Source organism: Staurois parvus, unplaced genomic scaffold (assembly GCF_062004578.1).
Source record: "Staurois parvus isolate SC_StPar_1 unplaced genomic scaffold, SC_StPar_1.0 ptg001980l, whole genome shotgun sequence".
Classification (NCBI taxonomy): Eukaryota; Metazoa; Chordata; class Amphibia; order Anura; family Ranidae; genus Staurois; species Staurois parvus.
Window position 1 is genome coordinate 44,118 of NW_028319776.1, and position 61,091 is coordinate 105,208.

The 61,091-nt window shown below is 46.5% G+C and overlaps 1 protein-coding gene across 1 annotated transcript; it reads right to left on the reverse strand.

Annotated features, from left to right (window-relative positions):
* Positions 1 to 20,875: 20,875 nt before the first annotated feature.
* On the reverse strand, positions 20,876 to 54,160 carry LOC149433086 (uncharacterized). Its single transcript, XM_089664669.1, has 4 exons — positions 53,808 to 54,160; positions 43,147 to 43,273; positions 24,551 to 24,624; positions 20,876 to 23,278 (listed from the first exon to the last, which is right to left on the reverse strand). Exons 1-4 carry the CDS (start codon positions 54,115 to 54,117, stop codon positions 22,929 to 22,931), a joined length of 861 nt encoding a protein of 286 aa, XP_089520795.1. The 5' UTR covers positions 54,118 to 54,160; the 3' UTR covers positions 20,876 to 22,928.
* Positions 54,161 to 61,091: the final 6,931 nt, after the last annotated feature.

Here is a 61,091-nt window from a genome sequence, read left to right on the forward strand (position 1 = left end):
TGTATAGCAAAAAAAGGAATAAATTACAGTATCTATACCATAGTTTGTAGACGCTATAACTGTCACACAAAGCAATCAATATACACTTATTGGGATTTTTTTTACCAAAAACATGGAGCAGAATACATTTTGGCCTAAATTTATGACTAACTTTGAGTTTACGATATATTTTTTATAGCTGAAAGTAGAAAATATTGTTTTTTTTCAAAATTGTTGTGCTTTTTTTGTTTATAGCGCAAAAAATAAAAAGCGCACAGGTGATCAAATACCACCAAAGGAAAGCTCTATTTGTGTGAAAAAAAGGACGTAAATTTCGTTTGGGTACAGCATTGCATGACCGCGCAATTATCATTTGAATTAGTGCAGCGCCAAACAGCAAAAAAAGGCGTGGTCATTAAGGGGGGTAAATCCTCTGGAGCTCAAGTGGTTAATAACAAATAAATATAAATGAATATAACAAATAAATCCCATTAATACATATATATATATCTCAATCATAGATGTTGTCCATTTAACTGACTGTAGATAGATGGGCAATGGCTGAATTGTATTCCATGCTGCTATTTCTTACTCATTATTATTCTGGATTTTGTCTCCATCTCTGCAGAATCGCCATGACCGTCTGTATTTTCTCTAGGGAGTCTCAAACAACCTATCAATGGCTAATAGATTTCCTCTGCACCTTCCTGTGGGAGGGGGATGTCAAATCCGTCTTGATCCGTAATAATGCCCAAATCCAGCCGCAGAATTACACTTTTGCCATTTTATATCACTCAAAGACAAGAGGACGCGTCAATGTAACCAACGTCACGGACTCCTTATATGATGAAGAGCTGGAAAAATTGTCCAAAACCCTAGGTAAGGACAGATATTACAGAAGTGAAACATTGTATTTAAATTGTATGAGTGGGCAAATATATATAATATATACACACTATATTGCCAAAAGTATTGCTCCCCCCCTTCCAAACCATTGGATTCAGGTGTTCCAATCCCCTCCATGGCCACAGGTGTATAAAATCATGACTTAGACATGCAGACTGCTTCTACAAACATTGGTGAAAGAATGGGTCGCTCTCAGGAGCTCAGTGACTCCAAGCGTGGTCCCGTGATAGGTGGCCACCTGGGCAATAAGTCCAGGACGGGGGTGATGATTTGAGTGTTGATTGGTTCGCTCGCACGTGATCTTGTTGGTAGCCACCAATGCTTCTGAGGAACCCGGAACACACCTAGGGCAACGGCCCCTTCTTGTCTTCAGTCCACATCCCATCCAAGTCATGGCGGGTGATATAACTGAAACAGGGGAGCTCTACTCTCCATTACTCTGGTGAAAACCAGCCAGATCTACAGAGCAGCCGCATCTATCCGAGTGCCAGGCAGCAAGAGCCATATGACCAGATCTGACCAGACCAATTTGATGACACCAGAGGTCCAGTGATTTGATATACTAATGCGCATAAAGATTGCGTATCTGGTGAGTGCGCAATCCTTATATTATTTATCACCTGGCTGTTCCAATCATTGGATGTCTGAGGATCATCCTGGATCTTAAGAGCACCCCTTCATTGGACTCTTTTATTTATTCATTTTGCACCTCTTTCACTTTATAGCCACCATTTAGTGGCTTTATTTTACTTGCACACAGTCACTATTCATTATATGTTTGACTTTTAATTTTATTAGTGTCTGTTGTTTTGTAAAGCGCTGCACCTCCCCCCCTTTTTTTGAATATTTACGTTTCAGAAGGTTGTATATGGTGCCTTTTTGGTGTACAGCTGCTGTGTATTTGTTCAAGCGCTCACTAAACTCTGCTTTTTTGAATATATGTATCCCTGATTGTGGTTGGATGATACATTGGTGTTGTCTTCTTAGCGCTCCCCACCCCCCTACCAAGGGATGACAACACTAACTTGGGGCGCAACAGAAGCAGTGTGTTGTCGGTTCACTGTGGAAAACAGGGAGCTCACTGGATTTCTGGGATACTAATATGTATTTTTTCAGGCAGGCAAAGAGGAAAGAAAACCTTTTTCCTGTTTTTTTTTTGCCTGCCTGAGTCTGTCTGGATCTCTCATGGTTGGTTGTAAAGGAGCTGCAAATAAACCTGAACCATTAGAGTCCAGGACAGCAGCATTACTTCCAGTGGGATGGATGTCTAGCCTACAGTTCACATTGGATTCATTGGACTTGTGGGCATATCCTGAACTGAACTTTTGTTAAACTAACTTCTTTTTTTAGTCAAGTTAAAGTCTCAAATGCTTTTTTCTTCATGTTTATCCAAACATACACCTTAATTATTATTATTATTTAATATTATTTAGTCTTTTGTTGTAGGTCAGACATCTTTATTAAATACTATAAAATAACCGGTACTGTATGTTCTACACTCAGGAAAGAGGAACGTCATTGCGGTGATTGGTGATCTGGATGACAACAACGATGAGGAGAAGACCAAAATCCTGAAGACTCAGTCTAAAATTCAGGAAATGGCCCAAGCACTCTTCCTCTTCACCCCAGAGGCAAAACTCAACACCGACACCAACCGTGTGAACATCTCCAACAAGCGGAGGATGAGGGAAATCATTCAAGGTAGGAAGGTTTCTACTGTACATCATAGATAGAATTCTTGTAAGAACCAAATATCAATAGCAGGGGTGGTTAGACTCCATGCTGGGATCCCACAAACCAGTGTACAGTTTTCCCAAAACCTTATTGGGGATTTTTCTCTTACTTTCAGATCCCAAATTCTACAAGGTGGCCATCAAAAAACAAGCCAATCTAATGAATGTATTATTCTTGATACTGTATCTCTAATATTGATTATGGGTTTCCTTCGGGTCCTCATCCATGGGGTACACATCTCTGGTCTAAACCAGCCATACCCAATGGTATCTCTTCTGGATGGGATTTGCATTCCTGACTGAGGTGTGTAGTTTCTTAGTCTCCTCAGTATTTCTTAGTCTTAGAACTTCTATTTCTGACATTTGTGTGAGTTGTCCAATGGAATAAAGAGTAAAAGTGGGCAAAAAGGGTATGCTTACTTGAAGTGAACCTGTGCTTTTGTCATCAACAAGTTCACTCTAAAATTAACCTTTTCATTCCCCAAATACAACGGCTTTAAAAGGGCATTGACATATAAAGTTTAAAAAAATGGTCCTGGCTTTTGATGCTTCAGGGAGGTGCAAATGATGACACTAAGCCTTTGGGAGAGCTGGCTGCTCAGATTCCGTGAGAAGGTACTCCAGTCTATTGCAGGTGCAAAGCCTTGTGGCCTTGTAACCCTGTAGCCAGGAGTGTATTTACCGCAAGGCAAACAAGGCATTTGCCTAGGGTGGCATTTTTCAGGGGGGCAGCAGCATTTTTCAGGTGGGCAGCGCTGTCCCTCGAAAGAAAGGATGGAAGAAGGGACACACGCAGCACAAGGACCAGGTGGGAGAGAGGCTGTGGGCTGCTTGATGGTGTATGCAGAGCCCGACTCTTGTTCCTGGGGATGTCCAGAGCTGTAAAGGTGAGTGTCTTATCTCTATCCCGGGCTAGGGGGTTAACAGTGTAAGGGGGGGGGGTGGTGGTAGTGAAAGGCTCTCTGGGGGGGTGGTGGTAGTGAAAGGCTCTCTGGGGACGGGGGGGGGGGGGCTGGGGTGTTGTTGGTCAATGTCAGGCTCTCTTTGTGGGGGAGGGGGGAGTTGCTGGGTGTCAGGGTCTCTCCTGGGGGGGGGGAGGGGCAATTTTTGTGTTGCCTAGTTCAGCATGAAACCTAAATATACCACTGCCTGTAGCCCTTGTAACCCTGAGGGCCACCTCTCTTGGGGTACAGCTGTGAGGGATGGAGACATAAATAGCTCCTCCCAACAGCATTGAAAGCTTATTTATTTGGAGTTTGGAGTTTATGTATTTGTTTAGCTATTCATGTATTTATTTTTAATGTAGTATTTATTTATTTATTTTTGATTGAAGTACCATCGTCTGCAGCTTATTGCGGACGGAACCAAATAACTGTGTAAGTGGACTGTAGCCATAGTGGAGAATTTGCAGCAAAACCTCAATGACTGTACTTGACACTTGGCGGTTTGTAGAGTTCATTCGTTTAGACAAGCTCAACTCCCTTCGTCAGGCCAGCGCAGAACAGATTTCATTATAATTATTGATTAGCAAAGCGCTTTTTCTTTAAACCGCCTATAAAGAAACTGGGAATTTATTATTTTGACTTCCTAATGCATATAGTAAATAAATAAGTAAGTAAATAAATAAACAAATGTGTATACAATACAATACAATGGACATAAAATGCCACTTTTACAGGCATATAGCATATTTTATTTTATGCTTCTAAATGCAGTTCTGTGTTAGCCTATCTGCACATCAGGTGCTTTGATCAGTATTTTAAGAGCCGGGCCGTCCACACAACAACTCCCCTTTAACCCGTCTACGCCCCAGTAACCCAAATGTACAACAGCAAAATGCTGGCCTTTAACGCCCACACGTCGCACATATGCGCTGCTGGGCAGGCAATGTTTTTTGTTTTTTTTTCCCAAGAAAATGTTTTTATTTGTATATGAACAGCAATTACAAATACAGTATTACAACTTTCATGTATAATAGTAATTACAAAACAAATACAGTTGCAAGAAAAAGTATGTGAACTTCTTGGGATTACGTGGAGTTTTGCATGAATTGGGCATAAAATGTGCTCTGAACGTCATCTAAGTCACAACAATAGAAGAACACAGTCTGCTGAACATAATACTACACAAACATTAGATGTTGCCATGGCTTAATTACACATAACATGTAAACATTCACAGTGCAGGGAGGAAAAAGTATGTGAACCTTTGGACTTAATAACTGGTTGACCCTCCTTTGGCAGCAATAACCTCAACCAAACGTTTCCTGTAGTTGCAGATCAGACCTGCACAATGATCTGGAGTCATTTTGGACCACTCCTCTTCACAAAACTGTTTCAGTGTAGCAATATTCTTGGGATGTCTGGTGTGAATCGCTCTCTTAAGGTCATGCCACAGCATTTCAATGGGGTTGAGGTCAGGACTCTGACTGGGCCACTCCAGAAGGCGTATTCTGTGCTGTTGCAGCCATTGTTTTGTTGAATGACTTGTATGCTTTGGGTCATTGTCCTGTTGCATCACCCATCCTCTGCGGAGCTTCAGTTGGCGGACAGATGGTCGTACGTTTTCCTGCAAAATGTCTTGATAAACTCTGGAATTCATTTTCCCATCAATGACAACAATCCGTCCAGGCCCTGAGGCAGCAAAGCAGCCCCAAACCATGATGCTCCCTCCGCCATGTTTCACAGTGGGGATGAGGTTTTGATGTTGGTGTGCTGTGTCTTTTTTTCTCCACACATAGTGTTGTGTGTTCTTCCCAAACAACTCAATCTTGGTTTCATCTGTCCACAGTATATTTTGCCAGTAGTGCTGTGGAACATCCAGGTGCTCTTTTGCAAACTTCAAACGTGCTGCAATCTTCTTTTTGGACAGCAATGGCTTCCTCCGTGGTGTCCTCCCATGTACTCCATTCTTGTTTAATGTTTTCCTTATTGTAGATGTGTCAACAAAAATGTTAGCATGTGCCAGAGATTTCTGTAGGTCTTTAGCTGACACTCTGGGATTCTTCTTTACCTCATGCAGCATTCTGCGCTGTGCTCTTGCAGTCATTTTTACAGGACGACCACGCCTAGGGAGAGTAGCAACAGTGCTAAACTTTCTCCATTTGTAGACAGTCTGTCTTACCGTGGACACATGAACATCAAGGCTTTTGGAGATACTTTTGTAACCCTTTCCAGCTTCATGCAAGTCAACAATTCTTGATGGTAGGTCTTCTGAGAGCTCTTTTCTGCGAGGCATGGTTCACATCATACAGTGCTTCTTGAAACCAGTAAACCCAAAACAGGTGTCAGCAACACATCCAATATCATCACACTGATTGGAGTCAAGGTTGGCTCACTCCTGGCTCCAATTAGTTCTGGGAGAAGTCATTAAGCTAGGGGCCTCACATACTTTTTCCTCCCTGCACTGTGAATGTTTACATGTTATGTGCAATTAAACCATGGCAACATCTTATGTTTGTGTAGTATTATGTTCAGCAGACTGTGTTCTTCTATTGTTGTGACTTAGATGACGTTCAGAGCACATTTTATGCCCAATTCATGCAAAACTCCACGTAATCCCAAGGGGTTCACATACTTTTTCTTGCAACTGTAAATGAACAAAAAACATTTTTAACAATGTGAAAAGGAACAAAGGTCAAGGATCACACAACCAGTACTCAGTATGATCAAATATTGCTAGGTAGCACAGCGACACATGGAGAGTTGGATCCTTGTATAATCACTCAGTGTAACTAGTTTAGTAGGGATGGTAGATACTCAATCCCGGAATAAGGATGGACTAGTGTATGTTGAGGTCAGAGGGATCTACTTTTATCGTTAGTTACCACCTGCACTGCGGCCAATTTCTTCCTCCTATAAGTGTGTTATTCCGGTTGCATCTTAACGAGGAAGGGTGAAGGGGGTGAGCCGGGAGAGGGTAAGAAAAAAAAGGGGGGGGGTAGGACTTGGGAAGGTCCAAGTGTGATATGGGGGTTCAGAAGCAGTGCAGAAGAAAGAGTGAAAAGATAGACTGCAGAAGAACAGAGAGAGGTACAAATCCATCCTAGAAGGTTGATGGAGATAGGGGGAGTGAGGGAAGAAGGGTGGAGAGGTCTCCCTTGGATTGGGTCATCCCCAGCACTACCCCTGCTTCTTAAATGGTTTCGGTAGAAGCGTATTCTGTATGTGTGGGGAGGTGATGAGTTGTGATGAAGAGAGTTTTCGTTTCAGTTCAGAGAAAGAATGTTCGGGGTGTTCAGCGAGGATTTGTCAAATTAACCCACGAAACCTGCTGGGGTATGTAGCTACTATGCTTCGCCCAGTATTTCGTGAAACGTTACAGTTGACTGGAAGTGGACCCATCATGCCCGGGTTTTTGTCAATTTGGATGGGGAATCCTTGGCAATATATATTAGCGCCTCCATCTCCTCTATCCTATTTATGCGTGTAATCCATTCTTTGAGGGGAGGTATGCGGGGGGGGGGGGGTTCCCCAGTGCAAGCCTTGGCTGCAGTGACCTGTGATACTCCTGGAGAGATGAGGTGGGGTAGTGCAATAAGTATTGAGCGGGGGAATGGTCTAATGCATTAGCTGTTACCTGGGATATAATAGAGTGAACCACTGACCAGAAAGGCTGGAGTATTGGGCATTCCCACCAAATGTGTAGGAGTGTGCCTGTATCTCAATGGCATCTCCAGCATCTAGAGAGGGCAGGGCTGCATTTGTGCAGCAGAGTTGGGGGGCAGGCAATGTTTGTGCTGTGAGTGCGCTCCCTGTGCGCTCCCAACACAAAGATCAAGCTACCGAAAACAGCTCTGGGTCCCAGGCAAACATGACTGGGTCAGGGTGGGGTCAAGGACCGCTTTATATAGATCTCTGGTTTCTAACAGAAGCCCCGCATGTAAGTGCACAGAAACGTACATAAACGCATGCGTATGAGCATACATGTATCCTGGCAGCCAGAATAAATGATCATTCTGGCCAATAGGATGCTCAATGGATAACTAAGCCCTGGTTCACACCGGTGTGACTTGTTATGAGATCCGACAGTTCCAAATCGCATGACTTGTCGCTCCCTATTGTCAGCAATTCCCAGGTAGTGAACAAGAAAGTTCCTAAAAACTATTTTTAAGTTTTAGATAGCATAGGGAAGGGTTAAGTGGCCATGCAGTGATAAAGGATTTCTGACAGGTCTGCCAGACAGTAGATTGGCAGCATGCGGTGAGCAGCAAGATGAGAGCCCAGCACTTTCTAGGACCAGCATGACATCACTCTGCCTTCATCCTTAAAGTGGAGCTCCACCCATAAGGAGAAGCTTCACTTATCTGCCTCCTCCCCCCTCCGCTGCCACATGTGTCACCTTTTGAGGTGGAGGGGGGAACAGGTATCTGGTTTTGACAGGTAGCCGATTCCACTTCTGGCTCAGTTCACCCCCTCCTTTCCCTGCAGCCTTCTGGGACACTGCACAACCAAAAAGTACAGTGTGCGTCATGTGTAGTAGGAAAACCGGCTGTGAAGCCTTAGGGCCTTTGCTGTCAGTTTCCCTTAGTCGAGATGGCGGCCCCAGCATTTCATACCCAATTGCCTCAGGTGAGGACACCGCTGGCAGAGGAAACTCCGTATTCCTCCCACACCAGGGGCGGACTGACCATTTGGAAACTCGGCCACTGCCCAAGGGCCCGGGGTCAGTAGGGGGCCCCATGAGATGCCCCTGGTACCTTTTTTCATAGGCTTTTTTGAGTTTGGGCAAGGACACAGGGGCCCCATGATCCCCTATTGCCCGGGGGCCCCATGAGTTGTCAGTCTGCCCCTGTCCCACACTCCAAAGACATGCTGGTAGGTTACTTGAATCCTGTGTAAAATTTTCCCTAGTATGTGTATGTATGGATGTGAGTTAGGGACCTTAGATTGTACGGTTAGGGATGGATGTGAATATTATATATATATACCTATGTAAAGTGCTGAGTAAATTGACAGTGCTATATAAGTACCTGTAATAAATAAATATTAAGTGATTGTAGCTGCTGACTTTTTTTTTGGGGGGGGGGGGAGTAGAACTCCACTTTAACTCGGGGACTATATATATATTATTATTATACAGTATTTATATAGCGCCAAAGGGTTTGCTCAGCGCTGTACATTAGCAAGGGGGACAGAACATGAGACAAGACAGTAACAATACAATACACAAGGGGTTCGAGGGCCCTGCTCTTTCGAGCTTACAATCTAGGAGGGAGGGGATAGTGGTACAGGAGGAGATGGCTGTGGGGGATGGAGTGGTGGGAGGAGTGGAGGAGGTTGTTAGGTGAGGTTGGGGTAGGCTTCCCTGAAGAGGAGGGTTTTCAGGGTGCGCCTGAAGGTGAGGAGGGTAGGCGACAGTCTGATGGATTGGGGTAGGGAGTTCCAGAGGATGGGGGAAGTCCTGGAGAAGTCCTGCAATCAGGTGTGGGAGGAGGAGACCAGGGAGCTAGAGAGTAGGAGGTCCTGTGAGGAGTGAAGGGCTTGGATAGGGTAGTATTTGGGTATCAGGTCGGTTATGTAGTTTGGGGCGTCATTGTAAATGGCTTTGTAGGTCAGAGTTAGCAGTTTGAGTTTGATGCATTGGGCAATCGGGAGCCCAACGCATCAAATTCAAACTGCTATATGTGATTGTTAAACTAGGAACTTCAGTACCTTACTCAATAAACCGTCATTTTCCAGTGTTATCAATCTTTTTTTTTTTTTCAAAAAATATTTTATTAGAAGAAAAAAGGCATATCAGTGCATATACAGTTATGGATCACAGTCTGAACATAAACATAGCATGTAGCCTCCTGTTACACAGATGGGTCATGGATTAAACTGCAATACAGATCAAAATGGAATATGACATTATAACAACTGAATATTGCAAACCAGCAGACACAGAGTAGAAGAGATAAGTCATTATGATCGATTGTCTTCTGGCCTATTAGCACGTTTCTATGTTAGGGAGTGTAGCGTGTTGGGTAAGGATAGCACATGATGATGTGTATGTTGTGGTTTGTGTGTCCATAGCTTTGGTATGTGAGTTATGTGAAGTCACACCTGTATGAAGGTCAATGCTCTGTTTCGTTGGTGGTATATAAATAATAAAGGCTTAACACAGGTGTGAGTTAAAGATAAGACAGAGAGAGGAGTTAGAGAAGAATATGTAGGGTGGTATAATGGGAGAGGGGAATGTGGGGGAGAGAAGGTAAGAAAAAAAAAAGGGGGGGGGGGGTTGGGTAAGGTATGGAGGGGAAGTGGAGTAGATAATTGCGGATAAATAGCTCACTTCATTTTGTACGAGCCGCACTAGAAAGATAAGCATATAGCTTAAGATGCAGCACGTGTCAGATCAGTCAATGGGGCAATGTGTGGACTAATAGCCCGGGAAGCTATGCCACAATGTTAAGCCAAAGCCCATCCAGACGTGCATCAGGTGTGCCCTCGGAAGACAGGGTGCTCCCCAGGACCACATTATGTCCGATCATTCACACAGAGGGTATATGTTGTTCATGTACTAGTAGGTGATAAGTAGGGGTGGTTTTGAAATGACTCCAACAGGCCCATGTTTTCCTGAATCTCTCAGGATGTTCCTTAGCAACAGAAATCAGTTCCTCCATTTCCTCAATTTTGCTGATCCTAGCAAACCATTCTCGGATAGTGGGAACATGTGTTGAGCGCCAATCAATCGTTTTTTTATATTGTCCATGTTATAGACCATGTTCATTTCATACATCAAATTCTCCAGATCTCAATCCAATCGAGCATCTGTGGGATGTGCTGGAAAAAGAAGTCCGATTCATGGAGATCCCACTACCAATTTACAGGACTTAAAGGATCTTCTACTGACGGCTTGGTGCCGATACCACAGCATCCCTTCAGAAGTCTAGTGGTGTCCATGCCTCAAGGGTCAGGGCTGTTTTGGCAGCAAAAGGGGGACCTACTCAGCAGTGACATCTCTATGGGGGTGCAGGGGGTGCGGGGGTGCGGGCCGCACCGGGTGACACCCTCACAGGGGGTGCAGGAGCAGGATGCCAGCAGAGCTTCTGGACTCTGTGAAGGTCCTGGCCAGTTATTGGGGTGATCTTGGATTCCCGAAACAGTGACAGCTACCCCCCAGTGTGGCGGTAAATTGAGTATCCCGTGAAGATATGTATCCCCTGAAGCAACTGCGCATGTGCCGGTTTCAGGCTGAAGAAGCGAATCTCCGACTTTAGCACAGAGCTGCCACAGTTAACCCCTTACAGGCTGCAAACCGCTGAAGCTGATCCTGCGGATCGCTATGGGTTGCAAGATCAGTTAGCCCCGTATAGGTTCAACCTTTTCAGCTCCGGTCATGTACTGTAGCTGTCTCGATGACGATCACACGATGTACATTTTATTCTCAGTGGTGAATTTAGCTGAAATACAGATTTTTGTTTTGACAGCAGCCCGGCCATCTCCATTACTGATAAACACAAATTGTCGAATGGTAAGTACCGATCTTGCATCATGAAGATGTATATGTCATCCTCCATTATTGATCTCTCATGGAAGAAAATTACATTCTAATTGAGACATTTTATTTTACTGAATTGTTGGTGAATACATTAGTAATGGATAATAACAATATAGCACTGTTTTTCAAGGAAAGGTCCAGAGTAGGAGTCGCTTCCATCAGACCACCAACACCCCTTCCAATCCCCCCCCCCCCAGTCTCTGTTAGTTTATTAAAACAAGTAAAATCCTTTCTCTAGCCTTCCCTTCAGTCTTACACAGTTGTAGGGTCTCCTCTCCTCTACCAGAGAACGCAAATTCTAATCAGATAATTCAAATTCTAAGTTCAGCTTTAACCACTTAACACCTGGAAGGTTTTACCCCCTTCATGATCGGGACATTTTTTGCTCTTCAGCACTGCGTTGACATAATTATATATTGGTATTCAATAAAAAGTACATTTTATTCCTCAGCCCTGCATGCTGATCACATGGCTTCATCTCCTTCAGATTACCTAACAATTACTTGATGCAGTGTGAGAGCCTATCTGATTGGATATAACAGAAATCTACAGATTACTATTTACTTTAAAGTGGACCTTCAGCATATAACACCCCATCTCCCAAAGCCCTCCCACCAGCTTGTGGGAGGGGACTGGTACTGGATACCCAGAGAGAAGGAAGACACACAGAGATTCAAGTTTGCAACAAAGTGTATTGATGTGAAAGTTCCAACAACACAGTACAGTCATACTCACAGTGAGCTATGCTGCCCTTGCGGACAACGACACTCGAATGCCGACAGCACCTCGCAGGCAGGCAGTGGTGCAACAAGGAGTGACAGTGGAAAAGCTCCACATTGATGAACTGGCAACCAGTATTCTGTTCCTCCTCCACTGGAACCTCTCTATATGTTAGGAAAACTCTCCCTGACCAGCGGGTTCCTGTCCCTGACCTAATCACATGCAAAATGTGTTCCAACCATTAGAGGTCGGTACCTTTATAAGCATTACCCTCGCTAAAGATGGTCACGAGGTCATCCAAGGCAGCAACGTCCAATAAGACAGCCTCTCACCTGATGACCCCTATGGAGGTCTAAGAGGAATGTGAGGTCCTTTTTTCTGCCTGTATGGTGGCACCTGTGCAGGAAGGCAAAACTACACCTGTACCTGCCTACATATATTTTTTTTAACCCTATAGATGCCTTTGCTCCTGCAGTCCTCTTGTTGGTCTTATGACATTTTCAGTACTTGCTATTCTATCTCCAGCAATGGCTAAGAGGGAAGGTGGGAAACATTTTTCCAGGACAAAAGCGGGCCATAGATGGGTCAGGATTTTTTTCATTCTTAACAAAGAAAAAACTTAACCCGATTTTTGCATCCACACATACAAATGTGAATGCGGGAGTCCTCCCCACTGGGCTATTGTATTCTGACAGCAGGAAGACTTCCCTACCATCAGAATACACTGACTATACCCTTCAGGACTAATCAAGTGGCTAAAATCCAACAGGGGAGCTGTACAGAAGTTGTTCAGTAGATTGAACCACAGGGGCCACACACGGATCGAAATTCACCTGGACCCTGCTAAACTGGCAGAATTTCGATCCATGTATGGCTGGCTTTATCAAGACTCATGTAATGGTCTGTGAGTGCCACTCAGTCCTGATGTACTGTGAGCCCAGCCCGAGCAATGACTAGGCCCCTAAGGGGCATAGAAATGAAGGGCTGGACTTGCAGGAAATGGTCAGAATGCCCAAAGACGATGGCTGGAGATGGACTGAGGGGAAATCCAGGGATGGAACTGGAGCATGGAGAGGGTAAGTAGAATCTTGACAACATGGAAAGGGAGGAAAAAATAAAGCAGGGATTCCACATTATTGGTGTAATGTGGATGACAGTTCTGAAGCTGTGTTTGACCTGCTTTGCTTTGCAGCTCGTTGAATGCAGAAGGTCCTTTTGGGAAGCATTAGCATTGCCAGCAAAGCAGGCCAGCATTTTGCTGCTCAGGCATCAACTAGCATCAGCGACACTCATCAACATGGGCCCTAATAGAGATTGATTAGATTGTACAATCAGATTGTGATGTGTGGTCACCTTTACTTGAGAATAAACATAATAAGAGGCATGCAAGAAACTCATATTTTCTTCTCTTTGTTTTCTTTCAGATCTGCAGCTGGGGGAGGATACTGATAATAAGTGCCATGTGTTTGGCTTTTGGATTTGTGTGCTTGTATTATAACGAATTGTTTTTGCAGTGGTGAAATGTCCCTATGAAGGTATTCCCACCATGTACATAGTACTGGCCCCCATAATAGTCCTCTCTGCTCCTTATAGCATAACTTCTATATACACGCACCAGTGGAAGGAGAGATAGGGAATGTTTGGCCCCAGATGGACTCATACATTTCTAATTGTTTTGGGAGTGGAGCTGCAGCATTTCTATTACTAGATATTGTAGCCTTGTAATGTGAATGTGGTTATTATGGTCTACTCCTTGGGCCATAGGCATCCTCCAATACTAATCGACCATGGATGAAACTTGAGGTGTAGAACAGCAGATAGTATTCTGCTACATATTTTTGATAAAAAAATCCCAATAAGTGTATATTGATTAGTTTGCTCAAAAAGTTAAAGCTTCTACAAAGTATGGGATATATACTGGAATATTTAATAATTTTTTTGTAATACTAGTAATGGTGGCAATCAGCGACTCATAGTGGGACTGCGATATTGCGGCGGACATTTTTACACTAACTGACACTTTGTGGGAACCAGTGACACTAATACAGTGATTGGTGCTAAAATATACACTGTCACTGTACTAATGACACTGGCTGGGAAGGTGTTAACCTCTTCCAGTCTACCCATTGTACATAGATGGCAGACGGGAAGCAGCGCCATCTACCCATTGTACATAGATGGTGGACGGGAAGCAGCGCTGTCTACCCATTGTACATAGATGGCGGACGGGAAGCAGCGCTGTCTACCCATTGTACATAGATGGCGGACGGGAAGCAGCGCCGTCTACCCATTGTACATAGATGGTGGACGGGAAGCAGCGCTGTCTACCCATTGTACATAGATGGCGGACGGGAAGCAGCGCCGTCTACCCATTGTACATAGATGGTGGACGGGAAGCAGCGCTGTCTACCCATTGTACATAGATGGCGGACGGGAAGCAGCGCTGTCTACCCATTGTACATAGATGGCGGACGGGAAGCAGCGCTGTCTACCCATTGTACATAGATGGTGGACGGGAAGCAGCGCCATCTACCCATTGTACATAGATGGCGGACAGGAAGCAGCGCTGTCTACCCATTGTACATAGATGGCGGACGGGAAGCAGCGCTGTCTACCCATTGTACATAGATGGCGGACGGGAAGCAGCGCTGTCTACCCATTGTACATAGATGGCGGACGGGAAGCAGCGCTGTCTACCCATTGTACATAGATGGTGGACGGGAAGCAGCGCCATCTACCCATTGTACATAGATGGCGGACAGGAAGCAGCGCCGTCTACCCATTGTACATAGATGGCGGACGGGAAGCAGCGCTGTCTACCCATTGTACATAGATGGCGGACGGGAAGCAGCGCCGTCTACCCATTGTACATAGATGGCGGACGGGACGCAGCGCTGATGAGGGCTGACATTCCTGTATGTCAGCCCGTATCGAAGGCTCGTGCACAGCTCACAGAACTCTCACCCTGGAGCCCGGGGATTGGTGTGTCGCCCAGACACAGCGGATCACATTACCGCTGTGTTTGGGCGATCACATGATGTTTTGCCATGTGACTGCTGTGACCAATCAAGTAAACACTGAAACTGAAAGTAAAGATCGCTTCTCTCTGCTCTCAGTGTGTGAGTAGAGAAAAGTGATCCTTCAGTGTGTGAGTGTACAGAAGCCTGTCAGTCTGCTTCTACACTCACACAATGCAATTCAAGCCACCCCAGTGCCCCAGTGTCCCTAAACACTGCCCCACAATGCCCATAATAATGCAGGGAGGCCCCTGTCACCTGTCCCAGTGCACACAAAACACCCCCATACACCATACCAATTTCCTGATCACTGGCATACCCCAAACCAACACCCTGATCACTGCCATATGCCATACCAGCACCCCGATCACCTCCATACACCATACCAGCACCCTGGTCACCACCATACACCATACCAATGTCCTGATCACTGGCATACCCCAAACCAACACCCTGATCACTGCCTTATGCCATACTAGCACTCTTATCACCTCCATACACCATACCAGCACCCTGGTCACCGCCATATCCCATATCAGTGTCCTGATCACCGCCATACCCCATATCAGCATCCTGATCACCGCCATACCCCATACCAGCATCCTGATCACCGCCATACCCCATACTAGCACCCTGGTCACCGCCATATCCCATATCAGTGTCCTGATCACCGCCATACCCCATATCAGCATCCTGATCACCGCCATACCCCATACCAGCATCCTGATCACCGCCATACCCCATACTAGCACCCTGGTCACCGCCATACCCCATACCAGCATCCTGATCACCGCCATACCCCATACCAGCTTCTTGGTCACCCACATACCCCATACCAGCATCCTGATCACCCCATATGCCATACCAGCATCCTGATCACAGCCATACCCCATACCAGCATCCTGATCACCGCCATACCCCATACCAGCTTCTTGGTCACCCACATACCCCATACCAACAACCTGATCATCCCATATGCCATACCAGCATCCTGATCACAGCCATACCCCATACCAGCATCCTGATCACCACCATACCCCATACCAGCATCCTGATCACTGCCATACCCCATACCAGCATCCTGATCACTGCCATACCCCATACCAGCATCCTGATCACTGCCATACCTCATACCAGCATCCTGATCACCGCCATACCCCATACCAGCATCCTGATCACCGCCATACCCCATACCAGCATCCTGATCACCGCCATACCCCATACCAGCGTCCTGATCACTGCCATACCCCATACCAGCATCCTGATCACTGCCATACCCCATACCAGCATCCTCATCACTGCCATACCCCATACCAGCAACCTGATCACTCCATATGCTATACCAGCATCCTGATCACCGCCACACCCCATACCATGTCCTGATCACCACCATACCCCACACTAGTGTCCTGATCACCGCCATACCCCATACCAGCATCCTGATCACCGCCATACCCCATATCAGCGTTCTGATCACCACCATATCCCATACCAGCATCCTGATCACCTCCATACCCCATACCAGTGTCCTGATCACTGCCATACCCCATACCAGCATCCTGATCACCACCATACCCCATACCAGCATCCTGATCACCCCCATACCCCATACCAACACCCTGATCACCACCATACCCCACATCAGTGTTTTGATCACCGTCTTACCCTATTGCAGCATTCTGATCACAGTCCTACCCCATAATAGTGTCCTTGCTACTGCCATACCTCATGCTAATGCCTTAATCATCACAATACCCCATACCAGCGTCCTAATCACTGCTATATGCCATACCAGTGTCCTGTATTTTAGGACCTCAACTGATCAATTTTCAAATATATATCCCATAGTATGTAGACTTTATAGCTTTCACACAGACTAAAAAATATAGACTGTTTTAGGTTATTTTTACCCAAAAAATGTAGCATAATATAAAAGTTGATAAAGTTTCTATTTGCAAAATTTTCTAACAAAAACGAAACAAAAAAAATTTTTTTTTCAAAATTTTCGGTATTTTTTCCTTTATATAGCAAAAAATAAAAAACCCAGTGGTGATCAAATACCACCAAAAGAAAGCTCGATCTGTCTCAAAAAAAGGATAAAAATGTCAAATGGGTACAGTGTTGTATGACTGAGTAATTGTCACTCAAAGTGTGATACTGATACCGGTCACTCATTGAGTTCATACATAACTGAAGCATAGTAAACTGTGTTTTTTGTTGGGGGGGGGGGGGGCTGTCAGGTAGGCTGTATGGTGCCCCGTGGTTTCTAACCGCAGCTCTGAGATGGATGGCCCATGTTGTGCAGGCTGCTAAGTCATATGGAAATACTCTGTACATGGTGCCCAGTCCTCTTCCTGCTGTTGAACATCTGGTGTTGTGGGGGTTAAGTTCAGGTCTCTAGCCTGAACTCAATAGAAGAAGCTCCCAATGGGGACCCATCCCCTCCTCCCCTCTCAAGAAGAACTTACACATTAATTTCACTGCATGCAACATGTAAATTGAGAAGAGAATCCTGTCATTCATCAAACTCTCCCCCATTCCCAGAGCATGTTACATGAAGTATACACTATGCATGGGCTTTTCTGATTCGATAAAAGGGGAGGAGAGGGGCGGGTCCTCATCAGGAGCTACTTCTATTGAATTCAGCCTAAAGACCTGAACCTATTAACCAATGTAGAGCCAGACGTTCAGCACCAGAAAGAAGACCAGGCACTATTTCCACAGGTTCCAGCAGTCAGAACAGTGTGGGACATCCTTCAATACAAGTAAGTTAGGTCAATAAAGTTGTGGGGAAAAAACCTAAATAAACCTCAGCTTAAGGAGAAGGAAGGAGGAGCCAACCATTTTAGAAATTCCCCACAACATCCCTGGTCGTATTTTAATTACTGCATATGAACCTCTATCCTCTTCATCTCTTTAGGACTCATGATTTCTCTGACATATTTCCTGCCCCGTGTCTTTTGTATATTTTATATAGTTATTCATGATTTTCATAACTAATAAAAATTGTATATAAGATTCTGTACTTGTTGTTTGCATTTATTTATCTATAAAGTCCTATTTGCTTCTTACATGTTTACTATATGATCAGAATGAGAAGCACAATGTGTGTGTCTATGTTAACACAGAAACATAGAAAAGTCACGCAAAAAAAGACCGAGTGAGTCTGCTCATTTTTTTTTTTTTGGGGGGTGGTGTTTTTGTTTTTTGTTTGGGGGAGTGTTTTTGGTTCTTTTTTTTGTCTGAGTATAGATCTATGCTTGTCCCAAGCATGTTTGAAGCCATTTGCCATTTACTGTTGACTACTCTTGCAGTAAATAGTACTCTCTGAGACTAGTTTTGAACTTTCTTCCAGTTAGGTCATGTTCCCGTGTTCTTGATTTTGGTTTTGGTTTTGTGTTGAAAATCCTGCCCTCCTGAACCTTATTCACCCCCTTGATGTATTTAAAGATTTCAGTCATGTCTCACTTTTCCTTCTTTCCTCCAGACTGTACATGTCAAGTTTCTGAAGTCGCTCTTGATATGTTTTATCCCCCCAGACCTTTCACCATTTTTGTCTCTGGACTTGTTCTATGTTATCAATATCTTTTTGTAAGTGAGACCTCAATAACCGAACACAGTATTCTAAATGAGGTCTAACTAAAGATCTGTATAGGGTAATCAGGACCTCCTTCCTCCTGCCAGTGACCCCTCTAGTGATATAAAGATCTATATAGAGGAATCAGGACCTCCTTCCTCCTGCCGGTGACCCCTCTAGTGATATAAAGATCTATATAGAGGAATCAGGACCTCCTTCCTCCTGCCGGTGACCCCTCTAGCGATAGGATCTATATAGAAGAATCAGGACCTCCTTCCTCCTGCCGGTGACCCCTCTAGTGATATACAGATCTATATAGAGGAATCAGGACCTCCTTCCTCCTGCCGTGACCCCTCTAATGATATAAAGATCTCTATAGAGGAATCAGGACCTCCTTCCTCCTGCCGGTGACCCCTCTAGTGATAGGATCTATATAGAGGAATCAGGACCTCCTTCCTCCTGCCGGTGACCTCTCTAGTGATATAAAGATCTATATAGAGGAATAAGGACCTCCTTCCTCTTGTTGGTGACCCCTCTAGTGATATAAAGATCTATATAGAGGAATCAGGACCTCCTTCCTCCTGCCGGTGACCCCTCTAGTGATATGAAGATCTATATAGAAGAATCGTGACCTCCTTCCTCCTGCCGGTGACCCCTCTAGTGATATAAAGATCTATATAGAGAAATCAGGTCCTCCTTCCTCCTGCCGGTGACCCCTCTAGTGATATATAGAGGAATCAGGACCTCCTTCCTCCTGCCGGTGACCCCTCTAGCGATAGGATCTATATAGAGGAATCAGGACCTCCTGCCGGTGACCCCTCTAGTGATATAAATATCTATATAGAGGAATCAGGACCTCCTTCCTCCTGCCGGTGACCCCTCTAATGATATAAAGATCTATATAGAGGAATCAGGACCTCCTTCCTCCTGCTGGTGACCCCTCTAGTGATATAAAGATCTATATAGAGGAATCAGGACCTCCTTCCTCCTGCCGGTGACCCCTCTAATGATATAAAGATCTCTATAGAGGAATCAGGACCTCCTTCCTCTTGTTGGTGACCCCTCTAGTGATATAAAGATCTATATAGAGGAATAAGGACCTCCTTCCTCCTGCCGGTGACCCCTCCAGTGATAGGATCTATATAGAGGAATCAGGACCTCCTTCCTCCTGCCGGAGACCCCTCTAGTGATATAAAGATCTATATAGAGGAATCAGGACCTCCTTCCTCTTGTTGGTGACCCCTCTAGTGATATAAAGATCTATATAGAGGAATCAGGACCTCCTTCCTCCTGCCGGTGACCCCTCTAGTGATATGAAGATCTATATAGAGGAATCAGGACCTCCTTCCTCCTGTCGGTGACCCCTCTAATGATATAAAGATCTATATAGAGGAATCAGGTCCTCCTTCCTCCTGCCGGTGACCCCTCTAGTGATATACAGATCTATATAGAGGAATCAGGACCTCCTTCCTCCTGCCGGTGACCCCTCTAATGATATAAAGATCTCTATAGAGGAATCAGGACCTCCTTCCTCTTGTTGGTGACCCCTCTAGTGATATAAATATCTATATAGAGGAATCAGGACCTCCTTCCTCCTGCCGGTGACCCCTCTAGTGATATGAAGATCTATATAGAAGAATTGTGACCTCCTTCCTCCTGCCGGTGACCCCTCTAGTGATATAAAGATCTATATAGAGAAATCAGGTCCTCCTTCCTCCTGCCGGTGACCTCTCTAGTGATATAAAGATCTATATAGAGGAATCAGGTCCTCCTTCCTCCTGCTGGTGACCTCTCTAGTGATATAAAGATCTATATAGAGGAATCAGGACCTCCTTCCTCCTGCCGGTGACCCCTCTAGTGATAGGATCTATATAGAGGAATCAGGACCTCCTTCCTCCTGCCAGAGACCCCTCTAGTGATGCATCCTAGAATTGTAGTCAGTGTCCCCACTGCCTGGCCACATTGTTTGCTTATTTTGTTATTATTATTATTAGTATATAACATATTAAGGAGCTGATAACTTTGCTATGTCCATACAATGTGCAAATATTGCAAAGATGTATGACTGTCTTTCTTTGCCCACACATACCCAGATCAGACGACATATAGGGAGACTTTTTGTTCAATGTTTTAAGGCAGATCTTCTCAACGTATATGTTCTCCTTTCCTTCAATATGTTTTCTTTAAAAATGGCTGCATCTCAATAATCTTGGTATCATCCGCTCTTTATGTGTGAGATGTCATGTATAATATATATACTTTATATATAATATTTTTTCGTTCCAATATATTTTTCAAGAATAGTAAATTTTAATACATTCTCTGTCCCTGTGTATTGCTCTATTTTATTACTGATTTAAGAAATGGAATTTGAAAAAGTAACTTGTTTTATTTGTAAAAGCTTTTGTTGCATACTAAGTGGATTTATATCCTTTGCGACTAATGAGGAATATACAGCATTTCAATAACATTTTTTTTATTCAGGTTTAAACAAATTTCCATGCAGTGCTGCTAGGATACGTTAGAAAGCAACAACAAACATTTTTTTTTACACCCCCTTTTTTAGTCCTCCCAATTTGACTTTTGTAGGACACATGCTCAGTTTTGGAGTTTGATATACAGTTGTGTTCAAAATAATATCAGTCAGACATCACTAACCGGATCAATCACTGTTTTTGGTGGAAATGATATTTCTACATGGCAAATAATTTCCTAGCAGGTGTAGTAGAGTAATAGAAATCCAACAGACCCAACAGTCATGACATGCATGCTGCTGATTCTGTGTCATTGAATCACTCATTGAAAGGGGCGTGTTCACAATAATCGCAGTGTGGAGTTCTATTAGTGAGGTCATTCATTCTTTGATAAACAGGTGGCAATTATTGCCCTTATTTAAGGAAGGAAGGCAGCAAATGTTGGACATGCTGGTTACAGTGCATTTCTCTCTGAAATCCTGAGGAAAATGGGTCCAGACATTGTTCAGAAGAACAGCGTACTTTGATTAAAAAGTTGATTGGAGAGGGGAAAACATATAAAGAAGTGCAGAAAATGATCGGCTGCTCAGCTAAAATGATGGCAAATGCTTTAAAATGGCAACCAAAACCTGAAAGACGTGGAAGAAAGCGAAAAACTACCATTGGAATGGATAGAAGAATAGCCAAAATGGGGCGGACTCAGCCAACAATCAGCTCCAGGAAGATGAAAGAAGGTGTGACGTTCCCTGTGAGGACTGTTACAATTAGAAGACGCCGATGTGAAGCCAAGCTATCTGCAAGAAGTCCCCGCAAAGTCCCACTGTTGGGAAAAAGACATGTGCTGAAGAGGTTACAATCTGCCAAAGAGCACATTGACCGGCCTAAAGAGAAATGGCGCAACATTTTGTGGACTGATGGAAGTAAGATTGTTCTTTTTGGGTCTAGTGGGCGGAGACAGTTTGTCAGACGACCCCCAAACACTGAATTCAAGCCACAGTACACTGTGAAGACCGTGAAGCATTGTGGTGCAAGCATCATGATATGGGGATGTTTCTCATACTACGGTGTTGGGCCTATTTATCGCATACCAGGGATCATGGATCAGTTTGAATACATCAGAATACTTGAAGAGGTCATGCTGCCTTATGCAGAAGAGGAAATGCCCTTGAAATGGGTGTTCCAACAAGACAACGACCCCAAACACACCAGTAAACGTGCAACATCTTGGTTCCAGACCAACAAGATGGACGTTATGGAGTGGCCAGCCCAATCCCCGGATCTTCATCCAATAGAAAACTTGTGGGGTGACATCAAAAATGCAGTTTCTGAGGCAAAACCAAGAAATAGAGAAGAACTGTGGAATGTGGTCCAATCATCCTGGGCTGGAATACCTGATCACAGGGGCCAGAAGTTGGGGGACTCCATGCAACACAGATGTACAGCAGTTCTCAGAAACAGTGCGACTACAACCAAATATTCATGAAGTCATTCAAAGGAAAACAAAATCTTCAAACATTTCTCAGTTTATATAGTGAATGTTTGAGTTTGTAAAGGAGAATACAAACACGGCCATTTTTTTGAACCGTCTAATATTCACTTTTCTTCCATTTTTTTTAGAGGAACAATACAAATTTGATGTATTTTTCTTCATGTTTTGATTTGGAATAGAATGTGTCGTGTTCCCAATGCATTTGTGTGGATGGAAATAAAAGCTGTTAGAAGGATTTTCAGCTTTAGTCACTTTTTTCAACACACTGCTATTATTTTGAACACAACTGTACATTTTTTGCACTTGACGTATATTTTAGCACATTTATAAGCATTTGGGACGTGTATTATTTGCTTTCCGCGCTGTTTATTTATTTTTTTTATAAATTAGAAAGCAAGTTAAGTGAACAGGAAATCTTCAATTTCACCTCAAAATCATATTTGACAAAATTTTTTGATCTTTCCTAAATCTATCTCCCACTACGTAACCGTACATCATTGTTGATCATAACTTAATGCCCAGATGTGGTCTCCTTGCTCCATCTGTGACTCACAATATTGAGCATCGCGTATTGTCTGCCTCTTGCTGGGCTTGTTGCCTTTCCTGGTTTATCTTTATCTCCATCTCTCTGTCATGTGAAAAATTCAATAGAAATATCTTGCGATCATCCCTCTCTTGTATGGGATTTCTCAACTCCTCCATGCGCCATGCAACATCCTTCAGAACTTCATAGAGGAACCTCAGGATCTCCTCATGGGTGGCTCGCACTTTATTGTGTTCCTCCTGAGTGTAATTCTCCACCTCGAATATGTAATTTATTCCCATATCCTGGAATATGTGTTTTATTTCAGTCAATCTCCCCGTAGATTTATATGTCAGAACCACAAATGGTTTGATTCCTGGGAAGAAAAATAGAATTTGGATTTTTAGGGTCCTGCATAGAACTCTGCTGGGCAGAACAACACATTGTACATTCCCCATACAGCCGGCACTGCTCACCAACAATCTGCTTTTACTGAAATGGAAAGGACTACACCCAACGGAATTACAGGAACAGTCTGCCTCTAATGGATAGCTCACTGTTTTGTACATGTTGAAAAGATAACATAGCTGAAATTTTGTTCTAAATGCTAGGGGCTGCATTGGTGAGATCTCTGCACTCACTTCCCGAGTCTGTACACCCGCTGTGCTCATTATGAGGGGTTCCTACCATCCCTGTGCTGAGTTCCCAGGTCTGTACACCAGCTCTGCCCATTATGAGGGGTTCCCAACATGCCTGTGCTGAGTTCCCGATTTGCCCATTATGAGGGGTTCCTTCCATGCCTGTGTTGAGTTCCTGGGTCTGTATGCCTTCTGTGTCCATTATAAGGGGTTCCCACCGTCCCTGTGCTGAGTTCCTGGGTCTGTACACCTGTGGTGCCCATTATGAGGGGTTACCACCATCCTTCTGCTGAGGTTCAAACTCTGTTCACCTGTTTTGCCCATAATGGGGGCTTCTCACCATCCCTACACTGATTTCCTGTGTCTGCATACCTGATGTGGCAATTATGAGGGCTTCCCACCATCCCTGTGCTGAGTTCCAAGGTCTGTACACCCGGTGTGCCCATTATAAGGGTTCCCATCATCCCTGTGTTGAGTTCCCGAGTCTGCGCACCTGCTGTGCCCATTATGAGGGGTTCCCACCATCCCTGTGCTGACTTCCCAGCTCTATACATCCGCTGTGTCCATTATGAGGGGTTCCCACCATCCCTGTGATGAGTTTTTGGGTCTGTACACCTGATGTGCCTATTATGAGGGGTTCCCACCAGCCCTGTGTTAAGTTTCTGAGTCTGTACGCCCACTGTGCCCATTATGAGGGGTTCCCACCATGCCTGTGCTGAGTTCCCAGGTCTGTACATTCACTGTGCCCATTATGAGGGGTTCCCACCATCCCTGTGTTGAGTTCCTGAGTCTGTACACCTGCTGTGCCTATTATGAGGGGTTCCAATCATTCTTGAGCTGAGCACATGTATCTCTGCAGGAACTTGGTAAAAGTTAGGGACATTCTACTAGAAGCTACAGTACATATGAATCACTATGCCGGTTTCCAGTTGAGCAGAAACAACACCTCTTGCCTCCTACAAAGAAATCAGACTCTGCCAAGTATATACATGTGAGATATATGTGAGTACCTGTCAGTTTTTCGGCATTCTGCAATATAGTCCTCAGTTTAGGGATATCGCATTTCTTATTGATCATTGTCACGCTGAAGGAAAGAGATACATTTGTACACTGCAGCAAATATAATATGTGCAATAGAAGTTGTCTCACATAATACAAATTCAAAGAGAAAGGTTACATTTGATTCTTTTTATTGTTTTACAAATCCTCCATAATAGCCCCTTCAGCCTCTCACTGACACCAGCATGTAGGCATGTGGAAGTTGGAGTTTCCCTTTATTTACTCTCCTTCAGTGTTACCTACAATGCTGCCACCTCCCCCTCACTCCCCCTCTCCATTGGGGTCCCCCAAAGTTCTGTCCTCGGGCCCCTTCTCTTCTCCATCTACACCTCCTCCCTTGGCCAACTCATACACTCCCATGGCTTCAACTACCACCTCTATGCCGACGACACGCAAATCTACCTCTCTACCCCTCACCTCACCCCCTCGGTCTCCGCCCGAATCACAAGACTTCTGAATGACATATCAGACTGGATGTCACTCCACTTCCTCAAACTAAATCTCTCCAAAACCGAGCTCCTAGTTTTCTCCCCAGCCCACATCCCCCCCATCCCCACCCTCTCAATCACGACCAACAACGCCACCATCAGTCCCATCCCGCAAGCCAAAGTCCTAGGTGTCATCCTAGACTCCAATTTGTCCTTCCAGCCCCAAGTCCAATCGCTGACAAACTCGTGCAGACTCCACCTCCGCAACATCTCCAAGATACGTCCGTTCCTAACCCCAGAAACCACTAAACAGCTCATTCACTCCCTCATCATATCACGACTCAACTACTGCAACTCCCTCCTCACTGGCCTGTCTCACCACAGACTATCCCCGCTTCAGTCAATCCTGAATATGGAGGCCAGACTCATCCACCTTACCAACCGCTCCGTTTCTGCCACCCCCCTCTGCCAATCCCTCCACTGGCCTCCAATTACCTAACGCATAAAATTCAAAATGCTAACATTGACGTACAAAGCTGTCCATAACTCTGCCCCAAACTACATCACCGACCTGATATCCAAATACCACCCAAAACGTACTCTCCACTCATCACAAGACCTCCTACTCTCTAGTTCCCTGGTCTCCTCCTCCAATGCCTGTCTCCAGGACTTCTCCAGGGCATCACCCATCCTATGGAACTCCCTACCCCAATCCATCAGACTATCACCTACTCTCCTCTCCTTTACGCGCACCCTGAAAACCCATCTCTTCAGGGAAGCCTACCCCGCCCTCTGCTTATTGCCAATCTCCTCCACTCCTCCTACCACTCCATCCCCCACAGCTATTCCTCCTGTACCACTATCCCCTCCCTCCTAGATTGTAAGCTTCAAGGATCAGGGCCCTCAAACCCCTCTTGTATTGCATTGTATTGTTATTGTACTGTCTCATGTATTGTCTCCCATTATAATGTACAACGCTGAGTGAACTGTTGGCGCTATATAAATACTGTATAATAATAATAATAATACTCCCTCCTCACTGGTCTACTGTTACACAGGCTATCCCCCCTTCAGTCTGTTATGAATGCTGCCGCTAGAGCCTTCCACCTTACCAAGAAATCAGAGACTGCCGCTAGACTCATGCACCTTACCAACCAATCAGAGACTGCTGCTAGACTCATGCACCTTACCAACCAATCAGAGACTGCTGCTAGACTCATACACCTTACCAACCAATCAGAGACTGCTGCTAGACTCATACACCTTACCAACCAATCAGAGACTGCTGCTAGACTCATACACCTTACCAACCAATCAGAGGCTGCCGCTAGACTCATACACCTTACCAACCGATCAGCGACTGTCGCTAGACTCATACACCTTACCAACCGATCAGCGACTGCCGCTAGACTCATACACCTTACCAACCGATCAGCGACTGCCGCTAGACTCATACACCTTACCAACCGATCAGCGACTGCTGCTAGACTCATACACCTTACCAACCGATCAGAGACTGCCGCTAGACTCATACACCTTACCAACCGATCAGAGACTGCCGCTAGACTCATACACCTTACCGACCGATCAGCGACAGCTGCTAGATTCATACATCTTACCAACCGATCAGTGACTGCTGCTAGACTCATCCACCTTACCGACCGATCAGCGACTGCCGCTAGACTCATCCACCTTACCGACCGATCAGCGACTGCCGCTAGACTCATACACCTTACCAACCGATCAACGACTGCTGCTAGACTCATACACCTTACCAACCGATCAGGGACTGCTGCTAGACTCATACACCTTACCAACCGATCAGGGACTGCCGCTAGACTCATACACCTTACCGACCGATCAGCGACTGCCGCTAGACTCATACACCTTACCAACCGATCAACGACTGCTGCTAGACTCATACACCTTACCGACCGACCAGAGACTGCCGCTAGACTCATACACCTTACCAACCGATCAGCGACCACCGCTAGACTCATACACCTTACCAACCGATCAGCGACCACCGCTAGACTCATACACCTTACCAACCGATCAGAGACTGCTGCCCCTCTCTAGCAATCCCTTCATTGTCTTCCACTAACCCAACATATAAAATTCAAAATACTAACCACAGCTTTCAAAGCCATCCACAACACTGCCCCGGCTACATCGCCAACCTCATCCACAGATATCACCCAAATCGCCCACTCCGCTCCTCCCATGATATCCTCCTCTCTAGCTCCCTCCTCCCTCACTCACCTCCAGGACTTCTCTAGAGCCTCCCCCATCCTCTGGAACTCCCTACCACAGCATGTCGGGTCAGCCCCCACCCTGTCTGCCTTTAGACGACCTTTGAAAACTCACTTTTTCAGGGAAGGCTACCCCACCTCCACCTAATAACTGTACTTGAATCACCTCCACCAGATCATCCCCCGCAGCTATCACCTTTTGTATCACCTCCCCCTTCCTTTAGATTGTAAGCTCCACGATCCGGGCCCTCCTATTCCTTCTGTACTGAAATGTATTGTAATTGTATTGTCTCCCTTGTATTGTAAAGTGCTGAGCAAACTGTTGGCACCATAAATCCTGTATAATAATAATTAGAGATGAGCGAATCGAACATGGCGAAGTGGAATTCGTTTCGAATATTGGGAAATATTCGATTCACGACGAATCCGAAGATTAGCCAACTTCGGATGCGCGAATCAAAATTTTCCCAAAAATGGCGGCGACATGTGTGGCGGCGGAGCGGGGATCTCTGGGAAGGCGCAGACAAGGCGCGCTGACCCATAATGCATTCATTCATGACATGTGATCGCATTAGCCAATCAGCAGCCAGCCAGCACTGTGTAATGGTGGAGCTACAAATCGCGGCCATCTTAGAATTCTCCATTAGCCTCCGGTCATTCAAGAGAGACAGACCTGTCTGTATGAAGGGACAGAGTTAGGGCCACAGAGACTTTAGGGCCACAGAATCGTTACTCAGGGACACAGAACCGTTACTTAGGGACACACAATCGTTACTCAGGGACACACAATCGTTACTCAGGGACACACAATCGTTACTCAGGGACACAGAATCGTTACTCAGGGACACAGAATTGTTACTCAGGGACAGACACAGAATTGTTACTCAGGGACACAGAATTGTTACTCAGGGACACAGAATTGTTACTCAGGGACAGACACAGAATTGTTACTCAGGGACACAGAATTGTTACTCAGGGACACAGAATCGTTACTGAGGGACACAGAATTGTTACTCAGGGACAGACACAGAATTGTTACTCAGGGACACAGAATTGTTACTCAGGGACACAGAATTGTTACTCAGGGACAGACACAGAATTGTTACTCAGGGACACAGAATCGTTACTGAGGGACACAGAATTGTTACTCAGGGACAGACACATAATTGTTACTCAGGGACACAGAATTGTTACTGAGGGACACAGAATCGTTACTGAGGGACACAGAATTGTTACTCAGGGACAGACACAGAATTGTTACTCAGGGACACAGAATTGTTACTCAGGGACACAGAATTGTTACTCAGGGACACAGAATCGTTACTGAGGGACACAGAATCGTTACTGAGGGACACAGAATTGTTACTCAGGGACACAGAATTGTTACTCAGGGACAGACACAGAATTGTTACTCAGGGACACAGAATTGTTACTGAGGGACACAGAATCGTTACTGAGGGACACAGAATTGTTACTCAGGGACACACACAAAATTGTTACTCAGGGACACAGAATTGTTACTCAGGGACACAGAATTGTTACTGAGGAACACAGAATTGTTACTCATTGTTACTCAGGGACACAGAATTGTTACTCAGGGACACAGAATTGTTACTGAGGGACACAGAATTGTTACTCATTGTTACTCAGGGACACAGAATTGTTACTCAGGGACACAGAATTGTTACTCAAGGACACAGAATTGTTACTCAGGGACAGACACAGAATTGTTACTCAGGGACACATAATTGTTACTCAGGGACACAGAATTGTTACTCAGGGACAGACACAGAATTGTTACAGAGGGACACAGAATTGTTACTGAGGGACACAGAATCGTTACTGAGGGACACAGAATTGTTACTCAGGGACAGACACAGAATTGTTACTCAGGGACACAGAATTGTTACTCAGGGACACAGAATTGTTACTGAGGGACACAGAATTGTTACTCATTGTTACTCAGGGACACAGAATTGTTACTCAGGGACACAGAATTGTTACTCAGGGACAGACACAGAATTGTTACTCAGGGACACAGAATTATTACTGAGGGACACAGAATTGTTACTCATTGTTACTCAGGGACACAGAATTGTTACTCAGGGACACAGAATTGTTACTCAAGGACACAGAATTGTTACTCAGGGACAGACACAGAATTGTTACTCAGGGACACAGAATTGTTACTCAGGGACACAGAATTGTTACTCAGGGACAGACACAGAATTGTTACTCAGGGACACAGAATTGTTACTGAGGGACACAGAATCGTTACTGAGGGACACAGAATCGTTACTGAGGGACACAGAATTGTTACTCAGGGACACAGAATTGATACTGAGGGACACAGAATCGTTACTCAGGGACACAGAATTGTTACTCAGGGAAAGACACAGAATTGTTACTCAGGGACACAGAATTGTTACACAGGGACACAGAATTGTTACTCAGGGACACAGAATTGTTACTGAGGGACACAGAATCGTTACTGAGGGACACAGAATTGTTACTCAGGGACACAGAATTGTTACTCAGGGACAGACACAGAATTGTTACTCAGGGACACAGAATTGTTACTGAGGGACACAGAATCGTTACTGAGGGACACAGAATTGTTACTCAGGGACAGACACAGAATTGTTACTCAGGGACACAGAATTGTTACTCAGGGACACATAATTGTTACTGAGGGACACAGAATTGTTACTCATTGTTACTCAGGGACACAGAATTGTTACTCAGGGAAACAGAATTGTTACTGAGGGACACAGAATTGTTACTCATTGTTACTCAGGGACACAGAATTGTTACTCAGGGACACAGAATTGTTACTCAGGGACAGACACAGAATTGTTACTCAGGGACACAGAATTGTTACTGAGGGACACAGAATCGTTACTGAGGGACACAGAATTGTTACTCAGGGACAGACACAGAATTGTTACTCAGGGACACAGAATTGTTACTCAGGGACACAGAATTGTTACTGAGGGACACAGAATTGTTACTCATTGTTACTCAGGGACACAGAATTGTTACTCAGGGACACAGAATTGTTACTCAGGGACAGACACAGAATTGTTACTCAGGGACACAGAATTATTACTGAGGGACACAGAATTGTTACTCATTGTTACTCAGGGACACAGAATTGTTACTCAGGGACACAGAATTGTTACTCAAGGACACAGAATTGTTACTCAGGGACAGACACAGAATTGTTACTCAGGGACACAGAATTGTTACTCAGGGACACAGAATTGTTACTCAGGGACAGACACAGAATTGTTACTCAGGGACACAGAATTGTTACTGAGGGACACAGAATCGTTACTGAGGGACACAGAATCGTTACTGAGGGACACAGAATTGTTACTCAGGGACACAGAATTGATACTGAGGGACACAGAATCGTTACTCAGGGACACAGAATTGTTACTCAGGGAAAGACACAGAATTGTTACTCAGGGACACAGAATTGTTACACAGGGACACAGAATTGTTACTCAGGGACACAGAATTGTTACTGAGGGACACAGAATCGTTACTGAGGGACACAGAATTGTTACTCAGGGACACAGAATTGTTACTCAGGGACAGACACAGAATTGTTACTCAGGGACACATAATTGTTACTGAGGGACACAGAATCGTTACTGAGGGACACAGAATTGTTACTCAGGGACAGACACAGAATTGTTACTCAGGGACACAGAATTGTTACTCAGGGACACATAATTGTTACTGAGGGACACAGAATTGTTACTCATTGTTACTCAGGGACACAGAATTGTTACTCAGGGAAACAGAATTGTTACTGAGGGACACAGAATTGTTACTCATTGTTACTCAGGGACACAGAATTGTTACTCAGGGACACAGAATTGTTACTCAGGGACACAGAATCGTTACGTTATTTTTTGGGTGCTTATAGAATTAAAGAGTATGTCAGACAACACGCAGAGGAGTGGCAGAGGAGGCAATGTTTTAGGAGCGAGCAGACGTGGCAGCAGAGGAAGGGGTCGAGGCAGCACTAATCGCAGCCAGAGGCCAGTGCTCCCGGTGTCATCCAGCGGTCGTGTCTCCACCGACAACCCTGCCGTCATCGATTGGTTGGCTCGGTCGTCTTCCTCTTCCCAGGTCACCTCTGACACCTACAGCCAACGGTCGGTGGGTACGTCAGACACAACCGTTAGTTGGCATGGCCCGGGAGCAAGCCCACTGAAATCACGTGTCCTCGACCTGCCCCTGTCCTTTGGTGTTCCCTCACCAAGCGAAGTATCGCATGCTGTGGGCTCAGCCCCACTGTACAGTGAGGAAGAGCTAACAGAGGGTGGTCAGGAACGGGGGGAGACATCCGCCTCTTCAGCAGCCAGGTGAAGAAGTACTGGCGAGGAGAGTGGCTCGGTAGCCGGTCTAGAGACAGGTCTGTCTCCTGACCCACACGCAGCCGAGGGGGCTAGTAGTGAGGCGGAGACCCTAATTGATGATGATGAGGCTGATCGCACTTGGCAGCCTCGTCGTCATCAGGCTATTGCTTCCGCATCATCAAGAGAAGAGGGTGCCAGCTTGGCAGCGAGCAAAACAGTCGGTGGGTTGCCCAGGAGGCAGCAGGGTCGCAGCAGTGTCAGTGGAGGCAAACGGCCACGGAGTAGAGCACCAGCTCCACTGCAGCCTACCACCACGGCCGGGTAGTGGTGCCGGTGTGCACGGAGGAAGTAGCAGTCAGCCAGTGAGGAGTAGCGGGGGCAAAGTTTCCAACTCGGCGGTGTGGCAATTTTTCGTCAAGCCGCCCAAGGAAGTAAACGTAGCCGTATGTCGACTATGTGGCCAGAAAGTCAAGCGTGGCCAGGGGGCCCATGTTGGGACTACAGCGTTGCGTCAGCATATGCAGCATCGCCATTCGGTGGCCTGGGAAAACCATGATAAAGATACGGCGGTTCTGCCTGCCCCAGCCCCCGCTCCATCACCCGCTCCGTTACTTGCTCCATCACCCGACGTCAATCGCCCTCTATCAGCCAGTCAAGGCTCCAACACCTCTGCTGAGGGGAGTTGTCGCTCGTTGGCATCTTCCGCTTGTTCAGATGCTCCTTCTCCTGCTATTCCTCTTCACGGATTCCGTCAGCAGTCTTTCTTGGAATCCGTTTCCAAGAGACAACAGTTTGCGAGCACGCACCCGACGGTGCAGAAGCTGAACGTCCTCCTGTCCAAGTTGCTGGTGCTGCAGTCCCTCCCTTTCCAAGTGGTGGACTCAGCACCTTTCCGAGAAATGATGGCTTGTGCCGCGCCGCGGTGGAGAGTGCCAAGCCGGCATTTCTTCGCCAAAAAGGCAGTGCCAGCCCTGCATTCACATGTAGAAGAGATGGTGGGCCAGTCTTTGAGCATGTCGGTCTCTGCCAAAGTGCACGGCAGCGCCGACGTGTGGAGCTGTAACTACGGTCAGGGACAGTGCATGTCATTTACGGCCCACTGGGTGAACGTGGTGCCGGCAAAGCCGCACCAGCAACTTGGACATGTCACGCCGCTTTTGCCTCCACGTTTGCACGTCCTTGGTCCAGCAAAGATGTCCGCCTCTACCACCTCTTCTTCCGCCGTGTCCTCAGCCTCAGTTAAATGCTGTTAACAATGGCTGGTCAGGGTGCGGTAGACGTGGCGCACAGATCTCAACGCCACATGACCCCTGTGGGGGCAGGACAGGAAGAAGAGGAGGAGGTAGAGGAGGACATTGGTGCTCAGGAATTATTGAGTGAAATGGGTGGTTTTTCCACTCAGCGGACAGGAGTGGAGGAGCAGGAGCATCTGGTAGAGGAGGAGGAGGAGACAGAGGACCCAGACGCACCGTGGCAGTATGCTGTGGAGATGGAGGCAGGGAGTCCCTCGCATTCCTTGCCACAAATGGCCCATAGCATGCTCGGTTGCTTGCGTAGCGACAGCCGAATAATAACCATCAGACAGAGGGATGACTTTTGGCTGTCCACCTTGTTGGACCCTCGCTACCGTTCAAAAATGGTGGCCTTTTTCACACCTGCTGAGAGGGAGGCCAAAATAAAGTACTATAAAAACCACCTATGTAGTCAGTTGGTCTCTGCCTTTCTGCGCCAACGTCCATCCTCAGACACTGTGGGCCCTGTGCGCTCGCGTTCCGCTGCCATGGCAGCAGGGGAGGGGTGGGGTGGTAGTAGCAGTGGCAGCTCCACCAGCAGCGGCTGTTTCAGTCTGCAGTCGATGATGAGTAGCTTTCTTCACCAGCGCAGTGAGGAAACTACTAACCAGCCACAGCAGCAGCAGCATCAGGTGGACCTGGAGCAGGACCTCAAACAACAGGCTTGGGCCTACTTGGACAGCACCCTGGTAACCGAGGTAGACAATCCCCTTGACTACTGGGCAACGAAACTTGACCTTTGGCCCCAACTAGCTGAATTTGCCCTTGAAAGGCTGTCATGCCCGGCCAGTAGTGTGGCATCGGAGCGCGTGTTTAGTGCGGCAGAAGGTATTGTAACTCCGCGGAGGACACGACTGTCCACCCAAAGTGTGGAGAGACTCACGTTTGTGAAAATGAATCAGGCGTGGATTAGTCTGGATTTCAAACCACCAGTTCCTGACACAACTGACTAAATCCGCCATGAATCATGCCCCAAACATGTACCACTTTCAGTTCTCCTCACACTGCTGGTGGGTTCCATTTTGTCATAGGGTGCTGGCAGATTACGGGCCTCCCATTGCTGCTGCCAGGCCCCTAATCTGCCATGGGCCCCTGTACCGCCTCCTCATGCTGCTGCCAGGTCCACAGTGTGTCATGGGTCCCTGTACGGCCTCCCATTGCTGCTGTCTCCATCGCCACACTCTGCCATGTGCCACTTTCAGGTCTCCTCACACTGCTGGTGGGTTTCATTTTGTCATAGGGTGCTGGCAGATTACGGGCCTCCCATTGCTGCTGCCAGGCCCGTAATCTGCCATGGGCCCCTGTACCGCCTCCTCATGCTGCTGCCAGGTCCACAGTGTGTCATGGGTCCCTGTACGGCCTCCCATTGCTGCTGTCTCCATCGCCACACTCTGCCATGTGCCACTTTCAGGTCTCCTCACACTGCTGGTGGGTTCCATTTTGTCATAGGGTGCTGGCAGATTACGGGCCTCCCATTGCTGCTGCCAGGCCCGTAATCTTCCATGGGCCCCTGTACCGCCTCCTCATGCTGCTGCCAGGTCCACAGTGTGTCATGGGTCCCTGTACGGCCTCCCATTGCTGCTGTCTCCATCGCCACACTCTGCCATGTGCCACTTTCAGGTCTCCTCACACTGCTGGTGGGTTTCATTTTGTCATAGGGTGCTGGCAGATTACGGGCCTCCCATTGCTGCTGCCAGGCCCGTAATCTGCCATGGGCCCCTGTACCGCCTCCTCATGCTGCTTCCAGGTCCACAGTGTGTCATGGGTCCCTGTACGGCCTCCCATTGCTGCTGTCTCCATCGCCACACTCTGCCATGTGCCACTTTCAGGTCTCCTCACACTGCTGGTGGGTTCCATTTTGTCATAGGGTGCTGTATGGCCTCCCATTGCTGCTGCCAGGCCCGTAATCTGCCATGGGCCCCCGTACCGCCTCCTCATGCTGCTGCCAGGCCCGTAATCTGCCATGGGCCCCTGTACCGCCTCCTCATGCTGCTGCCAGGTCCAGAGTGTCTCATGGGTCCCTGTACGGCCTCCCATTGCTGCTGTCTCCATCGCCACACTCTGCCATGTGCCACTTTCAGGTCTCCTCACACTGCTGGTGGGTTCCATTTTGTCATAGGGTGCTGGCAGATTACGGGCCTCCCATTGCTGCTGCCAGGCCCGTAATCTGCCATGGGCCCCTGTACCGCCTCCTCATGCTGCTGCCAGGTCCACAGTGTGTCATGGGTCCCTGTACGGCCTCCCATTGCTGCTGTCTCCATCGCCACACTCTGCCATGTGCCACTTTTAGGTCTCCTCACACTGCTGGTGGGTTCCATTTTGTCATAGGGTGCTGTATGGCCTCCCATTGCTGCTGCCAGGCCCGTAATCTGCCATGGGCCCCGTACCGACTCCTCATGCTGCTGCCAGGCCCGTAATCTGTCATTGGCCCCTGTACCGCCTCCTCATGCTGCTGCCAGGTCCAGAGTGTCTCATGGGTCCCTGTACGGCCTCCCATTGCTGCTGTCTTTATCGCCACACTCTGCCATGTGCCACTTTCAGGTCTCCTCACACTGCTGGTGGGTTCCATTTTGTCATAGGGTGCTGGCAGATTACGGGCCTCCCATTGCTGCTGCCAGGCCCGTAATCTGCCATGGGCCCCTGTACCGCCTCCTCATGCTGCTGCCAGGTCCACAGTGTGTCATGGGTCCCTGTACGGCCTCCCATTGCTGCTGTCTCCATCGCCACACTCTGCCATGTGCCGCTTTCAGGTCTCCTCACACTGCTGGTGGGTTTCATTTTGTCATAGGGTGCTGTATGGCCTCCCATTGCTGCTGCCAGGCCCGTAATCTGCCATGGGCCCCTGTACCGACTCCTCATGCTGCTGCCAGGCCCGTAATCTGTCATGGGCCCCTGTACCGCCTCCTCATGCTGCTGCCAGGTCCAGAGTGTCTCATGGGTCCCTGTACGGCCTCCCATTGCTGCTGTCTCCATCGCCACACTCTGCCATGTGCCACTTTCAGGTCTCCTCACACTGCTGGTGGGTACCATTTTGTCATAGGGTGCTGGCAGATTACGGGCCTCCCATTGCTGCTGCCAGGCCCGTAATCTGCCATTGGCCCCTGTACCGCCTCCTCATGCTGCTGCCAGGTCCACAGTGTGTCATGGGTCCCTGTACGGCCTCCCATTGCTGCTGTCTCCATCGCCACACTCTGCCATGTGCCACTTTCAGGTCTCCTCACACTGCTGGTGGGTTCCATTTTGTCATAGGGTGATGTATGGCCTCCCATTGCTGCTGCCAGGCCCGTAATCTGCCATGGGCCCCCGTACCAACTCCTCATGCTGCTGCCAGGCCCGTAATCTGTCATGGGCCCCTGTACCGCCTCCTCATGCTGCTGCCAGGTCCACAGTGTGTCATGGGTCCCTGTACGGCCTCCCATTGCTGCTGTCTCCATCGTCACACTCTGCCATGTGCCACTTTCAGGTCTCCTCACACTGCTGGTGGGTTCCATTTTGTCATAGGGTGCTGTATGGCCTCCCATTGCTGCTGCCAGGCCCGTAATCTGCCATGGGCCCCTGTACCGCCTCCTCATGCTGCTGCCAGGTCCACAGTGTGTCATGGGTCCCTGTACGGCCTCCCATTGCTGCTGTCTCCATCGCCACACTCTGCCATGTGCCACTTTCAGGTCTCCTCACACTGTTGGTGGGTATCATTTTGTCATAGGGTGCTGTATGGCCTCCCATTGCTGCTGCCTCCACCGCCACACTGTGGCTCCACACTCTGGTTTTGGCCTCGTGACTGGCCAAATGAGTGAAGTGTGCGGTGATTCTAAGATCGACGGCACTCATCTGCATGTGATACTGACTGACAGTATTATTTCTCTTCCCCAGCAGACTCCAAGGGCATTTAAATTAAAGGTACAGTGTTCTGCACTAATATAAAGGCTCTCTGAAGCCTAGAATCACCCTTTTATAAGTTAAATTCGCAGCGAATATATTCGACTCGAATCGAATTTATTCCTCGAATTCGCCGAATCAGCCGAATCGAATTTTTGAATACTTCGCTCATCTCTAATAATAATAATAATAGTGAATGTTCCTTTAGTAGGCTGTTTTTTTGGGGGTAGTGCCCCCTACCTCTTCCTTTATGTAGGAGGAGGATCTTGGTAGCTCTCAGCAGGAGGATCATCAGCAACAGATGGATGTTCCTGTGAGCAGAGCTCCCCCTGGAGACCAGGGAAGGATCTTCGGGTTCAGAGGAAGACCAGGTGGGGGGAAGACCAGGAGCTCGGTTTTGGATAGGTTAAGTTTGAAGAAATGGAGGGACATCCAGTCTGATATGTCGTTTAGGAGGTGGGCGATGCAGGCAGAGAGTGAGGGGGTGAGGTGGGGGGTGGAGAGGTAAATTTGGGTGTCGTCGGCATAGAGGTAGTAATTGAAGCCGTGGGAGTGAATAAGTTTGCCAAGGGAGGAGGTATAGATGGAGAAGAGGAGGGGCCTGAGGACAGAGCCTTGGGGGACCCCGACAGAGAGGGGGATGGAGGGGGAGGTGGCAGTGTTGTAGGTGATGCTGAAGGAGCGTTGGGAAAGGTAGGAGGAGAACCAGGAGAGAGCAGCGTCCCTGATGCCAGTTTGGAAAGGAGGAGAGGATGGTCAACAGTATCGAAAGCCACGGAGAGGTCGTAGAGCAGGAGGATAGAATAGTGGTCATTGGCTTTGGCGGTTAGGAGATCGTTGGAGATTTTAAGTAGGGTGGTTTCGGTGGAGTGCAGGGGACGGAAGCCAGACTGTAGGGGGTCAAGGAGGTTGTTATCAGTGAGGTGGGCGCTTAGGCGATTGTAGGCCAGGCGCTCAAGGAGCTTGGAAGTGAAAGGCAGGAGGGAGATGGGTCTAAGGTTGTTAAGGTTAGTGGGGTCAAGGGAGGGTTTTTTGAGTATGGGGGTGATATGTGCGTGCTTTAGAGGGGAGGGGAAGGTGCCGGTGGAGAGGGAGAGATTGAAGATGTGGGTGAGGGAGTGAATGATGGAGGGGGGGTTGGTGACTAGAGGAGCTGTAAGGGGATAGGGTCCAGGGGGCAGGTGGTGAGGTGGGCTTCAGTGAAGACCTTAGAGACCTCCTCAGAGTTAGTTGGGCTGAAGGAGTGGAGTGTTGGGGAGGTGATGGTGTGCGGGGCATTGGGTATAGTGGGGAGTAGTGCGGCTATAAGGTTAGGGGAGGGGAGGGTTCCGGGGTTGGAGGACGGCGGGAGGCTGGTTGGAGAGGTGGATTGTGAGTTGACAACGTCCTTACGGATTGCGTCAATCTTGTTTTGGAAGTGATTGTCAATCTCGTGGGCGGTGAGTGAGGTGCTGGGTGGAGGTGGGTGGGGGAGAGCAGGGATATGAAAGTGGAGAAGAGCCGGCGAAGACAGGTGGAGAGGGTGTTGATAAGGGTTATGAAATAGGCTTGCTTGGCGGCATGGAGGGAGGTGGTGTAGGCGAGGTAGGTGGCTTTGTAGAGGGGGAATGCGTGAGGGGATCTGGTGTTGCGCCAGAAGCAATCCAGCACGCGACTGCATCGTTTGAGGTATTTCGTGTGGTCGTTTCGCCAGGGTTGAAGCGGGCGGAGTCTAATGCTACGTGTGGTTAGGGGTGCCAGGGAGTCAAGGTCAGCTGACAGTGAGTCGTTGTACGCAGTAGTGGCCAGGTCGGCATGACAGAGGGAGGATACTGTCATACAGACGGTCAGCTGCCGGGTGGAGATGGGTCGGGTTCAGGTTGCGGAGGTTGTGGGTGATGGTTAGACCCTTCGGGGGGGGGGGAGTTGAGGGAGGGGGAGATGGAGAATGTGAGGAGGTGGTGGTCAGAGAGGGGGAAGGGGGTGTTAGTGAAGTCGTGGGGGGTGCAGAGGTGAGAGAAAACGAGGTCCAGGGTGTTTCCGTTGGAGTGGGTGGAGGACTGTGTGTGCTGTGTGAGCGCGAAGGAGGAGGTTAGAAGGAGGAGTTGGGAAGTAGCCGAGCTGTTGGCGTTGATCTGGATATTGAAGTTGCCTAGGATGATGGTCGGTAGCTCGGAGGAGAGGAAGAAGGGAAGCTAGGCGGCAAAGTCCTCTAGGAAGGGGGATGCGGAACCAGGAGGCCGATAGATTACCGCAATCCTTAGGGGGGTGGGAGAGAAGAGCCGGATGCAGTGGGCCTCGAAGGAGGAGAAGGATAGGGAGGGGGGTTAGGGAGGACCTGAAAGGTGCTCAGCAGGGGTAGGAGCATACCAACCCCTACGCCTCTGCGCCCGCTCGGCCTGGGTGAATGGGTCCAGACAAGGCCTCCATAGGAGAGGGCGGCAGGGGAGGTGGAGTTAATGGCTTGGATCCAGGTTTCCGTGACCGCTAGGAGGTTGAGGGAGGGGGACACAAAGAGGTCGTGGATGGAGGTGAGCTTGTTGAAAACCGAACGGGCGTTCAAGAGTGCAACCGAGAGGGGAGGGGTGGATGTGGGGAAATGGGGGGCCAGGGTTCGGGGAGATGTCTCCGGCGGTTAGCAGAAGAAGGAGGGTGAGGAAGGTGGCATGGGAACGGGAGGTGCAGGAGCGCGTGGGTCTGTTGGTGGTGGCGTGTGGGTCGGTGGGGGAGTGGAGTATCAGGAGGAGGTGGTGAGAGCCGTAGAGGGGGGAAGGAAGAAGTGAGGGTGCGATGTAGAGGTGTTTTGGGGGAGTAGAGGGGTAGAGGGAGGCAAGTTTGGGGATGGAGGAGAGGAGAACGAGGAGGAGGAGTGCAGGTGGCATTCTAGGGTGGGCAGAATGCTGATCGGGTCGGAGAGGCGGGAGGTTTCAGTCAGGACATGAGGATGGGGAGAGTCCATTATGCCATGACGGAGTTCATCAGTGTCCAATCGTAGGAGGGGAGTGGTGGGCGTCTGGGACCGCAGCTGGCTGGTTGCAGTCTGTGGGTGCTGTAGGCCGGCGTCCGCGGGTGTTGTGGCACGGCGTCGGTGGGCACATTGTTGTGGTGGCTGGACGAGCCGTGGGACGTGGTGGTTGGAGGTGTTGTAGGCCCGGCGTCAGGGGTGCTGGAGGCCCGGCGTCGGGAGGCGTTGAGTGCACAGCTTCGGGAGGTGATGAGGGCCCGGCGTCAGGAGGTGTTGAGGGCCCGGCGTCAGGAGGTGTTGAGGGCCCGGCGATGGGAGGTGTTGAGGGCCCGGCATCAGAAGTAGCTGAGGACCCGGCGTCAGAAGGCGCAGAGGACCCGGTGGCAGGAGGTGTAGAGGGCCCGGTGTCAGGGGGTGCTGAGGGCCCGGTGTCAGGGGGTGCTGAGGGCCCGGTGTCAGGGGTGCTGAAGGCCCGGTGTCAGGAGGTGGTGTAGGCCGGCGTCAGGGGGTGGTGTAGGCCGGCGTCAGGAGGTGGTGTAGGCCGGCGTCAGGAGGTGGTGTAGGCCGGCGTCAGTAGTTGGTGCAGGCCGATGTCCGGAATGAGCTAGGCATTGGTGGGAGCCTCCATCGGATGGTGCGGGGCTCAGGGCTGTGCGGGGTAGGGGCACGGTTGAGTGGAGCACGGTGGGGAGGAGATGTGGCAGCGGTAATTTCCCCAGGCCGGTGGCGGCTTGCCCTCTTTGTGCCAGCGAGGGTGGTTGCTGTTTCCTTCAGTCTGCGGGACCCAGAGCGGGGCGTCGCGGCAGCGATCCTCAGCCCTTCGCGGTTCACGCTCCTGGTCTGCTGCAGCTGGTAGGAGAGGCCGCGGCTTCAGGGGTCATGGTAGGCCAGGAGTCGCCCGAGTTTCGCCAGAGGGACAGCGCGTCGGAGGGCGGGGTGGTGGGCTGGTGGTCCCTGGTTGGGTGGCGGGCTTGCGATCCCAGGTGGGATAGTAGCCTGGGGTCCTTGGAGGTTTGCAGTCCCTGGTGCGTAGTGGGTGCCGCTGTTTGAGTCCCTGGTGGGATGGTGGGCTTGCGATCCCCGGAGGGATAGTGGCAGTCCCAGGTGGGATGGTGGGCTTGCGGTCCCCGGTGGGATAATAGCCTAGGGTCCCTAGTGGCTTGCAGTCCCTGGTGGGTAGTGGGTACGCCTGATTGTGGTCCTGGTTGCTTGCGGTGTGATGGTGGCTGCGCCTCCTGGTGGGTAGTGGGCGCCCCTGTTTGGGTCCCTGGTGGGATAGTGGCGGTCCCAGGTGGGATAGTGGGCTTGTGGTCCCTGGTGGGATAGTAGCCTAGGATCCCTAGTGGCTTGCAGTCTCTGGTGGGTAGTGGGTGCCCGTTTTGTGTCCCTGGTGGCTAGTGATGTGATGGCGGCTGGGCCCCTGGTGGGTAGTGGGTGCCCCTGATGGAGTACCTGGTGTCCTGGGACGTTGAGGTGGAAGCGGACCTCTCCCGGGTGTCTGTAGGACCGGTGGAGATGGTGGCAGCTTCTCCGAGGAGTGGAGGCGTCCTGCCGTGGCCCCGATTCCCGCCGCGATTAAGGCCACGGCCGGCAGGAAACACCGCACCTTTGGGTGCCGCGGTAGGCCTCAAGCTGCTTTGGCTCGTCTGAGCTCCGCCAGAGGGACGGAGGGTCCCGGCCCCTTCAGGGTGTTGGTTGGGACCTCGGCGGCAGGCTCAGGGGCCTGGATGGCGGCGGATGGCAGGGGATGGGGTGCAGGGCGCCGGAGCTGGCGGTTATTCAGCTGCTCCGGGCACCATCTTGGGTCATATATCTTGAGAAGTTGCAAGCCTTAAGCTATCCCTCCTCATCAGGAACCTTTCTCTGTCATTAGTTTTGTCCCTACTAACCGGGGACTTCACTCTGCCAGCTTCACTCTTCACTCTGTCTTCACTCTGCCAGCTCGCTAAATGCGTGCCAAGCTGGCAGCTAGGGCCTTAAAAAAGCTCTGCCTGGCTCAAGATGGCTGCTAGAGTCACATAGGGCATCAGCATCCAATTGGATCTTCTCCTCAGTGACCCAGGAAACCATAGAGGAACCTGCTGACTTCCTCTCCAACTGAGTAAAAAAATAGAAATGTTTGAAGTTTTGATTAGTTTTTAATGATCAGTGGAGGTGATCATTTGTGATTGGTCTGAATAATTTATGTGGAGCTGTTGGACCTTCTGGGAGTCGCATAATTTGGGCATCAAGCATCTGTAATTCATGAATTATATGATTCTCTGGAGAACAAATACATCTACATCCATATGTAGCACTACCCCCATAGAAGCCACTCAGGAATATTTATTTTTAGGTGGGTCCCCCTATAGTCCTGCTTCTCCAGACCTTCAACACCTCCCACACAGACATGCATCCATAGTCAGAAATCTAGTCATTAAGCATTTGTTTTAATGGGGGATTCGAACTTGGATACTGTATAGGGGTGTACAGGATGCCCAATGGACTGAAACTTGAGGACAGCTTTCCTGAACTTTATACATCTCCTTCTTAAGGCTTCAATGAACACAGTTGGAGTGCTAGCCAGCACCTCCAGATGACAAAGTCTCACTTGTCCTGAGCAGGGGACCCAGATTCTGTTCCCTTCAAAAGATTAGACAGTCACTAGCAAGGGGGCTAATCTGGTTTCCCACCAGAGTGCTCCTTTCCCAATCCACCCAGGGGTTTCAGGTGTACTCACTCAGGGTGCTCTCCTGTACAGCATGTGGATGGCTGCAGTTACCAGGCTTGTGAGCTGTATGGCTCCCTCCTGTTATACAGGTGATTCTATTCAGTATGGACCAGCTAGTCTTGAGTTTTCTCCGTCCTCAGCATATAACTCTCAGGGAGGCCCCATCCCAGCAGACCTCCTGGCTGCCTCACAGCACTCTGATCTCTTCCATCTTCCACCTGACCATCATCCTCCAACAACACCTATTCCTCCAACTCCTCCTGACTGAGCAGGCTCCATCATCTTTTAAGGAGTCCAGCCCCTTTCCAACCTCCTGTTGGGGATTGGCTGGGGTCCATAAGGAGGTGCAACCAGCTACCCCTCAGATCCGCCCACTGCCTCCAAGACCCTCCCAGAGAACCTCAGGCCAGGGGGAAATTCCAGAGAGGCCGGCCTGCACAGTCTTTCAGCCCTGACCCACGTTTGATCCCTCTGGCTATTACACCTGAGCTGCTAGCAGCTCCTGACTAGCCATTTAAGGATCTAACTTCCCCTAATGTATCTAGGAGGGTCTTACACATATGTTTAGATGAATGAAATAAATATGCCTTCTAGCAATTTTCTCAGCTGATTGGCAGCTTGACTCAGTTTTCTTCTGTGCTCATCCCATAAGTGTGACCATTCTTTTCTTACCTGTATATGAAAACCGGGACAATGAAATCTGTGTAGTTCGGAGTCTTATCGTTGTTCACTATCCAGGTGATTAATTCATTGTGATTTTCTGGCCAGTTGACCCGCTGGTCCACAGGCATCAAATTTCCTGCAAAACAAGTCAAGAGGTCAGTGCAGAGAACTTACACCGAATCTTGGCATTTCTTCTACAAAATACAGGTATGAGTGTAAAAAGAAGGATGGGATATTTGTAGGAATTTCTATTTTTTTTAAAACAGATGCCCACAATTAGAGATGAGCGAATTTTTCAAAAATTCGATTCGCCTGATTCGCCGAACTTTCCGAAAAAATTTGATTCGATTCGAATTTATTCGCTGCAAATTTTACTTATAAAAAGGGTTTCTAGGCTTCAGAGAGCCTTTATATTAGTGCAGAACACTGTACCTTTAATTTAAATGTCCTTGGAGTCTGCTGGGGAAGAGAAATAATACTGTCAGTCAGTATGACATGCAGATGAGTGCCGTCGATCTTAGAATCACCGCACACTTCACTCATTTGGGCAGTCACGGGGCCAAAGAAGAAGAAGGAGAAGAAGAAGAATGAAAAGAATGAAAAGAAGAAGAAGAAGAAGAAGAATGAAAAGAATGAAAAGAAGAAGAAGAAGAAGAAGAAGAATGAAAAGAATGAAAAGAATGAGAAGAAGAAGAATGAAAAGAATGAAAAGAAGAAGAAGAAGAATGAAAAGAATGAAAAGAAGAATGAAAAGAAGAATGAAAATAAGAAGAAGAATGAAAATAAGAATGAAAAGAATGAAAAGAAGAATGAAAATAAGAAGAAGAATGAAAAGAAGAATGAAAAGAATGAAAATAAGAATGAAAAGAATGAAAAGAAGAATGAAAATAAGAAGAAGAATGAAAAGAAGAATGAAAAGAATGAAAAGAAGAATGAAAAGAAGAAGAATGAAAAGAAGAATGAAAAGAAGAATGAAAATAAGAAGAAGAATGAAAAGAAGAATGAAAAGAATGAAAAGAAGAATGAAAAGAATGAAAAGAAGAATGAAAATAAGAAGAAGAATGAAAAGAAGAATGAAAAGAATGAAAAGAAAAATGAAAATAAGAAGAAGAATGAAAAGAAGAATGAAAAGAATGAAAAGAAGAATGAAAAGAATGAAAAGAAGAATGAAAATAAGAAGAAGAATGAAAAGAAGAATGAAAAGAATGAAAAGAAGAATGAAAAGAAGAAGAAGAATGAAAAGAAGAATGAAAAGAATGAAAAGAAGAATGAAAAGAATGAAAAGAAGAATGAAAATAAGAAGAAGAATGAAAAGAAGAATGAAAAGAATGAAAAGAAGAATGAAAATAAGAAGAAGAATGAAAAGAAGAATGAAAAGAATGAAAAGAAGAATGAAAAGAATGACAAGAAGAATGAAAAGAAGAATGAAAATAAGAAGAAGAATGAAAAGAAGAATAATTCCAGTAAAGCAAAAAGTGTTTCTGCAGAGTTCCTCTATTTCTGACAGTTCTCTGACAGTTCTTTCACATTTACAGCGATTGAAACATTGTATCTATTTGTTTCCTAATAAAAACATCTGTATCCTAAATGGAAACAAATAGATACAATGTTTCAACCGCTGGAAATGTGAAAGAACTGTCAGACAGCTGTCAGAAATAGCGGAGCTCTCTGCAGGGACATTTTTGCCGGCTGTAGAAGGGATGAAAATGGCCGATCAGGAAAAATTTGATTCGACCATCCGAAGTTGGCAAAAATTCGGATTCGCTGCGAATCAAATTTTTCCTGAAATTCGAAACGAATTCCACTTCGCCTGATTCGATTCGCTCATCTCTACCCACAATGCTTAGCATTTTCACATCTTTCTTAACCACTTCAAGTCCGGACACTTTCATGCCCTTCCAGCCCAGGCCAATTTTCAGCTTTCAGTGCTATTACACTTTGAGTGACAATTACTCATGCAACACTGTATCCATATGACATTTTTATACAGATAAAGATTTTGTTTGGTGGTATTTGATCACCACTGGGTTTTTTATTTTTTGCTATATAAATGAAAAAATACTGACATTTTTTTTAAAAAAATAATTTTTAAAAAAAATATTTTTTCTTCATAAGTTAAGGCCAAAATTTATTCTGCTACATTAATGGGGCAAAAATAACCAAAAACAGTTTATATTATTAGTTTGTGTGAAATCTATAGAGTCTACAAACTATGGGATATATATTTGAAAATTAATCAGTTGAGATCTTAATATGTGGTATGGCGGTGCTCAGGACTCTGGTGTGGGGTATGGCGGTGATCACACTACTGGTATGGCAGAGATCAAGATACTAGTATGGGGTATGGAGGTGATCACAATGCTGGTATGGGGTATTGCGGTGATCAGGACATTGGTATGGGATATGGTGGTGATCGGGGTGCTGGTATGGGGTATGGCGGTCATTGGGGTGTTGGTATGGTGTATGGAGGTGATCAGGACGCTGGTATGGGGTATGGTGGTGATCGGGGTGCTGGTATGGGGTATGGTGGTGATCGGGGTGCTGGTATGGGGTATGGCGGTGATCAGGATGCTGGTATGGTGTATGGAGGTGATCAGGATGCTGGTATGGGGTATGGCGGTGATCAGGATGCTGGTATGGTGTATGGAGGTGATCAGGATGCTGGTATGGTGAATGGAGGTGATCAGGATGCTGGTATGGGGTATGGGGGTGACCAGGACACTGGTAAGAGGTATGGCAGTGATCAGGGTGCTGGTATGGGGTATGGAGGTGACCGGGGCGCTGGTATGAGGTATGGAGGTGATCACAGTGCTGGTATGGGGTATGGGGGTGATCAGGACGCTGGTATGGGGGTGACCAGGACACTGGTAGGAGGTATGGTGGTGATCAGGGTGCTGGTATGGGGTATGGAGGTGATCAGGGATCTGGTATGAAGTATGGAGGTGATCAGGATGCTGGTATGGGGTATGGCAGTGATCAGGACACTGGTATGGAGTATGGCGGTGATCGGGGTGCTTGTATGGTGTATGGAGGTGATCAGGGTGCTGGTATGGTGTATGGAGGTGATCAGGGTGCTGGTATGGGGTATGGAGGTGATCACAATACTGGTATGGGGTATGGGGGTGATCAGGACGCTGGTATGGGGGTGACCAGGACACTGGTAGGATGTATGGTGGTGATCAGGGTGCTGGTATGGGGTATGGAGGTGATCAGGGATCTGGTATGAAGTATGGAGGTGATCAGGATGCTGGTATGGGGTATGGCAGTGATCAGAACACTGGTATGGAGTATGGCGGTGATCGGGGTGCTTGTATGGTGTATGGAGGTGATCAGGATGCTGGTATGGTGGTGATCAGAACACTGGTATGGAGTATGGCGGTGATCGGGGTGCTTGTATGGTGTATGGAGGTGATCAGGATGCTGGTATGGTGGTGATCAGAATGCTGGTATGGTGTATGGAGGTGATCGGGGTGCTGGTATGGCAGATGGCAGTGATCAGGGTGTTGGTTTGGGGTATGGCGGTGATCAGGACACTGGAAGAGGTTAAACACATGATTTATCCCTGGCTCACACTGAATGCGACATTTGAAATTGTGCTACTTCATTAGAAGTGGGTCGCAGGTCAGTGCAATTTCAGGTACGACTTCCCTGACCTCTGTGCGACTTCATGCACAAATGCCTATGCAAGTCCACCTGTAATCAACAAAAATAGTGCAGCAATTGGATGGAGTCGGATGGAGTCGGGGTCTCGCTGATTTGAACGGTTTAATTGCCGGCAATAGGGTGCACCTTGTCATGGAACGGTCAAATTGCATGACATCGGTGTGAACTAGGGCTTAAAGTGTTATAATAAATAAACCTAGTGATAAATAAATATAAAATCCCCCTACCTTAAAAATACAACCACAATAAATTCAAATTAAAGTCCAAAAATATATAAATATATCAAATGTCCCTCTTATGAAATAAATAGGTGCATCCAAAATCCAGTCCAAGTGTAAAGAACCTCTCAATCGCTTGCACAAACTTGATTACCTCAAAAGCAAAACAAAACATACATAGTGCATTTTCCTTTATAAATTATAATAACATGTGAGGTCACTCTGGTGATAATCACACAAGTGAAAAAAAAAAAGAGGGACATTTGATATATTTATATATTTTTGGACTTTAATTTGAATTTATTGTGTTTGTATATTAGTATGGATAGTCGATCAGTGAATATTTTGGATTTGAATATTTTTATTGAATATAATGTTATTTTTACCAAAACATTTTAAAGAAACCGATAGGAATGGGTATATACCCACTAATAGCTGTCATCATCCGTCTTGGATTAATGGAATACCAAAGGGACAATTTTGTAGAGTTTTAAGAAACTGTACAAGATTGAAATAATATATTGAGCAGGCCAAAATTATTAAGGATAGGTTTATTGAGAAAGGTTATGACCCCGAGGTATTGGAGAAAATTAGATTTGAAGTGAGCAAAAGCTATATAGGGGACAAGAAGATTAAGAGACTCCTATCTAAAAAGAATCCTGATAATAAGGACAGGGTATGCTTTTATTTCAGGTTTTAATAGTCAATATAAAGAAATTGAATCCATTTTTTACAAAATGAATCCCAAATAAGCCTTCGTTTGTATATAGAAAGACTAAAAATTTGAGAGATGTTTTAGTTAAAAATATTGTTTCTCCTCCCAGTAGGAAGAAAAAGCATATGTTTGATTTTAAAGGTTTTTACCCCTGTAGAAAATGTAGAATGTGTACAGTTACTAATACCAAAACGAGAGTGATTTCGAATTTTACATCCAATAACACCGGTATGATGTTTAAGATTAAGAATTTTATTACTTGCACTACCCCCTATGTTACCTACTTATTGGAGTGCCCTTGTAGACTCCAGTATGTGGGCAGAACTTCAAGACCATTGCAAAAAAGATTAAGTGAGCATGTTACAAATATTAAAAAAGGTATAAAAGACCATTGCTTATCGAGGCATTTTAGGGACTACCACAATTGTGATCCCAGTGTCCTCAAGTTTTGCGGAATTGATAGGATAGATACACATTGGAGGGGGGAATGATAAAATTAAGGCTATATCCAAGAATGAAACTTATTGGATATATGAATTAAAAACATTGAAACTGGGAGGCCTGAATGTAGATTTGGATTTAAATTGCTTTATTTCCAATTTTTAAATTTAAATTTGAGGATATATTTCTGTTTATCCATGATGATACATATCAGTTATTTGTATATTTATTCTTTGGAGTTTATAGGGGATTGTAATATGAATAATAGTAATTTTAATTTATATATATTTTAATTTAATTTATTTTAGAAATAAATATTGAATAAAAACAATTCTAAAAATTATGAGAAAAAGGAAGATTTAAATATCAAAGAATTCTATTTTAGAGATTTTATATTATCATATAGACCTTCCATGGATTGAGTAAATTACGAGTAATAAATATATTTATGATCATGCAAGATGTGATAGTATTTAGGTCCCAATATTTGAGATTCAATAATAAATATGTATATATAGAATGGTAATAATAATGAGTTTTATTATTCTAATTATATGTATATGGAGTAGTAATATCAATTAGCTTCCATTATTTTATTAAATATTGTGGTTTTAGAGTATATCAGTGCATATATTATTTATGCTATAATTTAATTTATTTTATTGATTTGCATATAAGTATGGTTTTAATTTTATTATGAATTGAGTAAATTATCATTAATAAATGTAGATATATGGTCATATAAATGTGATAGTAATTAGGTCCCATTATCTGAGATTAAATAATAAATATGTATATATAATATTAATTAGTTCACATTATTTTAATTAAATATTGCGATTTTAGAGGATACTAGGGTATATAGAATCAATTTGAAGGTTTACATTAGCTATGTTGCATATAATTATGGTTTTGATTATGTATTTTGAGGTTTAGGATTGTTATTTGAATATTAATTAGTCTCTATTATTTTAATTAAATACTGTTATTTAGAATGTATAAGTATACATAGAATTAATTTTGTAATTTGTAGCGTCCTAGTTATATCCGTTGATTTGCCTATAAATATGGTTCTAATTGGATATATTGGATGATATATTGTGAGGTCCAGGGTTGTTATGTATATATATATATATATATATATATATATATATATATATTGTATTCCGCCGCTGTTGAGTTTCCTGTAATTGACTTCCGGATGGTATGGGTATTGCCCCTCCTAAGTATGGAGGTTCATGTATCGGCGCCATGTGGGGGAGGAGTATAAATAGAACTTCCTTGTCTGACGATTGTACCCTTTATAATTACGTCCAATGATGAAACGCGTCAAAGGGAAGTGACGTCAGATTCATACGAGGAACCGGAAGTGGAGCAGCGACCATCTTGGATAGGGGAGAAGAGCTGATACAAGGAACTTGGACTCTCCTGGATGGCTGAAAGGTTTCACTATATATTATATGCGGTTTTAAAGATATTTTAAATGTAAGCAGTACTATTAAAAGTTTCAGATTCTAGTGTGTGGCAGTATTACACTATCTTGTTCCTTATATATGGGTATCTGGATGGCGTATACGGTGGAAATACATCTGAAGTGCTAGTGTGGATGGACCTAGATGGTGCAATGAAGTTATGATAATCCTTGTGGATCTCTGCAGGAGGGCTCATTTCATCCTGTAGTTCTGGGATTAATATTAAGGCGAGATTTATCTTTGATATTGGTAAGGGTACCCACTCCTTACTTTAATTAGAAGTGCACATCGTGTTGTGTGATTTGGAGCACTGAAGAGTGATTCACATGCACGTTTTTCACTACATGTAAAATATATATATATATATATACTGTATATATATATTTTTTTTTCACTTCTGTGATTATCACCAGAGTGACCTCACATGTTATTATAATTTATAAAGGATAATGCACTATGTATGTTTTGTTTTGCTTTTGAGGTAATCAAGTTTGTGCAAGCGATTGAGAGGTTCTTTGCACTTGGACTGGATTTTGGATGCACCTATTTATTTCATAAGAGGGACATTTGATATATCTATATATTTTTGGACTTTAATTTGAATTTATTGTGTTTGTATTTTTAAGGTATAGGGTTTAAAGTGGTTGTGAAGGCAGAGGGTTTTTTACCTTAATGCAGGGGTGGGCAATTGTGGCCCTCCAACTGTTGGTGAACTACAAGTCCCATCATGCCTCCGCCTTTGGGAGTCATGCTTATAACTGTCAGTTTTGCAATGCCTCATGGGACTTTTAGTTCTACAACATTTGGAGGGCCACAGTTGCCCACCCTTGCCTTAACTACCTGCCGACCGCAGATAGCCGAATGACGGCTGCACTGCGGCCGGCCAGTTCTGAGTGGACGTCATATGACGTCCTCCCAGAACGCGCTCTCCTGCGCGCCCCAGGGGGAGCGCACCCGGCGATCTCCGTGATCGCTGTGTCCTACGGACACAGCTGATCACGTGATGTGGTAAAAGGCCAATCACAGCGGCCTTTTACCACGTGATCAGCGGTGTCCAATGACACGCTGATCAGAGGGAAATGCAAGTGCCGGTTCTCGGCTGCACTTTCCTCACGCTGTCAGATCGTGAGGAAAGTACTGCCGTTGTCCCCTGCAGTTGTCAGAGCTGATGATCGGTGCCCAGCAGTGCCACCCGCAAGTTCCGCCCACCTGTGCCCAGCAGTGCGCCCACTAGCTCCGCCCACCTGTGCCCAGCAGTGCACCCACCTGTGCCCAGCAGTGCACCCACCTGTGCCACTCTGCAGTGTCCCACACCTGTGCCCAGAAGTGCCACCTACCTGTGCCCAGCAGTGCCACCCACCTGTGCCCACCCACCTGTGCCCACCAGTGCCACCCACCTGTGCCCACCCACCAGTGCCGCCCACCAGTGCCACCCACCAGTGCAGCCCAGCAGTGCTGCCAGTCAGTGCCACCAGTCAGTGCCCAGGGGTTGTGCCAGTCAGTGCCGCCAGTCAGTGCCCAGCAGTGATGTCAGTCAGTGCCGTCTATCAGTACCCATCATCAGTGTCACCTATCAGTGCCGCCTATCAGTGCTGCATATTAGTGCCGCCTATCCGTGCCACCTCATTAGTACTGCCTATCAGTGCCCTTTAGTGCTGCCTATCAGTGCCCATCAGTGCCGCCTATCAGTGCCCATCAGTGCCGCCTCATCAACGCACATCAGTGGAGAAAAAATGCCTGTTTGAAAAATTTTATAATAGAAACAAAGAAACTTTTTTTTTTTTCCAAATTTTTTGCACTTTTTTATTTATAGCGCAAAAAGTAAAGCGCCCAGTGGCGATTAAATACCACCAAAAGAAAGCTCTATTTGTGAGAAAAAAAATGATCAAAATTTCATATGGGTACAATGTTGCATGACCGCGCAATTGTCAATCAAAGTGCAGCAGCGCTGAAAGCTGAAAATTGGCCTGGTAAATAAGGGGGTAGAAGTGCCTGGTAGGCGAGTGGTTAATGCATTCTCTTCATTAAGGTAAAAAACCTTCTGTTCAGCCCCCCCCCCAATACTTTCTTGAGCTCTCCCTCTCTCTCCCTCTCTCTCTCTCTCTCTCTCGCTCCTCACTGGACATGGAGGCAATAGCAGGAGCCATTGTCTCCCTCTGTTGTCGATCACAGCTTGTGAGAAGAAAGGGGGCACCATTGGACACACAGAGCATGGCTTGGGAGTGAGCCCACAGGAGTGCCCTACCAACAGGAGTGCCAAGCGGCTTGCTATGGGGCATTCTGAAGAGTGGAGTAGCCTAGAGCACTAACGTTGGACCCCAGAAGAGGAGGATTGGGCCACTGTGTGCAAAACCATTGCAGAGGGCAGGTAAAATACTTTTACAATCACTTTAAACAATCTTAAGATATATTTTAATAGTAGGATATCAAACAGAGGGTAGTTGGGAGTCAACATTTCAGTCATTTCATACATGTGTTAAAGGCTCTATAATAATCATATTTTAAAAAATGAATGAACGGCAGCAAGGTGCTTGTTTTTTCCCTGCAAGGCAGGGAGATAAAACAAACACATTATTTACTAAAAGCAGCACATACTATGCACATTATACATAGTTAGGCACACAGTTAACCCCTTGATTGTCCCTCGGTGTTAACCCCTTCCCAGCCAATGTTATTACAGTGACAGTGTATACTATTATCACTGATCACTGTATTACGGTCACAGGAGATGTCAGTGGCAGTTAGTCAGTTCCCACCCAGTGGCAGTTAGTGTCAGAATGCCCTCTGCACTATCACAGCCCCAATATAAATCACTGATCACTGCCATTAGTAGTATAAAAAAATGAAAAACTCCAATATATATACCATAGTTTGTAGACCATATAACCTTCACGCAAACCAATCAATATACAGTTATTGTGATTTTTTTTTTTTTACTAAAGACATGCAGCAGAGTACATTGTGGTCTAAATTTTTTAGGAAATAAGATTTTTTTTGTTATTTTTTATTTGGTATTTTTATAGTAAAAAAAACAATAAAACTATATATATATATATATATATATATATATATATATATATATATATATATATATATAAACGTTCAGACTTTTTTGTTTATATCATAAAAATCAAAACCTCAGAGGTGATCAAATGCCACCAAAATACATAAATTTAATTTGGGTACAGTGTTGCATGACCGGCAATTGCCAGTAAAAGTAGCGCAGTGCTGAATAGCAAACAATTCCCTGTTCATGAAGGGAATAAAACCTTCTGGAGCCTAAATGTTTAAACATGCCAATATTCTGGGCTAATAGGCAAGGAGGTTTAGGACACTGCCCTGGAAAACAGGTACTAAAGCAGAATAATTTCTAACAAAAAATCAATGTGGCCAGGAGAAGGGATTTTTTTACATGCCTGAATTAAAACAATAAAAATCACTTTAAATATGTGAAAAATTCCAACTCATTAAAAAAAAGCAGCAAAAAATGATAGCTACATATCAAAAAGTTGTATATTTGTCTGTAAATGTTTTATTCCTTTGTTTTGTTTTCTCCATCTCCTTTCTTCTTTGTATTTGCCATCTTCATTTTTGGATTCTAATTGGTTTAATTGGCTTTGCCTGTGTTGGTTTGAGGTGGATGTACTGTATATATGCTATGCTATGTTATGTCACATCATATGGCTATTACTAAGGCTTTGTAGCTGAAACGCGTAATCTGTTGTACATCTGCACTTCAGCTGCATCAATGCCGGCTATACAATCTGATTTGATGCAGTGAACACTTCTAAGAATTGAAAGGCTGCAATATAATAAATGTTTGGTTTGGGTATACCACTTTAAAATACAACATATGTATTTGGGGGGGGGGAGGGGGTAAGGAGTTTCACACTGGACTGGTGGAAGGCACGCTGGAAGTTCTAATGGTCCATGTGTTAGGGGGTGCAATACATGCCTTGCCCCAAGTGCTGGCAACCCGCACTACACCATTGACAGGGGGTACAGGATCAGTGTCAGCAGCCACCTCTGCAATCATTAGTAATACAGTACTGGATCTGTGTTCTCTCCACGTGCACACATTTCCATAATGGGTCCCCTTCCACCCCATCTACTATCTCTATAGTTACGGCACTGGTTCTGATAGTACATTTTCTCCCTTACCCAGCTGGGCGTAGATCAATCCAGTCTCATGGCAGTCTGCTCTGTTCAATCCTCGATTGTCCACCAAGCTAATGGCATTGGTCAGTCTGTATGATCTTCTTGCCATTGTTCCAAAGAAGTCATTTCTCTGGTCAGCATGAATCCTGAATTGTCCTTTGAGGACGTACTTACAGGAGTTGATGAATGATGACTTTCCATGACCCAAATATCCAAAGAGCTGAATGAGGACCCGGTTGTAGCCCTGGTTCCCCCTTCTACAATTATCCAGGCTGAAGTTCTCTACAAACTCCTTCTTCTGCTCAGGAGTCATGTTGTCTCTTTCTAATCTGAAATCTAATTGTCTACTGAAATGAAGGAACAATGTTTCATAAAATGAAAGTAAAAGTTCAGTGTTTTTTTACTTGGAAATAGTTTGTGCGTGAGATAAAACAGAATCATGTAAAACAGGTTATACAGATATGAAAGGTCATGTTTACGAAAGCTGTGTTCAATGTACAATCAATGTACGTAAAGGGAATTTCCAGTAGACAAATGTCAAGAATGACATGGGCGCTGCCTTGAAAGGAGAGAAAGCTTTGAAATAGGCCTGCATAGGATAGTTTGTGCCAGATATGGCCACAGATGGACAAATATATCCTCAATAGTGATGAACCAAACTGCCCTGTGTTTGGTTTGAGAAGCATGTTGAACTGGAACCCCACTGTAATCAATAGGAGCCGAATCGGTGAAATTTAAAATGCCAATTTTCTGGGCTAATAGGCAACAGGGCATCAAACAAATAGCATGGGGAGTGGGCACTCCCCTGAATAACATGTATCAGTACCTGTGAAGGGGCATCTTTGTGATGTCCAGAAAGTGCTGCAGCAGCTCTGACAAAGAAAAAAAAGAGTTAAAATTGCCAACAATATGGTATAGATTTTAAGGAGGTATCTCACACACAAAAATAAAATAAAATGTATGAGGGAATTCCATACCAAACCAACAACCTGAGCATGCAGCCTGACATGCCTGGAGGGGGATGAGCATACCACCTGCCCCTCCCCCCCACTCCTGAACTATATCAGGCCACATGCTCTCAACATGCGGGTCTTGCATCCCATGTTGATGGGGCCATGTGCCGCATGCCTGCAACCCTTGCCCAGTGGTTTTGAAGGTTTGAAGGCGGCAGCTTATTAGAATCTGGACCAAACACTAGGCTCATCCCTGAGGGTAACCATAAGGGCCTCAACCCCACAACCATGGCCTGTGGTTGTAAGAGTATGTGGGCAGGAGGCTTATTAGAATTTGTAATGCCCCTTTAATAATAAGGGGACCCCTAGATATCAGTTTCCCCCTTACTGGAATGAGTATGTGGTACATAGTACCTCTACTCATTCACAAAAAAACCCTACAAATAAGAACACACAAACATTTGAAAAATCCTTCATAAAAATTAAAAAAGTCCCTTATTTAAAATCCATCATCAATCATGATGCCCGCTGCTCTTTAACCCACCAGAAAAAAAAACAATGACCCGCTGCTGGCACGTGTAACCAGATGGTGGCTCACTGGGCTGTCATCAGCTATATAAGGGAAGGGGTGGGGATGGTGGTGACATCATTGGCCAAATATGGCCATAGCCAGATTTGGTTTGTGCCATTGCCCAAATATAACCTGTAATGTCACTGCTATTCTCGCCCCTTTGTTTAAGTGGTTGGAGATTCCTAGCGACGTCAATGATTCCTAGGGACACTGTGAGTGTTTCCTTGAGAACCAAATGACAGTGAGAAGCTGTCACATATAGAAGTGGTAGAAATACTGCTTTTATATATGAATTTTGGCTCTCATTGGGGAACTGAATGGGCAGTATTTTTGGATATTCACCCAAACACTCAAACAGCCAAAGTTCAGTCTCAACCTAGGATAGGATCAGAGCGAAACATTAGCCCATCCCTACTTCTCAAATACAATGAGCGGAGAAGCTATCTGCCTACAGAGTAGCTCCAGGACCCAAAATCATGCCCAATGCAGACAATAGGATGCAGACAATAGGATGAAGGAGATGACAAATATGGACACTATTTAGCACAAAGTATGTGGGTAAAGAACATTCCCTAGTTACACGGGCCATCAACAAGATTGGATAAACCCACAAAGAACCTTTTGTTTTGGTTTTTATTATTTAATTTCCTTTTTTTCTGGCCTTTCAAAATAATTTCAATATTTCGGAGGTTGGATGGAGATTTAATGTGGTGTACCACTCTTGATAGTTAAGTTGTACATTTTATTCATACATCAGACCAAAAATTGGGACAACTGAGGAGGAGAAAGGGATGGAGGAAATTGGTTCCAAAAAAGTATAATCTTATTGCTTTCACCCGACCTGGGTACCCCATCCCTAATGAAATAATGTGTACAGAAACATTGAATGGGACTTTATATAGGCACCCAGAACAATAAGAAATTGATAGAGAGTATTATTTATTCAATACAGATAAACAGCTAAGAATAAAATATTGCAATCCAATACATCAAGGGTATATAACATCTAAATTCCATCATACATCAATATATTCAATAACAATCTGTCAATGGCATTGAACCTCAATGCGTTTCAACTCATAAAGAGTCTTTGTCAGCACCTGTGGCAGTGAGCTCTATTGATCCTCAACTTGGGGTTCCCCAGGGCACGGAGTCTAAGCCCCAGCCTGCTTGTTCACCAGAGCCCCTGATGGTGAGGATGGACTTGCAGCAGGCTGGGACCAGGTAACAGCCCCCAGGTACACCCAGCTGAGGTTGAGGAGACCGCTTGCGGGAGCAGAGTGTAACGGGAGAAGACAAAGGGAATCTGAGGTCAGGACAAGCCGAGGTCAGGACAGGTGAAAAACAAGCAAGGTTGGGAACGAAGCCGGGGTCGGTACACAGATAGACAATATAGGTTTCACAGTAGAAACACAAGGGAGCTCCAACAACTAAGAAGTTGCTCAGGCAAAGTGGCACAGTCTGAGCACTTCTTATATAGACAGGCAGACAAGGAGGCGGGACAGGAACTGATGGAAGGAAAGGAAATAAAACCCAGAGGACAGCAGACGACACCCATAGACGAACACAGACAAACATGAGAAGGAATCAGGAACAGGGCTGCAGCAAGAAGGTAAGAACACAAACGAAACTGCAGGCTAACTTGTGACAGTCTTCATCACACTAAATTTACATCTCAGGGATTCCCATGGACATGCACACATTCCTTAATATGCATCATTGGGTTTTTGGAAGTAAATTCCAATCTCTACATCAATTAATCACTGTTAGAATTTATGTATATTTGTATTCCAGACTTCATTGGTTACCTCCCGATGAAGACTATGAGTTGAAATTCATTGAGGTTCGATACCATTAGCAGATTGTTGATGAAGATATCTCTACATGATGGAAGTTAGATATGCTATATTGCCAAAAGTATTGGGATGCCGGCCTTTACACACACATGTACTTTAATGATATACCAGTCTTAGTCCGTAGGGCTCAATATTGAGTTGACCCCGCCCTTTGCAGCTATAAGAGCTTTAACTCTTCTGGGAAGGCCATCCACAAGGTTTAGGAGGGTGTCTATGGGAAGGTTGGACCATTCTTCCAGAAGCACATTTGTGAGGTAAGGTGCTGATGATAGCTCACAGTCTCCGCTCGAATTCATCCCAAAGGTGTTCTTTTGGGTTGAGGTCAGGACTCTGTGCAGGCCAGTCAAGTTCCTCCACCCCACACTCACTCATCCATGTCTTGGTTTGCTGACGCCTTAAGAGTTCCCTTCACTGGAACAAGGGGGCCAAGTCCAACCCCTGAAAAACAACCCCACACCATAATCCCCCCTCCACCAAACTTTACACTTAGCACAATGCAGTCAGGCAAGTACCGTTCTCCTGGCAACTGCCAAACCCGGACACGTCCATAAGATTGCCAGACAGAGAAGTGTGATTGGTCACTCCAGAGCACACGTCTTCTCTGCTCTAGAGTCCAGTGGCGGTGTGCTTTACACCACGGCATCCGAGGCTTTGCATTGCACTTGGTGATGGAAGGCTTGGATGCAGCTGCTCGGCCATGGAAACCCATTCCATGAAGCTCTCTACGCACTGTTGTTGGGCTCATCTGAAGGCCACACCAAGTTTGGAGGTCTTTAGCTATTGACTCTGCAGACAGTTGGTGACTTCTGTGCACTGTGCGCTGCAGCATGCGCTGACCCCGCTCTTTCATTTTACATGGCCTACCACTTCATGGCTTGCTGTTGTTCCCAGTTGCTTCCACTTTGTTATAATCCCACTAACAGTTGAGCGTGGAATATTTAGTAGCCAGGAAATGTCACGGATGGACTTATTGCACAGGTGGACATCAATCACGGGACCACGCTTGGAGTCACTGAGCTCCTAAGAGCGACCTATTCTTTCACCAATTTTGTAGAAGCAGTCTGCATGCCTAGGGGCTTGATTGTATACACCTGTGTCCATGGAAGTGATCATAACACCTGAATCACATGATTTATAGGGTGTCCCAATACTTTTGGCAATATAGTATATGTTATGATCCGCCAGGTGGTGCCTCAGGCTGCCAACTGACAGACCTACTCAGAGCGTGGGGTCTAAGCCCGGGCTGTGCTTTCACCAGAGCCCCTGATGGTGGGGATGGACTTGAAACAGTCCCGGGCCAGGTCACGACCTCCGAGCAGGCCCGCCAGTGGCTGAGGAGACCTTTGGGGACAGGTACCGGGAGAGCCAGATATGAAGAGGATGGCGGCCCCAGCAGGGTAGTAACGGCTCGTGGGCCCGTGAGGGTAAGCGGGGTACAGAATAGGTAGGCGAAGAGTAGTCGGGTCACACGCAGGGTCAGCAGGGAAGTCTATCCGTAGAATGGTCAGGGCAATCCGGGTCAAACGCAGGAGCAGGCAGAATGGTCAGGACAATCCGGGTCAAACGCAGGAGCAGGCAGAATGGTCAGGACAATCCGGGTCAAACGCAGGAGCAGGCAGAAAAGTCAGGGCAATCCGGGTCAATCACAGGGGCAGGCAGCGTAGTCAGGGTCAATCAGGGTCACTAGACAGGTGCAGGAACTCAGGATCACAGGAAGACCTTGCGGCAATCTGTGACAGTGCAGGGCATCTTTAAATAGTGCGCCCTGCACTGTCATTGGCCGGCTAGGACGCGCCCCCGGCTGTCATTGGGCGCCTGAGGCGCGCCCCCGGCACCTACTGCGCATGCGCGACGTCCTGTCAGCCGCGGCTCGCCGGGACCTAGTGCCTGTGTCCCGGCGCGATCTGCCGCCAATGCGCATGCGCGGGGGACAGAGCCGCGATCGAGGTGCACGGAGCCGCGATCCCTGACATTGCCCCCCCCCCAATGGGCACCCTCCGGGAGCCCCACTGATCTCTCCACCGCGGGTGAGCACGACAAAACTCCCGGATGAGCCTGGGTGCGTGGACGTTCTGGGCGGGTTCCCATGAGTTCTCCTCAGGGCCATACCCCTTCCATTTTATCAGGAACTGTGTCTGGCCCCCCCTCCGTCGGCAACTGAGGATAGACTCCACTTCATATTCTTCCTGGTCACCAATGGAGACTGCCTCGGGAGGTCTGGATTCACGGTCCGGGAAGGGATCCGGTCTGGATGGCTTCAGGAGAGATACATGGAAGACAGGATGTATCTTGAAGGTCTGCGGAAGCTCGAGTTCGTAGGCCACCTCGTTAACTACTCGTTTTACCGGAAATGGGCCAATGTACTTGGGTCCCAGCTTCCTTGAAGGACACAGCATCTTCAAGTTGGTTGTTGCTAGCCAAACCTGATCCCCTGGTTGAAGCAGTAATTCTCCTCTTCTCTTTCGGTCGAATGCCCTTTTACCGTCCTCTTGGGCTTTAGCGATGGCTTCCTGAATTGTCCTGTTATTGACAGAAAAGAAGTTCAAGATGTCTTGAGATGCTGGTACCGGATTCTCAGGCATCAGTTCAGGGAGGAATGTGGGATGATACCCATAATTGGAAAAGAACGGGGATTGACCCGTGGCTGAGTGACTCGAGTTGTTGTACGAGAATTCCGCGGAAGGCAGCAACGACAGCCAGTCATCCTGAAGGTAGGATGTGTAGCACCGTAAGTACTGTTCCAGCGTCTGGTTTGTCCTCTCAGTTTGGCCGTTGGTCTGTGGATGGTAGGCGGATGAAAGCGACAGCTTGATTCCCAGCGATTTACATAAGGCGTTCCAGAACCTGGAGGTGAATTGGACCCCCCGATCTGATACTATATCTTCAGGAACACCATGAAGCCTAACCACTTCCTTGATGAAGATCCGTGCCGTTTCCGGTGCTGATGGGGTCTTCTCCAGGGGCACGAAATGTGCCATCTTTGAGAAGCGGTCGACAATCACCATTATTGCAGTGTAGCCCTGGGATGGTGGGAGTTCGACCACGAAATCCATGGCTATCATTTGCCAGGCCCGCTTGGGTATGGGTAAAGGACGTAACAATCCCCATGCCCTGCTCCTGGAGGGCTTGTTCCTTTGACAGGTGGGACAAGTTCGGACGTAATGCTCACAATCCTTGATCATGTCTGGCCACCAGAACGAGCGCCGTAGTAGATCCAGAGTTTTTGTTACCCCGAAGTGGCCCGCCATAGGATGGTCGTGGCAGTGCCCTAGGACCAAGGTTCGCACTTCTTCTGGGACCATGATCCGGTCTTCCTTCCAAAATAGCCCACCATGGCTCTGGAGGGGTGACCCAGACGGAACTGGTAGTCCTACAGAAGCATCGAGGAGCCGGGAGCGAAGTTCCGTTTGTAGAGCGAGGAAACTCCCAGAAGGTAAGATGGTGTCAGGTACCACGGCGTCGTCGGGGTCCTCAAACATGCGGGACAGAGCGTCTGGTTTAGTGTTCTTAGTACCGGGTCGGTACGTTATATGGAATGAGAATCGAGAGAAGAAAAGAGCCCATCTCGCTTGGCGTGGTCTCAGTCGTTTTGCCGTTCTCAAATATTCAAGGTTTTTGTGATCTGTGAATATTAGGATTGGGTGTGTGGCTCCTTCCAGTAAATACCTCCATTCTTCAAGAGCAGTTTTAATGGCCAGGAGCTCCCGATCTCCAATGTCATAGTTACGTTCCGCTGGTGTCAACTTCCTGGAGAAGAACGCCACAGGGTGCAGAAGTTCCTTGGTACCATTCCTTTGGGACAAAACCGCCCCTACCGCATTTTCGGAGGTGTCCACTTCCAACACATATGGGAGAGAAGCATCTGGATGGGAGAGAATGGGAGCAGAGGTGAACAATTCTTTGAGCT

Coding starts and splice junctions, on each gene's coding strand:
- LOC149433086 (XM_089664669.1), bottom strand. CDS start 54,117: ATGACTCCTGAGCAGAAGAAGGAGTTTGTAGAGAACTTCAGCCTGGAT. Junction 24,625..43,146: donor GTCCCGGTTTTCATATACAG/GTAAGAAAAGAA, acceptor TCTTTCCTTCAG/CGTGACAATGATCAATAAGA. Junction 23,279..24,550: donor GAATGCCGAAAAACTGACAG/GTACTCACATAT, acceptor TTTTCTTCCCAG/GAATCAAACCATTTGTGGTT.